The 72,089-nt window shown below is 37.9% G+C and overlaps 2 protein-coding genes across 3 annotated transcripts; both read left to right on the top strand.

The window, feature by feature from the left end:
• Positions 1-17,970: 17,970 nt before the first annotated feature.
• On the top strand, positions 17,971-40,699 carry LOC127423352 (alpha-tectorin-like). Its single transcript, XM_051667581.1, has 26 exons — positions 17,971-18,000; positions 18,153-18,216; positions 18,356-18,382; positions 28,093-28,235; positions 28,479-28,757; positions 28,870-28,965; positions 29,043-29,196; positions 29,353-29,606; positions 29,709-29,855; positions 29,933-30,512; positions 30,619-31,202; positions 31,292-31,856; positions 31,960-32,564; positions 32,746-33,301; positions 33,503-33,699; positions 34,002-34,211; positions 34,369-34,557; positions 34,706-34,995; positions 35,728-35,999; positions 36,314-36,433; positions 36,531-36,715; positions 36,928-37,088; positions 38,400-38,645; positions 39,090-39,252; positions 39,867-39,969; positions 40,101-40,699. The coding sequence occupies exons 2-26, from the start codon at positions 18,171-18,173 to the stop codon at positions 40,202-40,204; spliced, it is 6,276 nt and encodes a 2,091-aa protein (XP_051523541.1). The 5' UTR covers positions 17,971-18,000; positions 18,153-18,170; the 3' UTR covers positions 40,205-40,699.
• Positions 40,700-45,116: 4,417 nt separating this feature from the next.
• On the top strand, positions 45,117-63,402 carry LOC127423351 (legumain-like). Of its 2 annotated transcripts, none has more exons than XM_051667580.1 (14): positions 45,117-45,249; positions 45,339-45,439; positions 45,640-45,737; positions 46,073-46,154; positions 46,236-46,330; positions 46,465-46,540; positions 48,007-48,069; positions 48,407-48,473; positions 51,519-51,637; positions 52,710-52,799; positions 60,352-60,459; positions 60,870-61,040; positions 61,147-61,208; positions 62,624-63,402. In XM_051667580.1, exons 2-14 carry the CDS (start codon positions 45,353-45,355, stop codon positions 62,673-62,675), a joined length of 1,170 nt encoding a protein of 389 aa, XP_051523540.1. In that variant the 5' UTR covers positions 45,117-45,249; positions 45,339-45,352; the 3' UTR covers positions 62,676-63,402. The 2 variants fall into 2 exon arrangements, with proteins under 2 accessions (XP_051523540.1, XP_051523538.1); XM_051667578.1 differs by having other exon boundaries at positions 60,256-60,459.
• The last annotated feature ends 8,687 nt before the right edge of the window (positions 63,403-72,089 follow it).

Raw genomic sequence — 72,089 nt, 5'->3', positions numbered from 1 at the left:
GGAATAAATGTGCTTAATTGTCATTAAAATAATGCGTAAATCTTAAAAATCGGCTGAAATATTTTTTTGAGTGTAAAAGTAGTACAAATATTCCACCTAATCTCTTAATCCATATGAGGTCAGAAAAGCTGCATGCATAATAATTATAAAATAATTAGCAAAATGCTGTTTGAACACACCATACTCGATCAACTTCACTGAGACCCAAAGTATTTCATGACAATTAGGCCTGTACTCTTTTAGGAAATGTATAGTTGAAGATCAGCTTATTTGAAAGTTTCCGCTATTGTCTATATGAAAGTGTTTTTATCATATGGAGAATTTCTGGATAAACCACATTCCACAAGAGAAAATGTTAATCGCCAAATACTGCAGTTTGGTTGGATGGTTGTTTCAGGCTGAAGATTCTGAATCTGTATGTAATGCACTTCAAATGCAAACATTTTTTTTACTTTAAATTCACAATGGCAAAAGAAGCACAACTAGAGATTAACCATAATTTAGAAAGCAATTTACAATAACAGCTGGCTCAATTCCTACTATGCAGTTCATTATTTCCTCATCTGTTAAATCAACCAAATTTCAGATACCTCTGCTGAAATGATTGATTTTTTAATTTCAGCAGAGTTCTTGTAAAATCTGACCTGAGCACCAGTATATTCCCTCGATGATCTAATCTGCGAGTGTTATATATTCTGCTCTTAGCACTGATACACTCACATGTTCTTACCTGAGGGTCTCACGTATCCTGCTCTTAGTGTGCCGCAATAACTCAGACTACTCCAGACAGACTCCAGTTTCTCCTTTTCCTTTCATTTATTCATGGCCGAGAGATCTCTTCAAACACAGTAGAGAGACTCCCTGAATAAAAGAATTCATGAGCTTATGTGCATTACATTGCATGAGACCTACAAATGAATATTGATTTGTTAAAACGAGTGCCAATCTGGTGAAATTAGTCTTCCTGTACACACTGGAGAGATGAATTTTAGGAGAGTCTAAAAAAAAAAGGAAAAAGTTTTCCCCAAATGTTGGACTCACATCATTGGCATAAAGTGCAAAAAGTGGTGCTGAAGTCAACTGATTTTAGTAATAGATCTACCCATCTCTGTAAAAATAAAATCATGATGCAGACACCTTTCTAAGGTTATTTTGCTTTTACCTGGAGTTTTGCACAGAGTTTAACCTGTAGCTGACATGGATCTTACACAGTAAAAAGCGTTTTTTCTCCTTTTGGTTATAACTTCAAGATTTTGCATTAAAATAACTGCCCTGCATTGAACTTGTTGAGATAACTTACTTATCCAAGTGTGTTTGTAACCATAATTGTGCATTGCATGTAATGTTTTGAAGCCTATCCGTGTGTCTTTGTGTGTGTGTCCTTTTGTGTGTGTATGTGTGCATGCTGTACTGATTATCTGAATGCATGAATGAAAAAATGGGTATTTCCACTACCGATGACAGACAGTAGAATGTGCCTGCTCTAGTACAACACATTTCTCATTGCTGTTTGTTATCACAAAAAAATAAGTAAAGTGAGCTGCTCTCATTTTTCACATTTCTTCATCTGAACTGATTTGATCTTGATTACTCACACTGTTGTTGTAAAGCAACATTGCATTGTGCTCATTTTTTTTTTTAAGTCAATAAGCTTTATTGTAGCTTGTGTGTCTGCTGCGTTTCACAAGACTGCACCTCTCCATTTGATTGTCACAATCTGATAAACTGCAACAAAATAACACCCCTTGTTTTCAAGCACTACTTTTATGTGAAACTTGGAAAATACATGAAAACAGGCCAAACCTGTTTAGACAGAACTGAAAGTAATAGCTTAATTTGATTTGCAAAAGTATGGCATTATGCTACTTGTGAGTTTGTGTGTGTGTGTGAGAGAGTGTTTGTGTGAGTTTGTGTGTACTGAGTGTGTGTGTGTGAGAGAGTGTTTGTGTGTGTGTGTGTGTGTATGTGTGTGTGAGAGTGCTTGTGTGAGTTTGTGTGTGTTGAGTGTGTGTGAGAGTGTTTGTGTGAGTTTGTATGTGTTGAGTGTGTGTGTGTGTGTGTGTGTGTGTGTGTGAGAGAGAGTGTTTGTGTGTTGAGTGTGTGTGTTTGAGATAGTGTTCATATGTGAGTGTTTGTGTGAGTTTGAGTGAGTTGAGTGAGTGTGTGTGTGTGAATGACTGGGTTCACTGACTTATATAAAGTCCCACTCAAAGTCCATTAGTTTCTTTAGTAGACTGGAGACACGAGGGTTGACTGTCATCTTTTTCTGGGCGACTTTCCCCGTACGCTTCGACAGGACTTTGCCTCGTCCAGCCTCTCTCAGGATTTATCCCGATGAAACGCCTGAAAAACAAATGTGTGTATTCATAATTAGTGTCAGGAGAGCTTTCTTAAAGGAATAGATCACCCAAATATAAAAATTCAATCATCATTTACTCACCTTAATGCCATACCAGATGTGTATGATTTTCTATCATCATCAGAACACAAACGAAGATGCCTGTCATTTCAGCGCGCTACAGAGACAACAATGGAACACTATTCAAATAAAATTTGCAACGTTGTTTGAAGGCTGCACTTCGCAGAATAAAAAGAAGTTAAGTTTTTATGAATCTCACCCTGTAATATGGAAGATCCGTTTCAGAAATCCAGCTGCACTCGGTGTCACAGTTACAGCTGGTTTCCCACTGAAACAAGTGTTTAAAAAGTTAGATACAATTCCAGTATCACTAAAAGAGAAGGAATATCATGCATCCCTGCATAAAACTTAACATTATCAGCTGTACAGCTGCGTTTCCAAAAAGCGTTGTATACTTCAACTTCGTCGTAAGTAGATTGTAGAAAGTATTGTCACCAATGGTTTCTACAACCTATTTAAGCTTACAATGCTTTTGCGATTTGCAGCCCAGATCTGAACGTTAAAGTTGTTAGCGTTATCTGACCACACTGACCGCTTGAGTGAGGTGTTTCTGCACTGTTTTGTGTGTCAGCTCAGACTCCAATCTCAAATCTGACATGCAAATTAACAAATTAACCCAAATCCAGTGCATTATTCAATCTGACAACAAATCACTTAAAGAAAACAATTTTAGTAAAAGAAACAAAGATCTTGGGCTTAAAGACAGAAATATAACGAAACAAACAGCTTATTTAGTTGATATTGGGATCTGATGGCAGGTAGGCTACCAAAATCATTATCACAGCACAATACGAGTTGAACATAAATGTAATGTTTTATGGCTATGCTAAAAAGCAAAGCAAAAGGGTACTCACCTATTAATTCAGAAGATGAAGATGGGTGAAAAAAAAAAAAAAAATCACCCCTTATACATGTGTGGGCTCACTGTAGTCTTGTGTTCCCAAAATGCAATGCAAAAAATACTGTAAAGTACTGTTTTTTTTCCTTTGAGCAATCAATACTGTAAAATTACATCCAAGTCATTTAACCAACCAAAATTAACAGTAATGTACTGCATTTAAAAATAACAGGATTATACTGTTGATATTTTGAAGTACAGGTGCATCTCAATAAATTAGAATGTCGTGGAAAAGTTCATTTATTTCAGTAATTCAACTCAAATTGTGAAACTCGTGTATTAAATAAATTCAATGCACACAGACTGAAGTAGTGATATTGAAGATAGTGAATTGGTGGGTTTTTGTTAAATATGAGCCAAAATCATCACAATTAAAAGAACCAAAGACTTAAACTACTTCAGTCTGTGTGCACTGAATTTATTTAATACACGAGTTTCACAATTTGAGTTGAATTACTGAAATAAATGAACTTTTCCACGACATTCTAATTTATTGAGATGCACCTGTAAATTAACAGCAATTTTTAAGAGTGTAGATTAACTTCCTTAGTTGTTCTTAGAACAATATTCCTATGAACTGAGCATAGCCCTCTGTTTTTATTTTATAAATTAACATTTATGTCATGATTGGTTGATATGAAAGACATCACAGTATATAAACAGACTGAGTGATGCCATAAAATACGGCTGACAGAAAAAGTGGAACATCCGACACTCAATACAGGTATGGAAATACAGTACCTAAGAACTGAATGTCTTGTTTTAGAATATAATTGACCATTAAACTGTGAACTTTTACAACAGTTATATCTGATGCATTATATCAGTATTTATTTATTTTTTTAAAACTACATTAGACATTGCCTTTGAAATGGCTGAAAACAGAAGGAAACAATGGGCTTCTTCTTGTTTCTGGATCAATGGGCTGGGAAAATTACAGACACCAGGTTTGCTTGTCTGTTTATTCTCCACTTGTTACACTCTTAAGAAGGACATTAGACATTGCTTGAGGAGTGCTGTTACGTGGTAGGCACCAGGCGGACAATTATAACAACCTACATTTCTTAAATCACAAACAAGCTAGAATGATCTCTTTGCCTCAGAAAAAGATCCTAACAATAACAACCCATTCAAAGCTTCTAAAAAAATACCATAGCCTACACTACGTGGTTAGTTGGTTAAAACTCCTTTTTGGCAACTGCTCCTTTTTTTTTTTTTTTTTTTTTTTACCTTAGGCCAGTGTGTGCCATGCATATCAGATGATGCATCAGAATGGAATTCCTAATGAGCAGATCGTGGTGATGATGTATGATGACATCGCTTACAATAAGAAGTGAGTGATTTATAGCAGCATTTCTTCATGTGGTTCATGGCTGCTCCTCATCTACATTGATGTACTATTTTAGTAGATTGGCATACAGTATGTATTAAAAATGTATGTATATATAAATAAACACAGCATGTTTATCCTGTTTCCTGCCTCCACAGAAACCCTTATTCTGGAGAAATTATCAATAAACCACACGGGCCAAACGTGCATCCAGGGGTTCTGAAAGACTACACTACACATGTAAAATTCTTTTAATGTCCAACATTATTTACATGCTTTTGTCCTGTATCTGAGTGCAGTGATTAATGTCTTACAGGATGTGACACCTGAGAACTTTCTGGCTGTACTTAAAGGTTATGAACGTGCCGTGAGAAAGAATGAAAACAGGGGACCTAAAAACATAATCAGAAGGTTTGTTTGAAAGAAAATAAATATCATATTAACTCATCAATTTTCTTTTGGACAATAATGGAAAAAAAAGTCTGCAATTAAATGTAATAATAATCATTTAGGCCTATCAAAAATTATATATTTTTTTATTCAGTGGAGAAAATGACAGTATTCGTCTACCTGTCAGATCATGGAGGTTTTGGCACATTTAGTTTTCCGAAGAGCACAGTAAGTTATTTCAGTAAGTTATTTAAACAATTCTGACCCTGTACATTTAAATATTTACCTTAATAGTCACTAAAATATAGCCATTGTCACAAGTCTGTATTACTATTATGGAGCAAAAATAAACTGTGTATCCTGTATGCTACAATGGATAATTTTTTTTCTTTTTACAATTATTACCTCCTATTTTTATTATCTACAGATAAATGAGAGAATGCACCCTGTTTAGAGTTATTTTGATTTTATATTTTGTGGTACATTTTCATTTACTAATTTAGCAGATGCCTTTGTCCAAAGCGACTTACAAATAAAGATGGAATCATCTTTAAGCAGACATGTAGGGTGGTAGGGTGAGAGAAGACGTCACCCGGAGAGTTGATTTTAAATAATAAAGAATGTAAAAATTTAGATGGGGGATGTGGTGTCCTCGTGGTACCTCGGGCTCAGTGAATGCCAAGAGTGAAGAGAATGCTTGGACCAGGTAAAAAAATAAAAACATGAAATCCCCTCCTATTCCGGGGTTCCAGAATTTCCTGCCTTCTAACTCCATAAATGTTAGCTAACTAATTGTTGCAATTTAATGCATGACAACAAAAAACACCATCTAGCCAGGTAGCTGGCTTACATTCCTTGCGTTCAAAATGGGAAAAAGTGCTCCGATGGGCACTTAGAAGGCAGAACAATCATAACAGTCATGCTTGTAAGATCGAACTGAATTTCCAATAAAAATAACTTAAAAAGTGAGTTCTGAATAAATGTTATTTTTTAGGCCCTCAACTGCGTTTCTCCTTTTTCATGTTGACAAAAAACCCTTTGAGTGTGCGCATGCCTGTCACATCTAGCTAGTACAACTCTCTCCTTGCAGTTACATCCTCCCTTCCCTCTGGGCCACAAGGGGCCCCCTATAACTGTCAAATTGAGCCATAACACCTGCCTGTGTCCTACTCATAGCTTTTGGTACATTTAAAAATAACAATAATAATTAAAAAAAACCAAAAAACAACCTTGCTTTGACGGCCCCCAGGTGGCCCAAGCTTATAGCTAGAAATGCCCCTGAAACCAAGAATTAAGAAGTATAAATAAATAAACAGATAGGCTACATGAATACCATATAATCATGAGTGTTGAAAGCGCACCACTACACACTACAACTAATTCTAATTAGAGTGCTAATTCTAAGTACAATTTTCATGCCAGCGCAAAGCGCCAGTGGGAGTTTTCAAAATCAAAACTGACCAGCAGAAATGAAGTGCGTTCCGATACAATCACTGTTAAAACTAGTTTATATATATATACAGTATATATAGTTTAACAAGCAAAAACAATGTTTTCTAGGCCCAGTTCAGAAGATCAGATTTTCAATGGGTTCCTGTAATTACAGCATTCCATATACAACGATGGGCCAAAACATTATGAACACACAGGTGAAGTGAATAACGTTGATCATATCCTAACAAGGCCACATGTCAAGGTCTGGGTAGATTAGATGGTATGCGAACAATCAGTTCTCGTAGTCAGTGTGTTGAATGCAGGAAAAATGGGCTGGAGTAAAGACCTGAGTGACTTTGACAAGGCCTAAATTGTTATGGCCAGATGACTGGGTCAGAGTATCTCTGAAACGGCAAGGCTTGTGGGGTGCTCCTGGTCAGCAGTAGTGAGTACCTACCGACAGCAGTCCAAGGAGGGACAAACTACAAATCGACGACAGGGTGTTGGGCGCCCAAGGCTCATCATTGCGAGAGGGCAACGAAGGCAATCCTATCTGGTCCGAACCGACAGAAGGTCTACTGTGGCACAAGTCACAGAAGATGTTAATGATGTTACAGGAGGAATGTGTCACATCACACAGTTTATCGCACCCTGTTGCATATGGTGCTTCCTAGCCACAGACCAGTCAGAGTGCCCATGACGACCCCTGTCCACCATCGAAAACACCTATAATGGGCACGCGAGCATAGGAACTGGACCTTGGAGCAGTGGAAGAAGGTCATCTGGTCCAATGAGTTCCGTTTTCTTTTACATCACATGGACGACTGTGTACGTGTGCGCCATTTACCTGGGGAAGTGAAGGCACCAGGATGCACTGTGGGAAGACGACAAGACAGTGGAGGGAGTGTGATGCTCTGGGCAATGTTCTGCTGGGAAACCCTGCTTCCAGCTATTCATGGGGACATTAACTTGACACGTGGCACCTACCTAAACATAGATGCAGACCAGGTACACCCCTTCATGTCAGTGGTATTCCCTGATGGCAGTGGCCTCTTTCAGCAGGATAATGCGCCCTGCCACATTGCACACATTGTTCGGGAATGGTTTGAGGAACATGATGAAGAGTTCAAGGTGTTGACCTTACCTCCAAATTCCCCAGATCTCAATCCGACTGAGCATCTATGGGATGTGCTGGAGCAACAAGTCTGATCCATGGCAGCTCCACCTAGCAATTTACAGGACTTGAAGGATCTGCTGCTAATGTCTTGGTGCCAGATACCACAGGACATCTTCAGGGGTCTTGTAGAGTCCATGCCTCGGTGGGTCGGCACTGTTCTGGCGGCACGTGGAGGACCAACAACATAATAGGCAGGTGGTCAAAAGGTTTTGACTCATCAGTGTATATCACCATTGCACGAAAATACCAAAACTTCATGGCCATGCCCACTGACTTTGCACATATGACTTAAAGCATAGCGCTGCGCTAAATACTAGTGCTCTTAAAATAGGGCCCATTGTGTTTAATCAGAGAACATGCGGACCACTAGACAGTAAATTCAGTATTTTCATTGCAGCTTTATGCCTGTGGTCTCATAGACGCAATCTCTGAAATGGCGAGAGCTAAGAAATTTTCAAAGGTATGTATAAAAATGTTTATGTACAATTTTTTTTTTTTGAGAAACTGTCTGCACAGATATGAGATCTGTTCTCAAAACTCTCTCTCTCTCTCTCTCTCTCTCTCTCTCTCTCTCTCTCTCTCTCTATACATATATATATATATATATATATATATATATATATATATATATATATATATATATATATAAATATATAAAGAAAATAAGGGGATCATTATAGATTAACCTTGTATGAGAAATGAATGTAAAATCATATATTTGCTAGACACTGTGTATTTCCAGAACACTCTAAATTCTCACAGTAGTCCTTATCCTTTTACAAAATTTGAAAGGAAAGATCTGCAAAAATCTTTGTTGTTTCCCCACTATTCCATACCTAACTTTTTCCATAAGTAGCACAGTGCTAACTTCATTTAACTATGTCTCAGATTTTGGAGGGGACTCTTTATTCCTGACCTGCAAAATTGTCTTTTTAACTAATGTCATATATATTGGACTGCCTGGATCTGATCGTGGCTGTACGTCTTTGAGTATGTAACTGACATAGGATAGCAATGACAGGGTCAGGTGGGAAATTTACTTTGTGTACCTTAAAGTATTTCATTTAGAACAAAGCCAAAAAAATAAATAAAACATAAATTAATGGAGCACGTTTTAATCCCCAGAAGGGCTACGGCCCAAGTGTCCTCAGAAATCTCAATTACTAGATCTTTCACCCAGGATTCCTTAAAAGGAATAGTTCACCCAAAAATGAAATTACTCTCATCATTTACTCACCCTCATGCCATCCCAGATGTGTATGACTTTCTTGCTTCAGCAGAACACAAATGAAGGTTTTTAGAAGAATATCTCAGCTCTGTAGGTCCATTCAATGCAAGTAACTGGTGATTCGACATTTTTGCTCCAAAACTCACATAAAGGAAGCATAGAAGTAATCCATATGACTCCAGTGGTTTAATCCATGTCTTCGGAAGCGATATGATAGGTATGGGTGCAAAACAGATCAACATTTAAGTCCATTTTTAAAACAAAATCTCCACTTTCACTTTCACTTTTACATTTGAAAGTCACATGTGGTTTCGGTTTAGTTTCACTTTGAAATCTGAAAGTGAAAGTGGAGATTTAGATTAAAAAAGGACTTAAATGTTGATCTGTTTTGCACCCACACCTATCATATCGCTTCTGAAGACATGGATTAAACCACTGGAGTCGCATGGATTACTTTTATGTTTCCTTTATGTGATATTTGGAGCTGCAGAGGTCTGGTCACCATTTACTTGCATTGTATGGACCTACAGAGCTGAAATATTCTTCTAAAAATCTTCGTTTGTGTTCCGCTGAAGAAAGAAAGTCATACACAGGGTCTGAAATTAGCTTTTTAGCCCACCAGCCAAGGTGTTTAATTTACCAGCTAGTCAGATTTCTTACCGACCATCTTTTATTGCATTTGACAAGTGGATTTTACAGAAACGAGAGACAAATAAACAATAGAGTAAGCATGTTTAAAAGTGAACTGCTTTTTTAAAGAATTGTATTGTTTTATTATTTATGAAATATTTAATATCCAGATAGTCCATTTAGAATAATTTTTCAGATTATTCATGTACAACAAAAACTAAATTTGTATTTTAAACTACACATTGTCATATGAACGAACAGTAAGTAACTCTCATAAGTACACATAACACAGTAAGAGTTCTTGGTTTATTTGGAGTGAGTCAATTAATTCAGTCAGCTCCAACTGATTCACAGGTCTTTATGATTCACTAAAAAAAGCTGGCTCATAGATTTACTGCTGACTGTGGATGCCCCCATACAATGTTTTTATTATTATTTTTTTTAAATGAGTACCAATACTTCCTCTTCAGTACTCGCCGATCAAGATACCTGTTTTTTCTTTTTTCTTTTTCTGAAATTCTTATCAGTTTATTTCAATTTTATCATCAAAACGGTCTTAAATGAATTAAAACTTTAATCAAATGAAATAGAACAATTAATTTTCAACATAATATTGTATTATTTTTATCAAATTAAGTGCTTTTATTAAGAACCTCGCAGCTTAATCCAAAATACAACACTGGAGTTATTTTTTGTCAAATAAAGTGCTCCATAACAGGTTGAGCATAACAGGTGTGAAATATTGCTTAAATATTATACAATTACTATTGATTTACTACTATTATTATTATTATTATTATTATTAGTAGTAGTAGTAGTAGTAGTTGTTGTAGTAGTAGTAGTAGTATTGCAGTGGATATAACTTAACTATACAGTTGTGATATATTTCTGTCCTACTTTTTTCTATTTGATTGACCTTTTATTTTGAAACCCTTTCCGTTTCTGTGTGTTTTTAACGGAAGTTTTCACCTCCGGAAAAGCCGGTTGCTACATGACTCAAAGTCATTATTAAACTGTAAACGGCTGCTATTTAATTAAATAAATGTGTAGTCTGTATAAAGTGAATTAGCGCTCTGCTTGTGGTCATCTGCTACAAATATAGTGCGCGAGTGTGAGCCAAGGAGTTCGTAAGAGTAAGCATAACACCGGCTCCTTCACAGGCGCTCACATTTGAAGAGCACACAGACACAGCAAATGCAAACTATATACAGTATATATATGTCATTTACTCTCCGTATTTGTGGTTTAATAATCAAACTAGGAGATAACATGATTTTAATTTGTGCACTGAATGTTTACGGAATGACATTCGTACATGGTATTGGAGCATTTTATGAGTACAAGAACAGTATATGAGCACGATATCTGATATGCTAACTGAGACGTTCGATGAGCAGCGGGACAAGCTAATGAGAGACGTTTCATGTAAACACCTGCAACCGTACTGACTGCAGGCCTACAAAGCCAACCTTGAGGACAAAACAGCACTGTTTTACATGATGTTTTACATTATAGAAAGAAAAAGGCGCTCGTCAGAGGGGCGAATGACACCGTGAAATTCACCAGCCAAATGGAAAATTTAATCACATTTGGCGCTTTGCGGGTGTTAATTTCAGACCCAGGTCATACACATCTTGGATGGCATGAGGTTGAGTAAATGATGAAGAATTTTCATTTTTTGGGTGAACTGTCCCTTTAAAATATTGGCACACAGAATCCTGAAAATTTCAACAAACCTAGATACAAAACTCTTATAAGAGTCACATATAAAGATCTCCAGGGTCTTTATACTCTTCATAATTAGGGATATTAGTTTTGACATAACTTTGATTTTGTAAATCTGAAAATAAAAAGAGAGAGGAGAGAGAGAGAGAGAGAGAGAGAGAGAGAGAGAGAGAGAGAGAGAGATGAAGGTAATCCACATTTTTAAGTTCAGCAAATGAAGCAAACACATTACCGATGTGAAAGTCCCCAATGGTTACAATTCCCTTTTCTTTCCATAATAAAAAAGCTGTATCCCTTTGTGAAGGGGGAAAGCATGGTTAAAGGCAATTAGAGTACAAGTACTTGTTTGTTGAAGTTTTAATCAAAACACTATATTGACATACATATTTTCAATAATAATAATAATAAAAGAAACTCTCTGCAGTTCACTTAGAGGATAATTATTCTTTAATGGCTGAAATGGTGAAGTAAATGGTGAAATAATCAGATTAGTTGAACTTTGAACTAAAAAAGTTGAAATGTCAAGAACTTGGATAAGATTTATAATATAGCTCTTAGATCTTATAATAGATTATTTCTCCAACCATTGTTGATACAGATGGTGATATATATGGAAAGCTGTCATTCTGGATTAATGTTCACCCACCTCCCTAATGAAGGCCCAACTATATGAGTTGCGTTCATACAGAAATCTGCAGTCATAATTGTGAACGGTTGTGTCCAGCATTGATTTGTATGAATGGTGAACTGTGTGATTGTCCTCCAGTGTACGGAGTGTCTTCAAGTGAATCTGATCATCCCACCAATGCCTGTTTTTATGATGAAGTAAGAAACACCTATCTCACTGATGAATTCTCAGCTGCCTGGATGTTCTACAATGAAACTGTTTGAGTTTGCAGGGTTTCATTGAGTCATTATCAAACCTGTCATTGTTATATAATTTACACATTATCATTCTAATAGAATTATGTTCACAAATCATTTTTCATTTTCTCAGACTAATCATGATACAGCTACGTTCCAGAGTCAGTTTGATTTTGTTCAGAGAAATGTCATCAGTTCCCATCCCTGCAAGTTTGAGGACATGATAATAAAAACATTACTAAATTTAATAAATTCAACACTAAATACACTATTCCTCAATTTAGTCAGTCTTTCTAATAGAATACTGTACATACAAAGACATTCATTTTCAACATCCCGTGTTGAATGTAATCTGTGTTTTATTTTTTCCTTCATTATTAGACAATCACTAACTGTCCAGTCAGTGAGTTTCTGAAAAGCACCCCCAAATCTGTTCGGGAGACCAGGAAATATCAGGAGTTTATGTTAACTGATTTGACCTTGAGTCATGCAGTCCCGATCAGAATCTTGAAGCACCGAATTGACACAGAAACTGATGCAGACAAGAGACAACATTTAAAGAGAAAATATACATCTCTTCATCAGGTTTGATAATAATATGATGTGCCAAATGTGTGGGCACCCCCTAAATAACAGGTTTGGCCACTCCTGAACTTCCAATGAAAACAAATGTTAATGCAATGCAATACAGTGTCATTCTAAAGAATTGTGTGCATCCCACTTTGTTGCAACAGTTTAGCCCTTATCTGTTCCAAAATGACGATGCCCTTGTGCGCAGAGTGAGCGCCATAAAAATAAATTATTTAGTGGTTCTGGTGTGGAAGAACTTTACTGGCCTGCACAAAGCTCAGACGTGAACTTAACTGAAAAAGTTTGGCATGAATTGGAACAGCAATCCGGACCTGTTTGACATAATTTTATTAAAATAAATAATTATTTCAAGCATTTCTTTAAAAATAGACCTACTATTTTTCATTGTTAGTTCATGTTAATTCATGATGCTATACATCAATAATGTTCACTTTCAATATTAAAAATATATTTGCTTCCTACAATACTGCCATCAGAATTTTTAAAACAGAAACATGAATGGATAAGTTTTATTTCTTTATTATTCTTAATAGTTGTATTTATTTATACCAAACACACCCCTGTATGAAATGTGAGGGTCTTTCTTTGATCTTATATTCATTTTAAATAAAACGTTACAGTTTTCAAGCCTTTCTTTAGGGGGTCAGTCTCCCTTAAACCTCCCCGTAATTCACCCTAAATCAGTGCCTGACCTTTTGTCAAGTGTCATTAAGATTTCTCCTCACAGAATTTACTGGAATAGCCAAACCTGTTAAATAGATGTCCACATACTTTTGGCCATAAAATGTATATGTCACTATAATTAAGGAAGCTCCCAAATTTTACAATATACTGTTTCATTGTATAAAAACATCCATAAACAATCTGATCAAGTGAAGCATAAATAAATGCCAGAGAAATGGAAGTCTTGTCATGGCCATGCTAATACAAATCAATTACACATTGGGTCTTTTTTTTATTTTCTTTCTAATCCTTTCTTTCTTTAGAAACAGTTCATTTCACTGTAGTGTTGATGTTATATTTGTGCTTTGGCATTTTGTTAAATTCTTTGCTGTTTACATCATGATCAATTAGGTGAAACCGGAATCACATAATATAAAGACCTTAACGAATCTTTGGGTGTTTTTACTAACACCTCAGCTCTCTGGCTCTTCGCATCTGATCTCCAACTTTAAGGCCCCATCTCGACTCATTTCTGTACTTTCTGTTTTTTTACGTAGTTCATTAGACAAAGATAGGACTTTGTGTTGTTAGGTTTATTTCAGGACTTAGTCCTTGGATATATCCTTAGGATATATCTACTTAACATTTATAATCAAACATTTATTTTGCCATTGTTGGTGCCAGACGGGCAGGTTTGAGTATTTCTGTAACTGCTGATCTCCTGGGATTATCACACACAACAGTCTCAAGAATTTCCTCAGAATGGTGCCAAAAACAAAAAACATACAGTGAGCGGCAGTTCTGTGGATGGAAACGCCTTGTTGATGAGAGAGGTCAACAGAGAATGGTCAGACTGGTTCGAACTGACAAAGTCTACGGTAACTCAGATAACCGCTCTGTACAATTGTGGTGAGAAGAATATCATCTCAGAATGCTATTCTGAGATGCGAGTTGCCGATGTTTTGGTGGCACGAGGGGGACTTACACAACATTAGGCAGGTGGTTTAATGTTGTGGCTGGTTGGTGTATGTCATTGCACTGCATATCTAAGGTCAAGTAAGTGCTTTTGGACCTCCAAGACTGGTGGACAAATTATGAATAAAGTTTTCCTCCTGTTTAATAACCCATGTTCTGTTCAAATGATGTTTAATATTAGGAAATAAACTGGATAATAAATATAATGGCTCATATAAGTAAATATGCTCATCAACTTTTAAAAGGGTTGAGAGAACAAAAGAATGTCACTTGATACATGCATTTATACTTGAAAACCATGAACAAAACTATGCAAGTTAAAAGAAAATGTGACCCATGCAGGATCCATTAAATTCATGTTGTGGGTTGCACTTGATGTCCAGGGTGAAATTTGGTTCCCAAAGCTCAACCAGTTGAACCATTAGAACCACTGCTCTAAAGAACTTCTCGTGTCTGGGGGCAACAGTGCGTCATTGTGATGAAGTTCCAACATAAATAATTCTGCACAAATTTACTTTTGTTCATTCAATGTCTGCATTATTTTATTCGTCCAGAAATTATAACATTATTTACAACTAGATTAACATTACCAGTTGTACACACATCACAACAAAAGGACAGGCATTGCATACGCTGCAATATTTAAGAGATGCAAAGTTCTCAGTGCTTCCCCAAGTCATTCACACGAGTCACCCCTTTAAAAAGTGCTTAGACAAATGACTCCTGTTTCATACCGCCTTGCCTTGCCTCCCACTTTCCATGTCTCATTTCTCAAGCTTGCTGTTCGTCCAAGAGGGGAGGAGGCCAGGGACCAGGGCCTACCACCCATCATTGTGGATGGCGAGGAGGCATATCAGGTATGAGATCTCTTGGATTCCAGGTGCCGGGGCAGGACACTGCAAAACACTACACTACAAAATGGTCCTGGGTCAATTCTGAAGATATTCTCGATCCCGCACTCATTGCAGAGTTTTATAGGACTCACCCGCTTGGACCGGCCCCTCGACCCCGTGGAAGACCCTGGCCTTGCCAGCCTTCTCGCTTCAGGAGTCGCTTGGGGGGGGGGGCTCTGTCATGAATCCTGCCTCTGTAGTTCCTCCCACTCAGCACCTGAGGGCTCCATCACCTGAATATTGACTTTTACACTATAAAACTCCATTTCCCTTAATCCCCGTACCTGGCACTGATTACCTGCTCACCTGTTCCTCATCTATTCAGCTATTTAAGCCTTGTTTTGCCCTGGCTGACATTTGAGCATTCTGTGTTTATTGTATTTCCTGTGTATGATCCTGGACTGTTTACCCTGTTTTGACCCATTGCTGCCTGACTACTACTACTGCCTTGTTTACTTGGATATAACCTGTGATTGTCTGCTGCCTGCCCTGACCTCTTGCCTGTTTATTGACTACCTCTCTGGAATACCTTGTATATTACTGTTGCTGGTGATTTGACCCCTGCTTATCTGTATAACTACATTTTTGTTATTAAAGCTGCACATGGATCTCAACTCTGTTGAAAGGGAAAACATTTGAGATTTTTGAAAGGGGGGTGTGGGTTTTTTTTTTTAAATTAGGGGGAACTGTGGAGAGAGAACAGGGTAGTTCAGGCCTTCCGTACCACATCCATTTTCCTCTAGGTATACATCAACAACTAACACTTACAGCTCTGGAAAAAATTAAGAGACCACTGCAAAATTATCAGTTTCTCTGGATTTACTACTTATAGGTATGTGCTTGAGTAAAAAAAATTTTTCTTTTTTTTTTCTATAAAGTACTGAAATTCTCCCAAATAAAAATATTGTCATTTAGAGCATTCATTTGCAGAAAATGACAACTGCTCAATAACAGATGCAGTGTTTTCAGACCTCAGTGCAAAGAAAACAAGTTCATATTCATTTTTAAACACAATACTAATGTTTTAACTTAGAGTTCAGAAATCAATATTTGGTGGAACATGTGACTTTATGCCACTCCTGGCACAAATATTCAAGCAACTCTGCTTTGTTTTGCTTTTGCTGTATAAAAAAATCAACTTTTGTCAATGCATGGCAATGAGGAATACATTTACCTGCACGGTCAATGCTATGGTTACTGTTAAAAGGAAATATTCTTGCAAGGTCATTATCATATTTTACCAGTTGCAATTACTCAAATCAAATTTTTAGAGATTGACAACACAACTGCACTTTGCTGACTTTTTAAAAGCTGCTTTGCATTTCTCTTTAAAGGTCAACCTGACTGTTTCCTGAAAGAACATTTTGCTCTGCAGAACCTAAAAGGACTGAAAAATGTGGCTATTGTCCCCAAGCTTGAGATTTAAAACAGATTAAATGACAACTGTCATTTGTCAATTTAAACATGTTTACTTTCTTTTTCACTCCTTTAGACATGTGTGAAACAAACAACTTGTCATGCCAAGCAACCTTTGAAAGCAGGAAATTCATGTTAAAAATATGAAAGTTGGGGCACGGGTCTTTAATGTATCTAGACGTTGTTCTTAGTGACTTGATTTGACTATTTGACTGAGGAAAAAAAACAAACATTCTGTTTTAAATGATAGTGTTAAAACGGTTGCTACGCTAGTACACATTCTTCAACTTTTCGAAGAACAGGCAGAGGTCAGAACTGATTCCTTCAAATTAAAAGATCATGTTTCTTAGGTGCTAAGATGTCTGTCATGGGTTGGTAACTGGGAGCAACACTTTTTTTTTTTTTATAAACTGAATACAAATCATACATGTAGCCTATACCAATCCTTGTTTATGTAAATATATACAGCAAACGTGATTGATATGAAAAGAATAATGTATGCCAGTTAATTATCACTGTTGTGAGTTTAAGTACGTCTGAAGAATGGAGAACTTTACATCAAACTTAATGCATTCTCACTTTTGGAATGCAGGCTACCAAAATTTGCCTGCATATAAATTTTGCTGATATTTATTGAGGTATTTGTGATTCAAGTCATTGCCTAACAACACAAATCTTATGCGTTACAGTCTCTTTGTTTAGTTCCTTCATTCTCTGTACCCAACGACTGGTCACCCAATAACGTGACTAATGTTTACCTGCTTTCCTGCTTATTGTAATGATATTACAGTTGGCTTTAAGGTTTAAGTGTAATAAAATAGATTTATTAAATAACCGTGACTATCATAATTTTATTTTTTACTATGTAATAATTTACAAATAAGAATGAATGGTTTTTCCTTGCTATTTACATTGTTTGCTTGCTCACTTGAGGTTTCAGTGCAGTCTAAATTGTGTAGAAACCAAAATAGATGTTAAATTGATATGTATATTTGCTATTTGCATTTGTAGGGTTTCATAATGGCAGACAACATATGATGGATTTGTGTTTGTATAGTATCGTCATAGTTCTGATTATTGATAATTCCATCTGCATTCATCTATTCAAGAATAGACTAAAAGAATGTCTTTCTGAGTGACAGGTGTACAAGGAAGCAAACTGTTCAATTAATTAAATCATGTCATATGCTAAACTGGTTTAAGGTATTGTTAAGAGATTACTCTTGATTCTAGTAAGAGTCCGCCCATATTTATTAATAAAGGCACTAATAAGATTGTAAGAATGCAGTTCAGCATCTCTGTATTCTGTTTAAACTGCTGAAGAGAGAATCTCCCTGAGTTTGCTCTGCAGCAGCATTTAATCTCAGGTAATGTTACTTCCATTTATTTTATCCAACTGGGCTCTACTCACTCTTTATGTCACCTGCTTTATAGATATGAATTATTTTGTATATAAGTTAATTATGTATAATCATTTGTGAACATTTAAAAAGTTGTTTATATATGTGTGTGTGTACAGGACGTTGCGTTTGTCACAATGAGGTTTCTAATCTCGCTGTGCGTGTCACTTCTGCTGTTTAATGGTAAGTGTTTTGAACATCTTTAAATGCACACCTGTGACCAATATCTGTCACAGACATTACAATGATGCAGTATTCAAATAAGTGAACTGATTATCATCACCCAAATATTAAATGACTATGCTTATATTCTGTTTAACAGGTGAACTGATCAATGGACAAACATCTGGTAATCATTCCTCCACTTTATATTCAATTATAACACTTCTTTCTCCTTTGATGCATTTTTTTTAACCAGTCCAGAACATTTACTTACTTCATAGTAATCTTATTGTTATTCACTGTGAACTCCAAGAGTAACTGGCTGCCTTGGAACATCATTTTGTTTTACATCTTAAAAGAGTCACAATCAGGATCTCAGTGTTGTAATTCCTAAATAGTTTACTAAATGTTGATGCAGAAAAAATTTGGTGCTTTTTTATCACACAGCTGCTTATCAAAAGTTATTTTATGAACATCCAAAACCAAACACACACACACACACACACACACACACACACACACACATATATATATATATATATATATATATATATATATATATATATATATATATATTTTTTTTTTTTTTATTATTTTTTTTTAAGTTATGGCATAAATGGACTGCACACTTCTAGGAAATCCCAAAAACTTTTAAGTCTTGTTTTCCAACATCAGTCTTGCCATCAGATTTATTTGCCCTCTAACATATTTATATCATGAGGGATGATCTCATATCATCTGATTTTGGGTTTAGCAGGTTAATATACAAATAAAAATAATCCTGATAAAGGAATAACCCACTTTGATTAGCATGAAATGTAATTAACTTGACATCAGACTTTTTAAAATCGTGTGCTCTATCCTGTGGGTACTGGGTTTAATGTATTTATATACCGTGTATCTTATATTGAATCATGACACAGTTACCTGTAAAAAAGAAAAGTAACAGTTGAAAGATATTGAAGTACCAAATGGGGTTTCTCAGCGTTTGTTTCCTACAGGCATGATTTTAACTAATTATATCATATTTTGTTGTTAATAATAGCTCTATTAAACTTACTTTTGGTAAAAGTTTTGTAGTTTGTAAAGATTGAATGTTCCAAAAAACAGATTTTTCCGTAGATCTGCTGTACTGTATATTACAGTTAACAGTTTAGTAGAATAGAGGGAGACTTCAGTCATATAAACAATTCAACATTCTTAATAAAACAATATCACAGTGTTTTAATAATTTTATTTAAGCTTGACACGTTTATTCAAACTTACATGGACAGTTCGGATTAGATTTCTAGTGGAAAACCATGACATGCTGTCTGGATGACTTCTTTTGGGATTTTGATTCAGATTTTTTAATCGAACAATTCAACAATTTAAAAAAAAAAATTATATATATATAATTAGTGAACATCTTTAGTAAGAATTATACATTTTATAAAATAATATTATAGCCTATCATACATGCCTATATAAAAGCATATAAATTAGGGGTGTAACAGTTTAATTTTCTCATGATTTGGTTTTAATATTTAAAAGGGCCATTTTCTACCATAGTCATTCCAATGTCAAAGACACTGTCAGCTTCTAAATTCCATGAGTTTTCAACATCACACTCACCTGAGACACATTCAAAAACAATATCCACTATTACTCCAAAACTACTCCAGTGATAAGTCATAAAAGTTTATTCATCCTCTTTAGCGTTTTGCATAACGCACTAAGTATGTGCGTCTCAACGCCGTTACTGCAGGATACAATTTTTTCCCCCCTGTTCTGACTGTTATCATGATAAGCATATATCTCCATTAAGATATTCAAACGGGGTTGACAGATTTGCGCTGAGGAGTGACTTTTAAGTGTGACTGAGAGCATGCATTCTTGATTGACAGACCATTCGTGTGCGCACATACTGTTTCTGTGGACGCGCGCGCTGATAGACTGCTGCTCTCATGAAACTTCAGCTATGCACATACATTCATTCATCCTTTTCACTCTCTATCTGTGCTGTGATTCAGCAATACAGAGAGCTACCATAAACATAAACACTGTGGAAAATGGACACCTCGCAATTCATGCACAGTTGATAGGCTATTAATAATAAATATATTTTGGATGATGAAATCATAAGATGGCCCGAGGGCCGCGTGTTGAGTAGCACTGATTTATAGGGTAGACAGAGTACAGTTGTAACACTGAATATTTAATATTTTGCTTTTCACGCAAAACTGAATTGTCATTTTCAGTGTGCACATTCAATAGCATCCTCTCTCATCATGGGAAATTTCAAGGATGTAGTCTGCAATACTGCATAATTATCCTATTTAAATGGATAGTTCACCCCAAAATTTAAATTCTCTCATCATTTACTCACCCTCATGCTGTCCCAGATGTGTATGACATTCTCTCTTCAGCACAACACAAATGAAGATTTTTAGAAGAATATCTCAGCTCTTTTGGTCCATACAATGCAAGTGAATGGGTGCCACCATTTTGAAGCTCCAAACATCACATAAAGGCAGCTTAAAAGTAATCCATAAGACTCCAGTGGTTTAATTCATGTCTACCCATTTGATAGGTGTGGGGGAGAAACAGAGCAATATTTTAGTCCATTTTTACTATAAATTCTCCTCCATGCTCAGTCAATATCCACTTTAACTTTCACTTTTACATTCTTGCTCTTGTGTTTTTTGCGATTCACATTATTCATACATAGGAGAAGAATTTCTAGCAAAAATGGACTTAAATATTGATCTGTTTCTTACCCACACCTGTCATATCACATCTGAAAATATGGATTTAAATACTGGGGTCTTATGGATTACTTTTATGCTGCCTTTATATGAATTTTGGAGCTTCAAATTTTTGGTCACCATTCACTTGCATTATGTGGACCTACAGAGCTGAGATATTCTTCTAAAAATCTTCATTTGTTTTCTGCAAAAGAAAGAAAGAAGTGTGTCATACACACAGTGGAGGATTTAGGCATGGGCAACATGGGCAGCTGCTTGTGGGGGGCAGCACGTGCCACCCCTTCAGCCCCATCCCCCCACGCCCCCAACCCCGCTCACAGATTTTGTTGGCGTGGGGTGCTGAAGGTGGGAGTTCGCCCAGGGCATCATAAAAGCTAGAACCACCACTGCATACACATCTGGGATGGCATGAGGGTGAGTAAATAATGAGAGAATTTTCAACTTTGGGTAAACTGTCCCTTTAATCTGACTGGTTACTTTAGTGCCTTAAAAAGAGTTGTTGCTGTACACAAAGTTATCACTACAGCACACACAAACACACACACACGCATCCTCAAAAAAAAAAAATATATATATTTTATCAAATGTAATACCAAAAATTGTATTCTGTATATAAATTGAGTATATATATATTTTTTAATTTTAAATGAATTTCAGAATTTCTTAGTATGGTGTATTTGGTGTATGGCAATACTAAAATAGGTACATGCAAGTTTTTCAGCCTTTTACTCAAATGGTTATTCTAATTTATGACAATTTTTGTATTACATTTTAAAAGAGTGCAAAATGGAATACTGTAAAAAAAATATTGGGCTTGTTTTACTAAAAGAAAACCTATTTGCATTTCTGAATATTTCGAACTAATAATATTGATAGTTCAACATATTAAAATGTATATGTTAAAGTAATAGTTCACCAAAAAATGAAACTTCTTTAATCATTTACTCCTCTTATGCCATTCCAGATGTGTTTTTCTTCTGTTGAACACAAATGAAGATTTTTTGTAGAATATCTTAGCTCTGTTGGTTCTTTCAATGCAAGAGAATGGTGGCCACAAATTTTAAGGTCCAAAAGCACATAAAGGAAGCATTAAAGTAATCCAAATGACTCCAGTGGTTAAATCGGTATCTTCAGAAGTAATATGATATGTGTTGGAGAGACAGATCAATATTTAAGTCTTTTTTTTTTTTACAAAAAAATATCCTCTTTCACTTGAATGTGAAAGTGGCGTGAAAGTGGAGTGGAGATTTTTAGTTAAAAAAAGACTTAAATATTGATCTGTTTCTCACCCACATATATCATATTACTTCTGAAGATATAGATTTAAACATTGGAGTCATTTGGATTACTTTTATGTTGCCTTTATGGACCTTTAAAGTTCTGATCACCATTCACTTGCATTTTAGTGACATACAGAGCTAAGATATTCTTCTGAAATCTTAATTTGTGTTCTGCAGAAGAAAGTAAGTCATATACATCTGGGATGGCATGAAGGTGAGTAAATGATGAAAGAATTTCCCTTTTTGGGTGAACTATCCCTTTAAGACAACAGACTGTGCTCACAATAATTACCCGCCAAGACGCCATAGGCTGTTAGTCAGCTCTGTGCCAGCTATTAAGTGTTGTTTTAGTAGCAGTTTAAAATGAACAGCAATGAACATATTATTATTTTACATGCCATTGTTCTTAGAAATATCGATAACTATCACAGGAATTGCCAACAATTAATTCTTAAGAGGATACTATTTACATATAAGAGTTCCAATGCAAGCATTTATTAACAAACCCAGGCCTCATTTCTCAAAAGCATCATAAGCCTAAGTAGATCATAGAAAGGATAGTATGAATAGTCTTGGGATTATGGGCTGTTTACCAAAAGCATCAACTAGTACCTACTTAAAATGGTCATAGACTGGAATAATCGTTAAGCACTAAGAAAGCCCAGTTCACACCGCCGGTGACAAAGCGACAGAATCCCATTCAGAGCGTCTTCTGGTGACACGAGCTGCAGTGACTGTTCGCAACAGAGATCGCTGTGGCGAGCCACAAGACAATGTTGAGAAAATGTCACTGTTAAATAAATAATGAGTGACATTCAGGAGAGACTACCAATGAGAGTGAAGACAGTGGAGCTCACTTCATCCATCTCCAGACAGTGAGTGTGCTAGACACTGGAGTCGAGAGCAGACAAGACGTAGAAGTTAAATTGTTCTGTGAGCGATTTCACTGTTCTATATAATTTACCTTGTAACTACATACAGTGGTGTGAAAAAGTGTTTGCCCCCTTCCTGATTCTTATTTTTTTGCATGTTTGTCACACTTAAATGTTTCAGATCATCAGACAAGTTTAAATATTAGTCAAAGATAACACAAGTAAACACAAAATGCAGTTTTTAAATGAAGGTTGTTATTATTAAGGGAAAACAAAATCCAAACCTACATGGCCCAGTGTGAAAAAGTGATTGCCCCCTAAACCTAATAACTGGTTGGGCCACCCTTAGCAGCAACAACTGCAATCAAGCGTTTGCAATAACTTGCAATGAGTCTTTTACAGCACTGTGGAGGAATTTTGGCCCACTCATCTTTGCAGAATTGTTGTAATTCAGCCACATTGGAGGGTTTTCGAGCATGAACTGCCTTTTTAAGGTCATGCCACAGCATCTCAGTAGGATTCAGGTCAGGACTTTGACTAGGCCACTCCAAAGTCTTCATTTTGTTTTTCTTCAGCCATTCAGAGGTGGACTTGCTGGTGTGTTTTGGATCATTGTCCTGCTGCAGAACCCAAGTTCGCTTCAGCCTGAGGTCACGAACAGATGGCCGGACATTCTCCTTCAGGATTTTTTGGTAGACAGCAGAATTCATGGTTCCATTTATCTCAGCAAGTCTTCCAGGTCCTGAAGCAGCAAAACAGCCCCAGACCATCACACTACCACCACCATATTTTACTGTTGGTATGATGTTCTTTTTCTGAAATGTGGTGTTACTTTTACGCCAGATGTAATGGGACACACACCTTCCAAAAAGTTCAACTTTTGTCTCGTCAGTCCACAGAGTATTTTCCCAAAAGTCTTGGGGATCATCAAGATGTTTTCTGGCAAAAATGAGACGAGCCTTAATGTTCTTTTTGCTCAGCAGTGGTTTTCGTCTTGGAACTCTGCCATGCAGGCCATTTTTGCCCAGTCTCTTTCTTATGGTGGAGTCATGAACACTGACCTTAACTGAGGCAAGTGAGGCCTGCAGTTCTTTGGATGTTGTTGTGGGGTCTTTTGTGACCTCTTGGATGAGTCGTCGCTGCGCTCTTGGGGTAATTTTGGTCGGCCGGCCACTCCTGGGAAGGTTCACCACTGTTCCATGTTTTCGCCATTTGTGGATAATGGCTCTCACTGTGGTTCTCTGGAGTCCCAAAGCTTTAGAAATGGCTTTATAACCTTTTCCAGACTGAAAGATCTCAATTACTTTCTTTCTCATTTGTTCCTGAATTTCTTTGGATCTTGGCATGATGTCTAGCTTTTGAAGATCTTTTGGTCTATTTTACTTTGTCAGGCAGGTCCTATTTAAGTGATTTCTTGATTGAGAACAGGTGTGGCGGTAATCAGGCCTGGGTGTGGCTAGAGAAATTGAACTCAGGTGTGATAAACCACAGTTAAGTTATGTTTTAACAGGTGGGGCAAACACTTTTTCACACAGGGCCATGTAGGTTTGGATTTTGTTTTCCCTTAATAATAACAACCTTCATTTAAAAACTGCATTTTGTGTTTACTTGTGTTATCTTTGACTAATATTTAAACTTGTTTGATGATCTGAAACATTTAAGTGTGACAAACATGCAAAAAAATAAGAAATCAGGAAGGGGGCAAACACTTTTTCACACCACTGTACATGGAAATGGCCTAATAAAAATAATGCATGGTAAACCGTGTCAGAATTCCAAGTGATTTTATTCACAAATTGATAGATTGTTAATCTTGTTCATGAAATGATGCATTGAGCACTGCTGCAGGTCCACCAATAACATTAAAGCGACAGCAGTAGGAATGCCTACCAGCAACAATGTCACTGGCATTGTGAACAGAGCTTAAGGTGACAGACTTATGCAGTAACCTGCTGGACAATCGCGCAATTACACTAAATGCACTTAATATAATTTAATACATTTAACTTCATGATGATTACACTTTATGCAGCATACAATGAGAATTTAATTCAGCTACTTTTAAGGTTTATTTATTTTTATATGAATTCACAATTAATAATAATAATAATAAATGCATGCATAAAATAGATAAATGAACAAATAGATAAATGAACTAGTAAATAAATAAATTACAATCTGAATTGTTTGGATGGCCACAGGTAACAACAAAGGTAACAACAAACCAGCCATAGGCTAAATAGCACATGTCTTGGCTCGTCATCCTCGTCTCCTCTTCCTCTCTGACACCTAATGGCACTCTCATCCACACCACAATGTTGTGTAAAATTCACCCTTATCACTTTGGGGTGCAAAGAGCAGACCTCCACTTGATTGGTGAACCTTTGTGCTTGATCATTGTCAACATCATTCACAAGGCCTCAATGGCAGTCTATTAACATTTGACTGACCCTGGAAGCATTTGCACCTTGACCCACAAAATTTTTGAAAACAAAACATTGCAAACAAATACAGTATTTAATGAACTAAGCAGTGATTTTCTAAAGTTAATACACTGATGAGCCAAAACATTATGACCACCTACCTAATATGCTGTTGATCCTCCGCTGAAAGAGGCCACTGCCATCAGGGAATACCATTGCCATGAAGGGGTACACCTGGTCTGCAACGATGTTTAGGTAGGTGGCATGTTTCAAATTGACGTCCACATGAATGGCCGGACCCAGGGTTTCCCAGCAGAACATTGCCCAGAGCATCACACTCCCTCCACCGGCTTGTCATCTTCCCACAGTGCATCCTGATGCCATCACTTCTCCTGGTAAACGGCGCACATGTACACGACCGTCCACGTGATTTAAAAGAAAACGGAACTCATTGGACCAAGTGACCTTCTTCCACTGCTCCAAGGTCCAGTTCTGACACTCGCGTCCCCATTACGGTGGACAGGGGTCATCATGGGCACTCTGACCGCTCTGTGTGTTTTGACACATTCCTCCTGTAACCATTATTACAATTTTCTGTGACTTGTGCCACAGTAGACCTTCTGTCGGTTTGGACCGTACGGGATAGCCTTTGTTGCCCTTGCGCATCGATGAGCCTTAGGTGCCCAACACCCTGTCACCGGTTTGTGGTTTGTCCCTCCTCTGACCACTGTCGGTAAGTACTCAACACTGCTGACTGGGAGCACCCCACAAGCCTTGCCGTTTCCGAGATGCTCTGACCCAGTCGTCTGGCCATAACAATATGGCCCTTGTCAAAGTCGCTCAGGTCTTTACTTCTGCCCATTTCTCCTGCATTCAACATGTTGACTTTGAGAACTGATTGTTCGCTTACCATCTAATCTACCCAGACCTTGACATGTGGCCTTGTTAGGGGATGATCAATGTTATCCGCTTCACCTGTGAGTGATCATAATGTTTTGGCTCATCAGTGTAGATCGTTCTGCATAAAGTTCACAAAAGTAAATTTAATTATCCTGAGTAGGTAATTAGGTTTAGTTTTTCAGAAAATAAATGTAAAAATTTCCCCAGCGAGGTAAATAATTATGTAGCTACAAATATAATGAAGTTACAATTAGGACCGACACAAAACGGTCATATTTCAGAACTTCACATACGGACAGCGACTCTTTGCAGTAGCATTTAGAGCACATCCTCTCACGTTCCTGTTACATGAAGCTTTGGGAAACGCACGTAAAAAATAACAAACAATTGTAAAATTGCTCATAGAATATGCTCTTATCCACTAAGATCAGTCGTTATTTGGAAACGAGGCTCCCAGCGCTACCAAATGATGATTTCACAAGAGCCCACTGTCTGTCTTCACCTCATTAAGCCTTCATTCCAAAAATAAGTTTACATGCTCCATAGAGTGTACATCAATTCAAAATATTCCTGTGCAGGTGGTTATGGATAAACTAAAACAGGTTTGGTAAATTTGACTGCTATTCTCTTCTGATAATACTGGAGAGGTTAACTCTTGCCATTTATTACACTGCTGTTACATATCACTTACTCTGCACAAGCAATTTAACCAAATAATTATCATGTCCTCCTCATTTTGGTAAAATATGTGCACACAATCTGCCTCGAGCGTATCGTAAAAGTTTTTGTTGGACTAAAAGTGCTTTCACACATTTTTATATTGATTTATGCACATTTATTGAAGCATCATACATGCACAAATATAAAGCAAAATTCTATATAAGCAGATTTTAATGCCGGATATACGGTGAGAACTTGACATGAGTGTTTAGACACAAATCAGATGTCCAGATATCTGATAAGTATCTGATTTAAAACCACACATGTTGATTAATATTCATCCTTTTTTGCAACATTATCCCGACAACTGTCAAATCTGAGACAACCACAGAGACAACAAACATGGAAATTACATGTAATGTGCTGTGTACTCAGCTGGGTAACAGTGTGGAAGAGTATTGTTTTGCATCAGCAGATTATATCTGTGTTGTGTTTGTAACTGTATGTAAAGAACAAATCCTGTGAAATGTGCAGTTGCAGAACAGTCAAACTGAAATGTAGCATACACATCTTATTAATTAAATTCTCTCAGTAACATAAAATATTTATGTTAAATACCAAATATCATATGAATGTAAATGGTGGTTTGTATTTGATTTAAATTCTGTTAAATTCAGTGAACCTTCACTTCACAATTTTACAGCATATTTTTTATTGAATTTAATATTAGAGGATATACATGAAATTATTATTATTATTATTATTATATGTAAATATATGCCCTCATTTAATTTAAGATATTATGATTGTGAAATGCTGGTGCAATGAATTTAATTCCTAATGTGTTTATACATTTTTGTTATGATTTGTACAGTATATATTTTCAGAAGTTAGCACCACAACTTCCATGATTATTACCAGATCAAGCCCTTCCTTAGTATGTCATGAACTCATTTACATTATATGTTATTGTAAAGGTTTATTACTCTTCAATACTATATATCATTATTTTCAGGCAATGGCGTCAGTACCACAGGCCAATTTTATCCATTTGGAACTGGAGACACGGTGAATGCACGCAGTGATGATGGAAGTTCATCAGTGATTTACCTCCTGCAACCGTTTATATTTTTTGGACACACACACAACCAAATTTATGTAAGTTCGTCCTTTTTTTATTTATTTATTTTTTATTTTTATTTTGAGTGTCTGTCTCTCATTCAAAATTATAAATCAAAACTATCATTATCCTCATATTTAAGCAATACTAATTATACCAAGCTGTAAAGTTGGCATACATTTGAAAATATATGTATTGGAGTAAAGGCCTTTTGCCACATAGCTGGATTTTCATTGTTTTTAAGAATTGTGCCCATGATAATAAATCCAAATTTATTTCAGGTCAACAACAATGGGCACTTGACATTTGATGCGGCATGGTACAGCTACTCTCCATACCAGTTCCCAGCTTATGGTGGGAGAGACCTCATTGCTCTATTCTGGACAGATCTTGACAACCGTGTGAATGGGTTTGTCTCATATAATCAGTACACCTCTGGCAGTGTCCTTGCACAGGCCACACAAGATATAAACCAATACTTCCCTCACCTGAGCTTCTCTGCTTCATGGGTCTTTGTTGCAACTTGGGACGGAGTTGCATACTACCCATATTCAGGAACAGTAAGAAACTGTTTAAATCTTTAAAAAAATATAAATGAATGTTCCACATACTGTAAAATTGTCCTACTACAATCAGTGCTCTTTGAATTGTATTATTTGTATTTTTTTACAGGAAACATCATTCCAAGCGGTTTTGATATCAAATGGCCATCTTTCATTTGTTTTGATGAACTATGGTGCAATTGCTCCAACGCAACGATACATACAGGTATGCACATGATAAAGTGCTAAATTATTGCATTATATGAAACTGACCTAATAGACATATGCTTTTTTTATCAATAGGCTGGTTATGACACCACAGACTCAAGCCACCATTTCTCAATAACCGGATCACTCCTGAATAACATCACAAGCTTACCATTCAGTAGCAATATCAATGTGCCAGGCAGATGGGCCTTCAGAACAGATTTTGGATCACGGGGTTGTCAATTTAATGGTAATGTTATTTACTGTAGCCTGGTATACCATAGTATATATTTGCAGTAAGACTATGAATGGTAAGATAAGCCTTAGCCTTTTAGTAATTAAAAAATAATTAGGTTTTGACAATAATTCGGTTTTTATATCAATAATACCGAAGTCTTTATTGTAGGTGTACAAGTGCAACTTGGAGACTCCTTTTGGAGTGATGCCACCTGTCAGGAGAAATGCACCTGTACCAGAAGTGGCCTCCAGTGCAGCCTGGAGCCCTGCACTTATTCCCAAGCCTGCCGTCCAGCTGCTTTCCAATACTCTTGTCAGAACATTCAGCGCCAAACCTGCACCATCTCCGGTGATCCACACTACTACACTTTTGACAATCAGATTTTTCACTTTCAAGGAACTTGCACCTATGTTCTGTCTGAGGTAAGTTTTTAATAATTGTTCTTGAGGAATTCTATTTAATGTGGAATAAATATGATTAGATTGGTAATCCTTTAGTGATTCTGAATTTGTTTTGTTGTTTAGGCTTGTGGAAATGGTTTGCCGTTTTATCGCATTGAAGGCAAAAATGAGCATCGGGGTAGTACACATGTGTCATGGACTCGGATGGTCAGAGTGTTTGTCTATGAAGAAGAAATTGAACTGGTCAAAGGTCGCTATTATGAGGCAAAGGTTAGTGTCACTGTAGTGCTGTAATGCTAACTTGAATTTGGTCATCTATCTATTTTCCTAAATAATTTTTTGCCCAGGTTAATGGGACTTTCACAGCAACACCATTCACCCTCCGCAATGGCTCCATCCAAGTCTATCAGTCAGGATTTTCTTTGGCCATCAGCACAGATTTTGGTCTGGTAGTTACATATGATGCATATAGCTACGTCACAATATCTGTACCTTATGAGTACCAGAATGCCACATGTGGTCTTTGTGGGAACTTTAACCTGCATCCTGAAGATGACTTCTGTTCACCCAATGGTGAGATCCTGAGCTCTGATCTTGACTTTGCCAACTCTTGGAAGGCAGAAGGGGACACAGATCCTGAATGCCATGATGTCAGGTGCACAGGTCTGGCTTGTGCAGTATGTACCACCAATGAAATGAGTGTTTACGGTGACACAAACCACTGTGGGATCTTGGGAGATGTTTCTGGCCCTTTTGCTTCTTGCCACTCTGTGCTTGCAGCACGGACCTACATAGAGAACTGTGTCTATGATCTCTGCTTAGGACAAGGCTACCAGCCTATTCTGTGCCAGGCTCTCAATGTGTATGCTGCACAATGCCAACAGCAAGGAGTGCAACTAGGGCAGTGGAGACATCAGGGTTTTTGTGGTAAGTGCCTTGTTATTTCTTCCTTAGATGTAACAAATTACATCTCTTTGCAAGCTAAAAGATTCATGAATATTCTTACTTATAACCTCCATTTCCCACCTCCAAGAGGTTCTGTGCCCTGAGCACAGTCATTTTGAGTCCCAAGGAACAAGTTGCCCTGCAACCTGCAGCAACCCCTCCGCTCCAATTAACTGTCCCTTACCCAATCAGGAGAGCTGTATCTGTGATGCTGGGTACATCCTCAGTGCTGGACAATGTGTGCCTCTTCAACAATGTGGCTGCACATTTGGGGGTTTCTATTATGCTGAAGGACAGTCAGTAATTTTGGATGGGGACTGTGGAAGGCAATGTGTTTGCAGTTTTGGGACAATGATCTGCCATCAGCACCAGTGTGGTCCTGCAGAGGTGTGTGAAGTCCATGATGGTGTACGGGGCTGCAGACCCATCAGCTATTCCACATGTTCAGTTGAAGGCCTGGGGTCATATCACACCTTTGATGGACTAAGGTTCAGATATCCAGGAGCTTGTGGACTGACCCTTGCAAGGGTTATGGGGCCATCCCAACTACCCTACTTTGTTTTGACAGTGGAAAAAGTTCCCAGAGGCCTTCACGACTTTTCCAGGTACCTGAAGTTTGAGGCAGAAGGAACTCAGGTTTCCATAGAAATGGGTGAAGGAAGCAATGTACAGGTACACGAATTCTCAGATGCTTTTCACGAAGTAAATACAACCAAATTTAATGTGCTTGATCAATGAACCTTTCTCATTCTCTTTGACAGGTGGATGGACAGATGGTTGGTCTGCCTGTCAGTGTTGGTTACGGTCGGATTCACATCTTTCACAACAGTGTGATGGGGTTTGTTTTGGAAACAAACTTTGGGGTGACTGTTAGAGCTGACTGGCCTCACATTGTCCGAGTCACTGTGCCAAGCACTTACAATGGAACACTTGGAGGTCTATGTGGGAACTTAAATGGAAACACTGATGATGAGTTATACAGTCCAGATGGTATCCTGTTGGATGACTCTCGATTGTTTGCGGACAGCTGGCGTGATGGGTCTCTATCAGCCCACTGTGAGGACCCAGTTGACATCTGGGAACCAGGACATTATCAGAACAGCAGCCAGTTTAGTGAGCACTGCAGCATCATGGCCAGGAATGATGGACCATTTTCTGAGTGTAGCAGAACATTAGACCCTTCACAACGGATGCAAGATTGCATTCAGATGCTGGCTCAGACAGGGGGTGCCAGGGAGGCCATATGTGAAGCCTTGAGAGGCTACACACTGCTCTGCCAACAGAATGGCATTGTAGTTGGAGAGTGGAGGAGTATCACCCACTGTGGTTAGTATCTCATTGTGACAAGATCTGCAAAATTCACATTTCACTGCAAAGTGCTGATGATTTTGCTAATTTACTTCTCAATTTTTTGTCTCGATCATTCTAGATCCCCACTGTCCACCAAATTCCCATTTCGAATTGTGTGGCACTTCCTGTCCTGCATCCTGCCCTAGCCTCTCATTTCCCTTTCAGTGCACTCTGCATTGTCAAGGGGGATGCCAGTGTAATGATGGACATGTGCTAAATGGAGATCACTGTGTGCCCCCCACGGGTTGTGGTTGCCACTATGCTGGCCGCTATTGGCAACCTGGGGAGCAGTTCTGGCATGGTGAGCAGTGCCAGTCACTGTGTGTCTGTGATGGCGTCACTGGAAATGTCCATTGCTCACCATCATCTTGCAGTGAGGAGGAAATCTGTCAAGTGGTGGAGGGACAGTTTGGCTGCCATCCCCTCCAACATGCTAGTTGTTCTGCTTCAGGAGACCCCCATTATATGTCCTTTGATGGAGCATTCTTTGATTTTCAAGGCACATGCCGATATGTGCTGGCTACAGTATGTAACGACACTGGTAGGCTGCCACACTTCCAGGTGGATGCAATAAATGAGGCTTGGCTGGGACTCCCAGTATCAATTACTGTTGAAGTTTTTGTCAACGTCTCTGGGCATCTCGTGCACATGTCACAAGACATGTATGGTTCTTCTGCTGTTGAGGTAAGCAACCCACTTTAACTGCCTTGAAGTAAATGTGATAGGTAAAACAATATATACAGTCAAGCTTGCAGTTTATGAATCTAGATTTTCTAGAAAACATGTTGAAGTGCATTTTATTTTGTATTTGCTTCACTGGAAATTGGCGTAAACAAGTTTTTGTTTTTACTTTTCTTTCAATCAGATTGATGGAGAGACCAGAAACCTCCCCATCCTACTTGACTCTGGTCGGGTCTCTGTCTACTCCACTGGACAGTTCATCTTTGTCACAACAGACTTTGGTTTCAGTGTGAGTTATGGTGGCTCTTGGGCAGTGAACATCATCGTACCATCAAACTACAGAGGAGTTATGTGTGGACTCTGTGGCAACTTTAATGGCCAGAGAGACGATCACTTCATGACTCGTTCAGGTGCTCTGGTACCTTCAGCAGACCAGTTTGGGGCAGATTGGAAGGTTGAAGATGAGATGTCATGCAATGATGGGTGTGGAGCCAATTGCCCTTTGTGCGAAGATCAGACCACAGCTCATGCTTTGTGTGAGATTATCAGGGACAATCAGGGCCCCTTAAGCTTCTGCCATTCTTCTATAGATCCACAAGTGTACTTCAATGACTGTGCATTTGATGTGTGTCTATCTGGGCACCATAATGATGTCTTGTGTCGCTCTATCCAATCTTATGTGAGTGCCTGTCAATTGGCCAATGTCGTTGTCTACCCCTGGAGAGCAAATGCGTCCTGTGGTAAGATACTGGATGTGGGCAGAGACTCTTGCTTTAATCTGTTTTAAAATAAAGATTAAATATTTTTTTACTTATTCACAGATTTTTCAAAATTGTATATATTCTTTCCCCTATAATAGTCATTATCTTGAATATTGTATATACAATTGGTTACTGTATATATGATTATGATAAATGCATTTTTATTTGTTACTTTGCCAGTCATGACCTGCCCTGAGAACAGTCACTATGAGCTGTGTGGTACAGACTGTGGCCACACGTGTGCCAGTAGCATTGATGCCAGTTGTGAACACACATGCTCAGAGGGTTGTTTCTGTGATGCTGGATTTGTGAGGAGTGGAGGACTATGTGTACCAGTGGAGCAATGTGGCTGCTTGTATGACGGATTCTACTATGATGTGAGAATTAAAACATTACTTTTTTGTAAGCATTTTTAGATTCAGTGGAAAACCTGAAGTGCAGTGCTAGCGTTTTACAGCGAAATACTGTATATCTCAATTTCTTTCAAAAAACTACGGTGGCATTACCATGGTAAAGGGATGGTATCAGCATGGTACATTTAAATAAATATCATACAAGAATGATTGAGATGATACTTCAAATTAAACAAACAAACAAATATGGCAATACCATGGTACTCTTTTGTAAGTGACTCTGTTATGGAAATGTAAAGGTAATCATTATTGTTTTGATTTTACAGATTGGTGAACAGTTCTGGGATCCAGAATGTTCCCAACACTGCAAGTGTTTTGCTCCGAATGATCTGCGCTGCTCTGCAAACACCTGCCCATCGACCATGGAGTGTACTGTCAGAAATGGGCGTCGTGGCTGTTTTGGTCAAATGTCCACGTGCACAGTCTGGGGTGATCCCCACTTCATCACCTTTGATGGAGCTTTGGCCCACTTTCAGGTATAAACTGAAACAGCAAATATATTTCAAAGCACTGAAGATTCTCAGATTGCTGAATGTATGTAATGTTTGGTAAGATATTTCCAGGTGGGACACATGCACTTTGCAAAAGATTATGAGACTAATAAAAGATTTGCAATGTGTCAATTCCCAACAGGGAACGTGTTCATATGAGATCGCCCAGACCTGCGGTAATGTTACCGGTGATGATCTGGCATTCCGTGTGGTGGCCACCAACAGACACCGTGGCAACATGATGGTGTCATTTGTGTCAGTAGTGGATGTTTGGTTGTCTCAACGTGGAGAACAAATGCATATCACTATTGAGCAGAATAGGAAAGTCAAAGTAAGTTATGTATCATTATTGCCTGATGTTTCCTTTATTATGATTTTCTTATCCATGGAACATAAATGGTGTTACTCAGCAAAATGTCCAAACTGCTCTTTTACCCAAAATGAAGTAGATGGTGACTAAAATGTATATTTCTTTTCAGGTTGATGGTAATGACATTGGCACACCAGCTTCAATGGTCAATAATCTTGTAGAGGTACATGAGGAGCAGGGATTTGTGGTCATGAATGCATTCAATGAATTCATGGTCCATTTTGATGGTCACAGCACTCTTCTAGTCAGACTGAGTGCAAGTTTCTATAGATCTGTATGTGGAATGTGTGGTAATTATAATGGCAACCCTGCAGATGATAAAGCACTGCCCAGTGGAGACCTCGCTACTGATGACACTGCCTTCGGCCACAGCTGGATATCAGACACCAGCACCCCAGGGTAAGATGCATGGGACACTTAACTGGTGGTCCGTGACCCAAAAATGCTTTAGGTTATTTATCTGTTCTGATATGGTCACCAACAGCATGGAAAAGCAATGCTACTTTCAAACAAAAACAGAGTGCATAGTGGTGCATAGTTAGGACAGCAAAATAATTAGGCTTACAGTATCAGTTTTCAAAAGACACCTTTCCCAAATCTTTTGTTGTTGACATCAAAAGCCCAATTAAACTCTAGTGTATTTTGGCACAAAAATGTAAATGCCAACATGGACAGGTTGTGTCAAAGCCCTAATCTTGGAAAACCATGAACCATACTACACAAGGTATAAGAAAATGTGACCCAGACCACATTAAATACAGGTTCACTTGCAATAAGAATAAACATGGTTTGTTTTGACCACAATGTGTTTTGTGCTTGAATTAGTGACTAAAGAGAGCATGAAACCATTAAAGCCAAATAATTAACCAATTAATACATTTCACTGTTTAATTTTAAGAACATTGTTTCTTTTATTTTTGTACAATAAAAATTTTCGGTAATGTGCTGGGAGCCACTTGATGTCCAATGCACAATGTGGGTCCTGAAGCAAAACCATTTGAGAATCACTGTTTTTGGGAACACTTTGAAATGATCCTGTAGCAAATGTTCCCCAGTTAACACTTTCTAGTAATTAAACAGTATAGCCATGTTACTGACCTTCAGTTCCCCTGATTATTGTGTCCTCTTCAGTTGTGGTGCAAGTGACCGGATCGGTAATGCTGATGAGTGTCCATTCAGACGGGAGTATTCTGAGCTTTGTAGCATTATCACCAACGCCACTGGACCTTTCCAACATTGTCACCTTCATGTAGACCCTGCTCCTTACTACTTCTCCTGTGTGTATGACTTGTGTCTCTACACACCTGCCAATGGCATGTTGTGTTCTGCTGTTCAGGCCTATGAGACGGCTTGTGCAATGTTGGTGATACAGATCCCAGAATGGCGCTTGAGTCTGCAGTGCCGTAAGTTTAAATCCACAACGTTAATTGTAGTCGCAGTTGTTGAGTCATAGTGGGGATTTGTCTGGTGATATTCCTGCTAGTCCATTCAAGATTCAAGGTGCACCCAGTACACTATTGCTATGTAGAATAAAACTGCTTTTATTAGGTCACTAATATCAGTTCTATTGATTTATTTATGAATGATTTTCTTTTTGAAACATTTCAGTCTTGTGGCCTAGCATTTTTAGCTACAGCCCTGGTAACAGTGTCTCAGTCTGTGTTTTGTATAAATGCATCAACCATTTTACAGTATATACATGTTTGTCTCCTCTTAGCTGTGACAGACCCCTGTGATGAACTCAGCTGCAATGAGCATGAATGGTGTGGGAAGAAAAATGGTGTTTACGACTGTTTCTGCAACGAGAACCATCTGAGACCTCAACCTGACTCTTTTGGTTAGAATCATTTTACAAAAAAATGTCAAATAAAAGTGATTCAGTAGTTAATTGCCTTTTTCTTAATTATTTCTGATCTCTTGGGGGTTTCAATCAGATTCTTCTGAAACCTGTGAAAGCAGCTCTGGCTCCATGTCTCTGTCTCGCTGTCAGCTCTTTGAGGCTGGTTTTCCAGCTGGCATCTTACACCTCAATGAGCCCAGCTGCAAAGGAACAGTCCAGAATGGCAGGGTGGAGTTCCATTTTGATAATGATGAGCACATCTGTGGGACAAATCTTGTGGTAGGATTCATTATGTGTATGCTATTTTAACAAACTCGCATTTTATATTGTAACTGACTGAATAACTTCCAAAAAGGAAAATTTGGGACAACAAAGGCATACATTTTGGGGGGGATTTGCAGTTTCTAATGATGCTTTAATAAATTAGTTCTTTACAAATACGTTGTTGGATTTAAACCAAAAAGTTCAAATATTTTGTGTGTGATCCACAGGCCAATGGCACCCACTTCATCTATGAGAACTTTATTCTGGGGGCACCAGACTCATCTGAAGGTCTCATCAGCAGGAAGAGAATTCTGAAGCTAGCTTTCAGCTGTGTATACCCACAAACCCAAACTCTCTCAATGAATATGGAAATCAACCCACTGGAGAGGTGGGAATTACATTTAAATGTAGCATTCTGACTCCAGTAAAGCTACATTATTAAGCAAAAAAAAAAAACTGAATATATAATATGTGCCCATATTCTCTAAACCAAGAATATTAAGTGTATTTGGACACTTACATCACACTTAAAGGAAAATTCCAGGTTCAGTACAAGCTCAATCAACAGCATTGAGGCATAATGTTGATTACCACAAAAATAAATTTACTTGCCCCTCCTTTAAAAAAAAAAAAAAAGCACAAATAAGCACTTACAATGAAAGTGAATGGGGCCAATCTGTAAATGTTAAAATTCTCGCTATTTCAATATTAACTTCAATATTTGCTTTTTTTCAAAATTATTTTTTGTGGTAATCAATGTTATGCCACAAATGCTGTTGATTGAGCTTAACTTGTATTGAAACCAGAATATTTCTTTAATGTCAGTGCATTTGATAAAATAATGGGTGTCTCTCAATACTTAGAACACAGAGAACAGACTTGCGTTCTTATTGAGACAAGTTTTACCTTGGAAGAATGAACTCAGAAGGACAAAAAACACGTCTATTGTGAGCTTTGAGATGTGCTGCGATATTCTTGTTGCACAGCTGCTCATCCCAGCACATTTATAGCCAGTTAGAGAACAACTGGCAGTGACAGCATTATTATCATAACACCATTTAGGTTTTGCAGGACTAGTCACGTGTTGAAAGAATAAAGTTTAACAATAGTTTTCTTCATGTATTTATTACTTTATTAAAATTACACCCAACAAAACAACAAATGACAGTATGACGACTCCCACGTGCTGTCAGACTTCAGCAAGCTTACCGCAGGAAACTCTTGAGGGAAAAATACAATGGTAATTGTCCTTCATCTGCCACAGTAGTGTCTCTATGACTTCTGGTACTTCAGATAGGTTCTTGCCCACGAGTCACCATCTGATGCATCCTTGATATTCGACCTGATCAAGAAGACATTGGGTAATTTTATGCATTCTTGGTGCTTGCATTGAGTATTTGAATTCAACTTCGGCAGTGGATGCTGACAGCGAACGAGTCCACAAGAATGTAAAACACATAAGAATGGCTGTTTCTCAGCGTGCAATCGAGCCAAGTGGCTTTTCTTTTAAAGAATCATAGATTAACTTTTCAAGCAAAGAAGTTCACAAAATCATTTGTTAGATTTGAAATAAAACAAATCTGTTCGAAAAAAGACATAACTTTTTGGAAACTTTCTGGTTGTCAAAGGTTTGTTCAATATGTCCATAGCTAACCCTTAAAACAGAGTATTTTACACAGATCTCTCTGTTATTCAACAGCATTGTGCACCGAATACTTCCAGCTGGTGAAGGCAGATATCAGGTCAGGATGGTTCCATATCATGATGCAGAGTTCTCCAACCCCTTCACTGGTAGTGTGGATGCTGAACTGAACCAGCAGATTTTTGTGGAAGTTCGTGCTGATGGGGTTGATAACCGTCAGTTTGCTGTGGTGATTGACACGTGTTGGGCTACACCTGAGAATGATCCACATCACCATCTCCGCTGGGACCTCATTGCTGGAGAGTAAGAGATAATACTGAAATAGTTAAAAAATAAAAATAATGATAATTAAACTTAAACAACATCAGCATCACAGTTAGGCTTGTCTTTTTGACATCTACTTCACAAGCACAGAGCAAAAGTATTATTATTTTCTTATTTTACAAACTTGGTTTTGGGTTTTCAAAATCCCCATCCTCAGACCTACATTTTTAAATGTAACTCCTCCTACAGCTTTCAAGATACATTCACTAAACTTGGCACAGATCTTGAGCCTTTTAAGAACTATCATACTGAATCCCCTCTTAAAAGACCAGCTAATACCAGCATACTGATTCAAGCTGGTTTATGTGGAAGTCTACCTACTATCCAAATTTAAAACAAATTGGCTAAAATCAATTAACAATTATGCAGCATAATAGAGCCTAGTGCAAGCGATCAAGTCAGTTTGTTTCCAAATATTCTCAGGTGTCCCAATCCAAATGATGACACAGTGGAGCTGCTGCAGAATGGAGTCTCCACATCAAGCCGTTTCTCTTTCAGGATGTTTGTGTTTACTGCAAACTCCACTAAGGTTTACCTGCACTGTGCTGTTCACCTGTGCCTTCTGACACATAGTGACTGCTCAGCGGTGAGTTTACAAATCCTCTCATAACTCTTAGTATTTATCTGTAATACCCCCATATCCCTATGGGTGAAATTTAACAGAATTCATTGCATTGTCCTGGTGTCTAAGTTTTGTTGAGTCTGAACATTGTGTTCAGAAGATGTAGGTCAATGAGATTGTACTAGAAAAGTTTATTTACTTGTATCTGCTTAAGCAAAATTGGCAAATCACAGTTCCCTGGTTAATGCAGATGTGGCTTTGGATGATTCACACCAAATTGTGTGCAAATTGGATGAACAGTCTAGGAAAAGTTTAAAACAGGAGGTTTAAGCCTAAATTAAAAAAAGACTCCCAGGAAGAAATTCAGTTAATTGATTCAGGAGAATTGACGGATTCAACAAAAATGCTTGATTCTAGCCTGTATGGATTCTGAGTTCTAAGCAAAATTTTAATTTGCTTATGTACACAGCCTGGCTTTACCTACTATATTAGTTTTCCATATATAAAATGTCAAAATGAGTGGCATTTTTTTTTTTTACATCAGATATTTCAATTAATTGTTATAATGTTAGATATTTCATGTACAATGTTCTTGAACTCAATCTTACACATTGTGACTATCCATTTCCAATCTTTAGCATTGTTACCCCGGATACCACCAGAGAGTGGCCAGATCTCTGGACTTCCATGACAGTGCTTCCATATCCATGGGCCCTCTGGTCATGTCTGAAAGGAATTTGGGTAAACATTTACTTTAACATTTATGCTAAATTACTTTTAACTCATTTGACATGTTATGCATGTTTTAAAGGCATATTTATTTTTCTCTAACTTTACCATGCACTAAACCATGTCCTGTCCTCCATTCACAGATATATGGGCTCCAGAAAGACTAAAAGCATCAAGGGCCCCTGGTTTGTGTGGTTCCTTGCTAATATTGTTTCTTTCACTCCTAAATGTCTTTACCAAATTTTAGTATATTTCCACAATGAATGACCTCTAATTTTAAAAGTTTCTATAAGTTTTTTTAGATATATAAATTTTCCCCCCTCTATTTTCCAAACTACATAATTATGAACAACTTGCATTAAACTGATTTAACTGATCATGGGCCTGCAGCACCAGATGAGATCTGAACAGGGATGGACAGATCAGAGATAACTGAAAGTTGACAGTTTTTATATCACTGTATTGTTGTATTTGACTATACTATGAATAAAGCATATTAAGCATTTATATTGAAATAAATAAGATTTATATTATATATACACACACACACACACACTCCCAACAAATCAATAAGAAAATATTGTAAAATTAATAGGAACTTCTGTGCTTGGGCAGTAAAATTCTGCCTGCTGTGCTCTCAGGACCACTAAGAGAAATGAGAGTCTAACTACATACCACAAGACTTCTACAAGACACACCCACAAGGCATGCCTACTAGAAGTTAAACCTTCAAATAGCAGGCAAAATTCTAAAGTTGGATGTCACATTGATACATTGTGTTTGTTGCATTTGAATCCCACAGCAACCCTACACCATCCCTACCTCTAAACTTAACACTAAAAAATTACGTTTGTGAAATTATTAAATATACTGCAACTTAAGTTAAACTATTGAGTACTATCATATTGCTGTATTTGTAGCTGGCAACATTAAGGAGAAATGTAATGAAAATGAAAAGCTGTATGCTAAGCTAATAGGCTAACCGGTTCACTTGAGAGAAAAAAACAGAATAAAGAAATGTTTAACATCACCATTTATATCTTCGGTTTAACAATATGATATGATATAATAAAAAAAAAATTATTCCTTGTCAAGTTTATACAGTTGAGACAACATGACCCTTGTGGCATGCTTAAGCTTGGGTTAAAATGTGGTTAACAGATTTCAGTCAAGACAACCTTCTGAAAGATTTAGCATGTGAATGTGGGTATGACATATTGATAGGATATTGATTTTAGTGGACTAGATCTGCTGTGCTGCTGCAGAGCAAGTACAAAGACTTGTTACTGCTAGAAAATACACAAATACTGAGTTAGCATGTGGACAAGCTGCTGCTGCGCAAGACAAAATGGAAGACATACTGCATCAAGCATGTGTTACATACTGCTGCACAAATAGACACAACAAACAATTCCCCAACAAAGCAGGGAAGCTGCACACAACACCCTAACCTACGCCACAACTTATATACTGCTGTTGCTCCAAAGAGCTATGTGAACTGAGTGTATGCTAGCTAGGTGTTCCTAGGCTGCAGGCCAAATGGCGTAAAGGTAATGAACTAATTTCTGTGTGCCTCTGCCTGCTTAGCCAAAGAGCTAAAACGCTAGTGACCTAACTCATAATGTGTACCTGATTATGTAACTAATGACTTAGAATAGCTAGGTGTGGATTTATTTAATCTAATGACCTAAAATAGCTAAGTGTTCCAGCCAGATTTGGCTGAGGCTTGCCTTGTAAAGACATGCTTTTATGTATTATGGCCAAAGCAGACACTACCGTGCAAGCTGATAGAAGGAAACCCCTAGTAAACCACCTGAGCAATTGGTGCAGTATGCTGCGGAGAAACCAGCTTAACTGCACAACTGAGCCATTTAAATGTTAGACAAAGAGAGAGGCAAGTTGATTGGGTACCCGATAACAAGTCAGAGGACCAATCAGCTTACACCATGCAAGCTGATTGGTTTAACATGTCACGTGTGCAAGCTGATTTTCTAACAGACAACAAGTCAAAGAACCTTGGTGTGGTGGTGGCATATGGGGCTAAAGCAAAGAACTAGCAAGCAGAAGGTTGATCCCCACAGCAACACCATTGTGTCCTTGAGCAAGGCACTTAACCCCAGGTTGCTCCAGGGGCATTGTCCCAGTAATAAGTGCACTGTAAGTCTCTTTGTATAAAAAGCGTCTGCCAAATGAATAAATGTAAATGTTGCCCATATAGTGTTGCATGGCTGAAATTTTGTCATGGATTAAAAAGGTTAATCAATCAATTAATTTATCAATAAGACTAAATGCAGGGTTGTGATTATTTTTTAGGCAAACTAAATTTCTGTTGATAGTTTTGTAGAATAAAATATTTCAAAGCCACAGTTTATTGTTATTTGTTAAATTATATCACCACCTTTTACCCATCAATGCCGTTTAAATTAATATCCAGTATCGATATACCCACCTATGTTGAGAAAGTGGTGTACTCGCAACAAAAAACATTTAACGTGTATGAAAACCAATGTTTAAATATGAAATAGGATTTGGGTCAAGAAACTGGAAGTTTTTTAGTTTATATTTGCTTTATAAAAAATGACTCCTTTTAGAATCAGAATGAGCTTTAATGCCAAGTGTGCTCAGGAATTTTTTTGGTGATAGGAGAAACAAGGAAGTGCACACAGAACATTACAATGAGACACAGAATATAAAACAAGGTAAGCGTTGTCGTGGAAACTTTGTCTCTAATGTAAAGAATCTCAAAGTCTTTGGTTTTGATAAGACTTTATTAAAAACATAACAAAGCCGAGGTGGTCCATGGAGCATCTGAAATTACACTTCAGAATCATGCATTTTTATACAGTTTCTGCTCCCCTTAACTCTTTGAGGGATGGCCTCTTCATCCAATGAAATCATCTTATGCTTCCCTAGTTTCATCTTTGCCATCTCCCTTCCAGCTGGTCACCTCTGGCCCCAACTTGCTGTTTCATCTTAATGCTAGCACTTAGTAGCGCACATATATCGTTTGCCTGTTTTGGTAATCTTGGCATTATCTGCACCACTCCTGCTCATTAAATTATCCTTTCAATATCCACATGCCCACCTCCCTTTGGGCCCTACAAAATTTGATAGAAAGAGGCTGTAATTCTTTCTAAAAGCCGAGCTACTACAGGTGATGTTCCTTATCTAAACCTCCTTACTCATTCGCTTGACACAGGCATCTCCAAGGTCTCCCACTTTCTGCATTACATCAATTCATTTTCCCTTGACACAAAGGCCTTACACAGAGAGAGACTGCAAGCTAAGCTGTTTTCCGCACTTTCAAACTGTATCTAAATAATCAGAGTATTAAATTAATAAAAGTATGATTAAATATGTAACATACTGAATAACACTGATAATGCAGCTTATAATAATACATTGATTGGACATTGTCATTTTTACATATTTGCACATTGCGTACATATTAATTCAATTATCAAAAACAGATTAACTGAATGATTAAATAAAAATGTTCCATAGCGTATAAATAGACATACAAAAAATAGGACATATAACATAGAATGGTGTAGGTACGTGTGCAAGTGGTAATATACGTGCAAGGTAGGAGTATGTACAGTTATTGTATTAAATATGTGAATTTACATATGTACATGAGATATTCATTTACATTATTGCACTATTGGGGAGTCCTGAAGGGAGTTTAATTGTTCATGTGGAAAATGGCCTGAGGATAAAAACTGTTCTTGTGCCTGGATGTCCTGGTGCTCAGAGCTCTGTAGCACCGGCCAGAGGGCAACAGTTCAAAGAAGGAGTGGGCAGGGTGTGTGGGGTCCAGAGTGATTCTACCTGCATGTTTCCTCACTCTGGAGACGTACAGATCTTGGATGGTGGGCAGGAGGTCACCAATAATCCTCTCAGCAGTCCTGACTGTCCGTTGTAGTTTCCTTCTGTCTGATTTGGTGGCTGAATCAAATCACAATTATAGATGTAAACAGGACAGACTCAATGACGGAGTAGAACTGAGTATTTGTCAGTAGGGAAGACTCACATGCACATTTTGCAGCACAAATCACACCTCATTCCTAACTGCTCAGTACGTTTTTTTTTGTTTGTTTTTTGTATTAGTTCATTCCGTTGTGGTCTTGATAACTTTTCTGTGCTTTTAGGTGGTTTTGTACTGCAAAGTGTGCATGTGAGCCTTCACTACTGACAAATACAATGTATTTTTCGTTGCTGCATGTTTTCAAAAAATTCCATTTTGAAAGCATCTCGCATTCTTTACATCTCAGATATCAGCGCCAGTCTGTGCATGTTCTCGTGGAAAAAATCTTCAGCAGGTCGATTGTTTTGTCTGTTACAATTGTCTATGCTTTCCGAATTTCTGAACTGCCCCCAGTGGCCATAGCTGGACCTACAGGTGTGTGCAGGCACCACAGTACTGAGACCAAAACTGCGATATTTCACATATATCTTAGAATGGGTATTATTTGACAGGCACAGCACATCTGATTTTTAGAGTAGTAATTATTTTAATATATTACTAACCCTAAAGCCTAGCACACACTACATAACTCAAGCTCATCACCTTTGATCTTTGAATCGGTGACTAGTAGGCCTATGCGACTAGACATCTCAGATCACAGAGTGTGGCCATCACTGACAGTCATGTGTGCGAGGGGAGAAAAGTGCCTGATGTTGTTTCTGGCAGGCTACTCAGCCTTACAGGCTCCATATGGTTAGGATTAGGGATGGGACTTGGTTAAAGCATCTGCTACCTGCGAGAAACAAACCCAGGCACTTGTTTGAAACCTGTTTGAAGATGCTGCATGACATATATTTAACTATATTCCACTAGACAAAGTATTAAATGAAAGCACCCAAATTATCCTGTTTAAAACTGTATCCACCCTTGGTTCTTTTATTGAGTTTTGGCTCCTTGAGCATTTTGCACCTCTTCATTTACAAATTCTACCTCTTATTTTCAAGTGCTCCTATCATGTGAAACCAGCCAAACCTGTTTAGACTCTACAACAGAAAGGAAAATAATAGCTTAATGTCATTTACAAAAGTATGGCATATTTCTGGATTAACTTCCTGCATTGTTCCTAGAAAAATATTCCAATGGACAAATCAAAACCCTCTGTTCTTAGGGGCAGTGTTAGGTTTGCGGTTAGGTCTATGATTGGTTGATAGGAAAGGCATCTCATTGTGTGTATGCTTAGTAAATACAGTAAACAGAGTGATTGTCAGTGTGCTGCCATCAATTACGACTGACAGATAACGAGGAACATCCAACACTCAATACAGGTATGGAAATAGCATGCAATCTAAAAAACTGTTACAACTGACACATTACTTCACAAACATATTTTTTTCTCTTTTTCATGCTGAATTAGAATTTGCTTTTGCAATGGCTCAAAAAAGGGCTGAAAAAATGGGAAAGCATTGGGTTCTCCTTGTGGCTGGTTCAAAGACCTGGCAAAATTACAGACACCAGGTTTGTCATCATATTTATTCTCTATTTTGTTACTTTCTTTAGACAGACATATATGTAGAAATTGCTTGAGTGGTGCCTTGAGCAATTTACACATGGAAAAACTTCCACACATTGTACCATAGTATGCCCTGACGATAACAACTGCTCCTTCTAAAACAAACTAAAAATCCTTTATGCTTTTTTTTACAACTCTGCTTCAGGCCAATGTGTGCCACGCATATCAGATAATGCATCAGAATGGAATTCCTGATGAGCAGATCGTGGTGATGATGTATGATGACATCGCTTACAATAAGAAGTGAGTGATTTGCAGCAGCTTTTGAGTACTTTGTGGTTCATTCATTACTGATATCTATTGTGATGTGCAGTGGTCCCCAAAAAGTATTTCTTTACATTAGCCCTACAGTTTTAAGTGTCACTTTAGTTTAGCATTATTATTTGTATTTTTATTTTTTTGCACATGACACTTGCTTTGATATAATGTTATCTAATGCAGTGACATGCAATAAATGCAATGAAATGTCCAGATATTTTGGGGGGCCAACGTACATGTGCTGGTAACTGTCAGTGCAGGAACAGTCTTGATAATTGTATTTAACACACAGCATACTCCTATCTTTATTGCTTCTTCAGAAACCCTCATCCTGGAAAAATTATAAATAAACCACATGGGTCAAACGTGTATCCAAGGGTTCTGAAAGACTACACTACACATGTAAAATTCCTTTAACATCAAACATTATTCAAATGATTTTGTCCTGTATTTAAGGACAGTGATTAATACTGTATCTAACAGGATGTGACACCTAAGAACTTCCTGGCTGTACTCAAAGGTGATGAACGTGCCGTGAGGAAGACTGAAAAATGTGGACCAAAGAAAGTACTTAAAAGGTTTGTTTATGAGAAAATAAATATCATATTAACTTCCTTTCATGTCTATTATTACAATGCTAATAATAGGCCCAGACACAGTAAATGTCTGTAAATAAATGTACAGTAGTAATGATATATTTTTTTTTATGCAGTGGAGAAAATGACACAATATTCGTCTACCTGGCAGATCATGGAAGTTATGGTGTATTTTGCTTCCCTGACAGCACAGTAAGTTATTTTAATCATACAGTGTATCACATTTAAGGATTAATATGATATTGGCATAATAAATCTGACCTGCAAACCTAAATATTTGCTTCAATAGTCACTAAACTACTGCAAAATCCACAAGTGTCCATCAGGTTGTTGGAGCAAGAATGAACTTTAAACTCATGTTTGTTTATATATGAATATATTATAATTGATACAATGCAAACATAACTTAAAAAAATACTTTAGAGACTTACAAATGTGTAAGAATCCTTTGAGGTTCATAGAATATTGAATTCATGGAATGCAGGTTGCTTTTATTGTATTTAATACATTAGATGTTAATGGGTCTGTATATGTATTTGATTTGGTCATTGACAGTTAAGGTTGTCGGAGGTGATAAAAATGAGAAATCTTTTAAAAACTCTAGTTTAAAACATGTCAAGTTCGTGGAAATGTAATATTTTTGTTCAACTTGGTTTCATAATTTTTTGAAAAACATTTAAAGCATTTTCAACAAAATAAAAAATAAATTTAAAAAAATAATAAAAAAAGTTTAGTGACTTTAAAATGTCATATTTTGTAAGTATCAAGTAAAAGGAATTAAGCTACTTTCCCTGCACCTTAAAAACATGAGATTTCATGAGAAAACATAAATTTCAAAGAAGTTTTCAAACAGAAAAAAAAAGTCATAAATATATTGAGGTTTTTCAGGGTTACTCCATATGACCTAAATGAATTGTGCTTTTTCATAAAAATGTCAAAATATCTGACAAAAAAACTTTGTTTACACAGTAATGAGGGTCTAAAAGTGTACTTTTGGTTTTATTTTTATTTTTTTGTATTTATTTTCTTTGTCATAATTTCACATGACAAAAAAATGGTAACCTACACATTGGTTACATCACATGACTTTGATTTGGTGAACAAAAGTTTTTTTTTAAATGATAATATTATAAAATATGTTTCTCTGGTTGTTTATTTTAACAAATGATAATAAAATATTAATTTGCACTTCTTATGCTAACAGTTATTTATTTGTATTTATTTTTATAATTTCATCTTTTAATGAGACTTTGATATTACCACATGACATTTTACTTTAAGCACCAGAAAAAAAAAAAAAAAAAAAAAAAAGGTTTAATTGTCATTTGATTTTATATAGTCATGTTTCCATTGACTTTGTAACATTACATTGAACATTTACATTATAACGGTGTCCTTTAGTTTTGTGATTTCTAAAGACTGATCAGAACCAATGTGACAGCACACACACGTGTGCACGCACTCATCTTTAGGCTTAATATTAATATTACAATATTAATATTACATTTATACATTATTTATCATTAATATTAAACCGTAACATCTTTGTTTCACTTATATTTCATTCTTGTTGAGATTTGATGTTATTTACACATGAATATAATAAAGACATTGTTTTAAATCAGATAACTATATATATATATATTTTATTATTACAGCTTCATGCAATAGATCTCATTGACACTATCAATGAAATGGCAAGTGCTAAGAAATTCTCAAAGGTATGTATAAAAATGTTTAGGTAAATCCAATTTTGAGAAACAGTTGGCACGGATATAGGTTTTGTTCTCCAAACACTAAATGTACAAATATTTTAGGTAAAAACTTAAATACATTTCTCTCATTTATCTAAAAGAACAAAGTATCATTTATTCTTGAATGGCCAAAATAAATAATCACATTAATTTGATGTTTAGACTGATGCTGTTTCTGCAAATCACTTAATAGGGGAACCATCAGTCAACAATGATACAATACTTTGAGTTACAATATTATCCAGAACCTGAGTATGATTTATAGTACATCTCTGATCATTTCTCCAACTGCTATGTCATTCAGATGGTAATATACATGGAAAGCTGTCTTTCTGGATCAATGTTCACCCACCTCCCTAACAATGTTCATGGTAAGAAATGGAAATGACATTAGAAACACAACTGACTTCCCTAAGTGGTCGGGAAATTGTTAGAGTTTGCTGAATAACTCAAATGTGGACAGTTTCAAACAAAGAAAAGTGCTTTATTAAAGAAAAGCAAAAAATGACTCAAAATCAAAAGGCCCAGGCAAAAAGAAAACAACCCATCATAGGGTTAAATACGAAAAGCGTGAACAAAAAAGGGGTGTGGTAAATGATCAGATCGGGAGGTGGGACCAGGGAACGACAAGGACAGAAACAAGCAGGGCAGAAAACACGATATACAACACAAAAGAAGTCAAATAACAGGACTGTCAGGATCCTAATACTAAAAACAATGACAAGACTAGGAAGGAACGCCACCTGGCATCCCAACCTGACAAAATCAAAACAGAACAGATAGGGGCTGCCAGGAAAGTCCTAGGAGGGACCAATGTAACAGTCCAGGGAGGGCTGGCCGAACTGTCCAGGTCGGGGCCAGCGAATGGTCCCAGGGGATTTCGGAGGAGCAGGATGGCAGGGTGTGGACCGAAAGGGAACACGCAGAGTTGGAAATGGGCGGCTGGACTGGAGCGAGGGTAAGATAAACCCTCATGAAAATGTCTGCTGGGTTCAAAATGAAGGTTGGATCATTCTGTCAGATTCTGATGCCATAGAACCCAAATGCAGACAGTCTCAAAAATCAAAATACAAAATGCCCAGGCAAAAACAAAACAACCCACGAGAGGCCAAAAAACAAAAAGCAAAACTGACAAAATAACACAATAACTAAGAAAGTCAAGAAGGGATGGTTCACCCACATGCCATCCCAGATGTGTGACTTTCTTTCTTTTACTGAACACAAATTAAGATTTTTAGAAGAATATCTCAGCTCTGTAGGTCCTCATAATGCAAGTGAATGGCTGCCAAAATGTTGATGCTCCAAAAAGCACATAAAGGCAGCATAAAAGTAATCCATAAAACTCCAGTGGTTAAATCCATATCTTCAGAAGTGATATGATAGGTGTGGGTGAGAAACAGATCAATGTTTAAGAAATTTTCATACATTTTTGCTAGAAATTCTTCTCCTGGATGCATGAAGGCATATGCATAAAGAATGTGAATCACCAAAAACACAAGAAGAAGAATGTGAAAGTGAAAGTTGAAGTGGAGATTGACTGGGCAGGGAGGAGAATTTATAGCAAAAATTGACTTAAATATTGATCTGTGTCTCCCCCACACATATCAAATCACTTCTGAAGACATTGATTTAACCACTGGAGTCTTATGGATTATGTTTATGCGGACCAATGTGATTTTTGGAGCTTCAAAATTTTGGCACTCATTCACTTGCATTGTATGGACCATAAGAGCTGAGATATTCTTCAAAAATCTTTGTTTGTGTTCTGCTGAAGATAGAAAGTAATACACATCTGGGATGGCATAAGGGTGAGTAAATGATGAGAGAATTTTCATTTTTGGGTGAACCATTCCTTTAAGTGTTTTCTTTGGTGTCGGGACCTGGAACCTGTGTTTTGTGTTTTTTCTGTCTTGTATACCTAATGTCTATATTCTACCACTTTGGTCAGCTTTGTTTATTTTTTTGTAGCTGGATCCTGATGCTTGTGTGTGTGAGTGCATTTGGCTTTGTTGTGTTTTTCTCATTGCCATGTGCACTCATGTCAGTTCAGTCTTTAGTGATACCCCGCTCCCTTGTTTGCCTTGTTACTTTGTTATCTGTTCCACCTGCTCGCCTTCATTGCCCTCCTCATTTCCTACCATATTTAACCTCCCTGTGTTCTCTGTCCTGTGCTAGTTTGTTGTGGTTTTTATGCTGTTAAGATATTTGTCAGTCGGTTCCTGTTCTATCATGTCCAGTTTCCGTCGCCCAGTCTGATGTTATGCCAGCGGCTGCTGCCGTCCAGTCTGATCCCTGACCAACGGCCACCACCCAGACTGACCCCTATCCAGCAGCCGCCACCCAGACTGTTCCTTGTCCAGCAGCTTCCACCCAGACTAATCCCTGTCCATTGGCCACCGTCCTGCCTGTCCTGTCCCTCATGGTCACCGCCCTGCCTGTCCTGTCCCTTGCGGCCGACGCCCTGCCTCTCCTGTCCCTCGTGGCTGACGTCCGGCCTATTCAGAGTCAAGTGGCCCCTGCCCAGTCTGACCCAGTCCTGTCGCCAGCAGCCGCTGCCCAGTCTGACCCAGTCCTGTCTGATCTCTACCCAGCAGCCACCCCTGACACCTGTCCAGTGGCCGACACTGAGCCTGACCTTATCCCTGACATGAGACTGTCTGACCTTATACAGTCTCTGGAGATTGTTCAATTCCTGGAGCTGCCCCCTGGCCGCTGGACCCTGCCCACTTCTTTGAGTCTCCTCCCTGGCCACCAGACCCTGCCCTCTTCTTTGAGTCTCCTTCCTGGCTGCCAGACCCTGTTCCCTACCTGGGTCCTCCTCCCTGGTCTCCGGACCCTGCTCCCTTTTGGACCCCACACCCAGGGGTCTGTGCCTGAGTCCTCGCCTCTCCTTCAAGCTAACTGTGACACAAAGAGGAGAAAACCACAAGGAATGATCCAACACAGGACAAAAGAACACAAGGGGAATATAAAGATGGAGAAATCAGGAGATAAACAAGGAAGGCAGGCAGGCCTGGCTCCAGCTCTAAAATGTAAGGTGGGCCATAGGACCCTCCATGTGGGCCAAACAGCTGGATGGGTGTGGTTGCCAAGGTGGGCCAAGCTCATAAGTGGGTGTGTCAGGCCCCTGTGGAGCCGGGCCTGAAGGCAGGTGTGGCAAATGAACAGATAATGTGGGAAAACAAGGGGGTGGGGCCAGGGAACGACAAGTATAGAAACAAGCAGGGCAGAAAACATGATAGATAACACAACAGAAGTCAAATAACATAATATAACAGGAATGTCAGGATCCTGCCACTAAAGAGGAAGACAAGACCTGGCAGAGATGGCAGGACCCTGACAGAATAACGCATGCCATGAATGTGAATAGTTTGTCTCCATTTGCTTTAACATTGAAATATGTAACTGTCCTCCAGTGTACACAGTGACTGCATCTAAAGCTCAAGAGCCCAGCTATGCATGTTATCATGACACTGTATTGAAGACCTATCTTGCAGATGCATTCTCAGCCACTTGGATGCACTACAATGAAAAGGTTTGTGCATGCAGGATTTTATTGAGTCATTATCAAACCTTATCATTTTTTGTACTCTAATAATAATAATAATAATATTTTTTGATTAATTTGGTGCCTTTTACAAACCCAAGAATGTCTTCTGAGAACTATATGATAATTTTGTGTGAGGAATTTGATAGACTTACTAATCATAGAAGATGAAATAGAGGCAGTGATGGGATGGACTGAGCAGTCTATCAGGAATTCAGGGAACTCAGAGGAAGAGAAAACCTAAAAGATAGAATATTTTTCATCTTGGAAAAATGTAGGAATGATTCACATAAAAAAGAAAAAAATACAGTAAGCTGAATAGGTGAAGGCAGTATTAGTTCACAGAAAAGAGTGTTTTTAGTCTACACATTTTGTCTATTGATTATGGAAGAAGGTAGAACAAGCAGTGTTTAAAGCAGTTGTATATTCTTTCATGTGATTAATTTAGGGGCAGTGGTGGCTCAGCAGTTAAGGCTCTGGGTTACTGATCAGAAGGTTGGGGATTCAAGCCCCAGCACTGCCAAGATGCCACTGTTGGGCCCTTGAGCAAGGCCCTTGACCCTATCTGCTCCAGGGGCACCATATCATGGCTGACCCTGCACTCTGACCCCAGCTTAGCTGGGATATGTGAAAAAAAAGAATTTCACTGTATATGTGCAAATGTGTGATAAATAAATTATAATTATAAATTATAATTACAATGAACTGCACACAAGGGCTGTTTTCTTGTAAAAGTCTAAGTCTTTAGGACAGGTAAGAAAGAGATGGGAGAGGCACATTTAGAAGCTATGAAGGAAAAATGATTGATGGATTTCAGGTTAAGATATTGTTGATTTCATGCAAGGTTTGTGGAGTATTATTAAATTAAAGATATTATTAAATTAATTCAATAAACTTATGGTCAGATATGCCAAATACTGTATTGGAAATCTCAATAACAATATCAATGCCTGAGGAGAAAACCAAATCAAGTATGTAAACTATAAACTGAAAATGTATATTTTACTAGAAATATATTTACAGATCGCACCTGATACATTAATTGTTTTCATTTTCGCAGGTTAACCTTGACAAAGCAACGTTCCAGAGTCAGTTTGATTATCTTCAGAAACATGTCAAAACATCCTCACCCTGCCGGTTTGGGGACATGGTAATAAAGCATTACATAATTTACACAAAGGGAAATAATAAATTCAACACTTAAAGGTGCTGTAAGCAACGTTAGCCATAACACTAGCAATTTACTTAGACATGTCCTCTCTTTCTGAAACTACAGTCTCTAAAAATATGATTGTACTGTTGATATCATTGTAATCACGAACCTGTGTTATACATGGAAAACGCTATTGGCATCAATATTCATCTCAATGGCTGTGTTCGGCTGGCACAGGACCCCAGGTGTCACATGACACCTCACTCAGCAATGGCATCAGATACAGAAATATCCAATTTAACTTTTAAGAGCCCTCCTAAAACAATTAGTCACTAGTAAAACATCTACTATTAAATAATAAAGTTCTTGCGATTTATAATACACAGTCATTTTTGCAAGATGCTTTTAGCACCAGATGCTTTAGTTCTGGCATCTACCAGCAGGGGCTGACGGGATGATGCTAACCAGCCAAGTTAAAAATAATGGAAAAAATCTAAAACTATTGGCTTAAAGTTGTTGAGTGTAAGTATAGAAATAAGGAATTTTTTTCCCGATTAACATTTTTTATTGATTCAACCTTTAAATATTAATAGTGGAACACACATATACAGAATCAATATACAACCCCCACTATCCCCCCCCCTCCCCCCCAACCCCCAACAACACTCCAGTGGTCACACAACCATAGACACACAACAAAAATTTATTAATGAATTAATAAATAAAAAATAAAACAAAAATAAATAAAACAATCAAATAAAACCCCTACACCTCTCTCTCCACTGTTCCTCCCCGAGAGCCCTCCAAAAAAGACAGATATCTGCCCCACTTCTTTACAAACATGTCCAGACTCCCCAGTCTTCTGGATACCCCATCCTCAAGAGCTGCCACTCTGGCCATCTCTGAAGAGCACTCCTGAAACGGGGGTGCTCCAGCTGACTTCCAACTCCTCAAAGTGATCTGTCTAGCGATCATAACACTAGTTAGGACCCAGTTTTTCATGTGCTTATTCTCCAAATTAATGACTGCCCCATCTCCCAAGATACAGAGTCTGGGGCAAAACCTTGCACATAAAACTCTGAATCCCCATCCAAAATTCTTGCATCTTAACACATCCCCAAAAGACGTGGGTTGTGTCTCCATCTTCTGACTGACATCGCCAGCAGGTGGGTGTGCCTTTATGACCAAGCCTATGCAATCTAGAGGGGGATCCAATAGACTCTATGTAAAATCTTAAATTGCATAAGGCGAACCCTTGCGTCTCTGGATGCAGATTTGAAATTTTTTAGAATCCCAGCCCACTCTCCCTCCTCCAATACCAAATTTAGATCTTTCTCCCATAATCTCTTAAGAGAAGTTGAAGTTCCATCTCCCAGACTCTGAATTAGTAGGGAGTAATACACCGATGCCTCATGACCTTTTCCAAAAGCAGTAATCACCACTTCCAGAGTATCTGCCGCTTTAGGAGGGTGTAAACCACTCCCAAAAACAGTACAGTTTATATAAATCCTTATAGAACTGAGATCTAGGAATCCCAAAAAGTTGAACCAAATTTTGAAAAGATCTCAACACTCCATTCTCATATAGGTCACGGAGTGTAGTAACCCCCCTCCCAATCCACTCTGACCAGCAAAAAGTGGACTTGTTGATGCATAGTTTGGGGTTCAGCCATATGCTCGAGGCAACATTTAAAAAAATGTCAGAATTAAACAGTCTGGACACTTTTGTGCATACCGAGTTCAAGTGTGAGATAACGGGATGTAACTTAGCTTCTCCGATTCATTTGATAGAAAGGCTCTGCAGTGGCGAAATAGGGGCAAGAACTTCCTGTTCTATACAGAACCAGGGAGGGGCTCTCTCAGGTGGAAGCGACCAATGAGCCAAATGTCTGAGACCGAATGCATAATAATAAAATAAATCTTGGGTAGGCCTAGCCCACCATTGTCAATTGGCCTATGTGACTTATTGAAATGTAATTTGGGACGCTTACCATTCCAAATGAAGGATTTTGCTATGCTATCAAATTGCTTGAAATAAGAGAGGGGGACATCTACAGGGAGAGATTGTAGCAGGTAGTTGAGTTTTGGAATACAATTCATTTTAATAACATTAACCTTCCCAATCATAGATAAATGTAAAGAAGCCCACCTGCCCACATTGCTTGAAAACCATTTTATTAAGGGGTCAAAATTAACTCTAACTAAATCACACAAATTTGCTGGAAATAAAATACCCAAATACTTAATGCCCTGTTTGGGCCACTGGAAAGCACCCGGCTGGAAAGTCGTTTCTGGGCAGTACACTGTCAGAACCAAAGCTACGGATTTAGACCAATTGACTCTATATCCTTAAAACTTAGAAAAGGAATTAATAATTCTGTGGAGGCAAGGCATACATCTACTGGGGTCAGAGACAAATAATAAAATATAATCTGCATAAAGCAAGAGTTTATGCGCCATACCTACCACCACCACCCCTGGAAAATCATCCTCCTTTCTTATCGCTGTTGCTAATGGTTCCAGGGAAAGACAGAACAATAATGGCGAAAGCGGGCAACCCTGCCGGGTGCCCCTGTCCAGAGTAAAATAATCTGAAATTAGTCCATTTGTTTGTACCGCCGCTACTGGGTGTCTATAAAGTAACTTAATCCATCCAATAAACGTACTCCGGAACCCGTATATTTCCAAAACTTTAAAAAGATAATCCCATTCTACAATATCAAATGCCCTTTTGGCGCCAAGTGAGATGGCAGCGACCAGAGATTGTTCATTCACTACTGACCACATGATATTGATGAGATGCCTAATGTTATCAGAAGAGCTGCGGCCCCGAATAAACCCCACCTGATCTATATGTATAACTTTACTTAATCGATTAGCCAGAATTTTTTACAAAATTTTTACATCTAACTGGATCAGGGAAATTGGACGGTAACTTTTACAGTCACTTGGATCTTTGTCCTTTTTAAGAATCAGACTGATCCGGGCTTGTGTCATGGTTGGAGGAAGCTTTCCATTCTTTAATGATTCAGTATAAACTTCTAGCAAAAGTGGAGCCAGTTCTGTATCATAAGATTTGAAAAACTCAGCAGCAAAGCCGTCAGGCCTCGGAGCCTTGCCTGTAGGTAAGGCCTTAATAACCTCGCCAAGCTCCTCCAAGGTGATCTCAGAATCAAGGGAATTATTTTGCTCAGTCATCAGTTTAGGGTGATCTAATTGTTCCATGAAGTTTCTAATATCTTCATCAGTAGATATAGACGTGGAACTATAGAGATCAAAGTAGAATTCTTTAAAAGCATTATTAATATCAATGGCCGAGGTAAATATTTCACCACCAGCAGATTTCACCGAGGGAATGGTAGAAAAAGACTCTCTCTGCTTTATATATCTAGCCAAAAGTTTTCCTGCTTTGTCCCCCAACTCAAAGTATGACTGTCGTGCCCTGAATAGACAAAACTCTACTTTTCACGACAAAATAGTATTTTATTTGTATTTCAATCGAGTCAATTCTCTGAGGCCATCGGATGACAAACAGCGCTTCAGCCCTGCTTCGGCATTTTAAATATTTCCTTCCAACTCCACGAATTCTCATGCTTTGGATTTTTTGATGAATGAGGCATACTGTATGAGCCGGCCCCTAAGAACCGCCTTAAGTGCCTCCCAAGCCACGCCCACAGTGGATACTGAGGACCAGTTGGTCACCATATAAACATTGATTTCAGTCTTTAACATTTGTTGGAATTCAGGATTTTGCAAAAGGGACACATTAAGGCGCCAACTATATGACTTCTTTTTCTCCGTATGTGGCACCACCTCTAAACTCACCAGGGCATGATCTGAGACTAAGATATTTCCAATTGAGCAATCCACATCAGATGAAATGAGGGACTTGGATATAAAAAAAAATAATCTATTCTAGAATAAATCTTATGGACTGATGAAAAAAATGTATAGTCTCTACCAGTTGGGTTCAAAAGTCTCCAAATATCTGTAAGACCAAGATTTTTACACATCCTGTGAAGCATCAATGTTGCTCTAGGGGGTTTACACACTTTTGCTTCACTATGATCAAGGACTGAGTCCATCAAAAGATTAAAGTCTCCTCCCAATATTATATCATGAGGGGTGCCAGTGGTTTGCAACATCCCATCAAGATCTATGAAAAAGCCCTGATCATCAGCGTTAGACGCATAAATATTAGCCAAAATCAACCTTTGCCCCTGAATTTCAGCTAAAACAATAATGACTCTTCCTAATATATCTTTAATCTGTTTGAGACATTTGAATTGTAGATGTTTATTTACCAATATAATGACTCCCTTGCTCTTACTTGAGCCAGCACTAAAGAAAACATGCTCACCCCATATCTTCCCAAATTTTTCAGCTTCCTGCGGGGAGAGTTTCTTGAAGAAAAACTGTATCATATTTCTTACGTTTAAGAAAATTAATAACCTTCCTTCTTTTTATGGGGTGCCCCAACCCATTCACATTCCATGTGGAGAGAGATAGTACACTCATATTAACAACTGACATATTGATATAATAAAAAAAGAAACTGTGTGTCAAAAACAAAATGATACAGACCACATTCCCCATTAGTGAAACAATCAAACCCCGAACTTTCCCCCGAACAAAACAAACAGAATTAAGAAAAACGTGCGCATTAACCCCGTGCACGAAAGCGACAATCCCTTTAAATTCAAAAGGTCCATGAATGCCCACGAGCCCCCACGACAACTTTGCCATTGGATTGCTCAATTTTGCCTCACAAATTTGTGAAGCAAAATTACATAACAGAAAATACTTTGTAAAATAACCCCCAGCCAAAAGGAAGAATGAACACAAAGAACATGTAGATTAATTCACAGAACTGTTTTAAAAGTGTGATCCTCCACAAAACAAATTTCAGCTGATATAAAACCGTTCAGTTTCACGGATAGATAAACGAATGTTCAGTGAGCCAGCTGTTATGAGTTCAGCGGATAACGTAATCATTCCAGTGTCCCATAAATGGCACAAGCTCCAGCCGCTAGGCGGAGCTAACACAAAAAGAAACAAAACCGACATCCCGGTTCCCCGGATGGTCGAGTCAGTTCACTCGGAGGCCGAATAAAATATATACCATGACTTACTCAATCTGTCAACTTTATAAAAGACATCCTTTGTGTGAGCATGTAGATATTTTGCGGTCATCCGTAGTGTCCACTCTCAAACTGGCCGGGAACTTCCATGCAAACGTAATCTTCCGTCAATGCAAAACCTTCTTTAAGGAAAGTGTTATTCACAAAAAAATCTCCAGCCGCTAGGCGGAGCCAACGCAAAAAGAAACCAAAATGATGCCCAGCTTCCTCAAAAGCCAGATTAAGTACAGCGAGTCGACCCACTCACATGAGAAACATCCAATGGTTTACTCACCCATTGATTCAATAAATGACATTGCCTGATTGGGACATGTAAATACTTTGCGACCGTCCTTTGTTTCTATTCTCAGTTTGGCCGGGAACATCAGAGCAAAAGTGATCTTTCACTGATGTAAGAGTTTCTTGCATTCCTTGAACCGATCGCGTTTCTCTCTTGTCGAACTCGCAAAGTCTAGGAACAAGAAAATATTATGATTCCTCCAAGAAAGCTTCCCTTTGCTCCTCGCCTGGCGCAACACGAGATCTTTATCGGATGACCTCAGAAATTTGGCCAGAACCGATCGGGGCCTATCTCTCTCAGCAGATCTCCGAGCAGGGACTCTGTGAGCTTGCTCGATTTCCAGCTTGTGGCCTGTTATGTCGAGCAGACTCGGGAAAAGCTCGTCTAGGAATTTCACCATATCTCTGCCCTCCTCATGCTCAGAAATTCCAACAATTCTGACGTTATTCCTGCGGCTTCTATTCTCAAGATCTTCAAGCTTTTCAAGAATACGTTCCAGATCAACTTTGGTCATGGGCGGATTAGCAGTTAATTCCCTCTCTGAAGACTCCAAATAATCGATTAGTTTCTCAGCATCCGACACTCTTGTAACTAACTCAGATAATTTTATTTCCATCGCCGTAATCGATCGACGTATTACAGTGAGATCCTCCAAGTCAGCAAGAACCATCGTCATCATCACCGATATGTTGGACAACTGATGCTGGATTCCTTCTCCCGCCGCGCCATCCAAATCGAGTCTCTGGTCTGTAGGCTTGTCGGGGCTTTCGACCTGAACACGTAAGTGTCTTTAAATGTCTCCAGAGCCCGATGATTTTGACTTCTTTGCCATGTTTTACCTCAAAGAGCAAATGTGTAACTGGGTGTATCGAATTTCACCAGATTATAACATGAAAATAATAAAAAATGTAGCAAAGTGCGCAGAGCTCGTCGTTCACATGTCTGCTTCTTGCATGGCGTCACGTGACCTCCCAGAAATAAGGTATTTTAAGTATATTGCAAAATATTCCGATAAAAATAAGTAGTATGAGAGTGTTTGGAGAGCGACTCGATAGCATAATTTACAGTGCATCATGGGAGTGGGGTGGTCGCTGCAGAGCTCTTTTGCTGCTGTTTGTTTGCCGCAATTCATCAGCAAACAGGATCATGGGTAATGAAGTTCTTCACCCAGAATTTTTGCTATAAAACACTATTTTTTTATAGCAAAGTCTTCAACAGAAGCATATATCATTGATTAACAACCTCAGAGCTCAAGGGATGTGTGTCTTTAAAGGTTTAAAAGTTATTGTTAAAGATCAATTTCCCTATGTAAAAAATCTATGGGATTTTTACTTCTGGAACCAGACTGCTGCATTCTGTGGTCTCTTTTTAGAGAGTGGGATGACACATTTCCACCTTATTCAGCAGTATATCAAGCAAAAAAAAAAAAAAAAAAAAAAAAAAAAAATATATATATATATATATTCTATTTTTTTATTTTACTAGGCCTACTTAGTGTAAATGTATAACATTATTGTTGTGTTATATTACCTTGGCATTAACAATAATAATGGGGTGGGGTTTCTAATACAGCGGCTTAAGGGGGCGTAAATTTGTCATCTTTCTCTCTTCTGTTGTAATCCATCTCTCTCTACTTTTTCCTCTTTTGGAAACTTGTGGATATGTAACAGTGTTTTTTTTTTTTTTTTTTTTTTTGCTGTTGGAGAAAATGGGAACATAAAAATAATATTAGCTGTGGTCTTCCATTCACCGCTTTAGAAGTTTACCATGCTATAGTTTACTTCTGCGGTCAAAACTCGGATATGTAAAAAGTGTCCATTCCTGACCCACTGGTTAGAAACAAAGATGGAGCAGAAAAGCAACAGTGGGTAATAAATACCTTTTCTGCATGCCATTTCATACAAAAATCGCTTACAGCACCTTATGCACTAGATCTCAATATAGCGCATTTTCCCAATAGGACACATACAAATATATTCATGTTCAAAATCTATTGTTGTTTCTAATCTGTTCTGTTCCATGTCCTTAATAAGACAATCAGTAAATGTCCTATCAGTGAGTTTCTAAAAAACACCCCAAAAGCTCATCAGGATCTTGGTAAATATCTGGAGTTCATGTTGTCTGATTTGACCCCGAGTCATGAGGTCCCATTCAGAATCCTGAAGCACCGAATCGACACAGAAGCTGACGTGGACAAGAGACAATATTTGAAGAAAAAATATGACTCTCTTCATCAGGTTTGATTTGTATTATTTTATAATACGATTGAACTCTGTCTAATCAATTCTCATCCTCTAATCATATTTAGAAACATCCCATAATAATTTTGTTTTTACTTGTCATCATAATTCAATTGTTTTCTTCTTAAGTTTCCTTGTTTTCCTCAAAATTTGGATGAAGAAATTAAATTATATGTCCAAACAAACATGCAGATATGCATGCATTACTACCAGAAGTTTCATGCAAATGAATATTAAGTGTAAAATATTTACATTTCAAGTTAAAATATCAAGATCAAATTTAAGTGGTTTAAAATCACTTTAAGAGCTTTGATGTTACTTTAAAATTTGAATTATTGAATTAATTATATTTAATTATTAATAAGACAATAATGATGTCTGTTAATACATCCATCACCATCTAACAGAGAAATGCTCAAATTGAGAGAGCGGTTGCAGCGATCAGCCAGCAGTGTTCTCCTGAGGGTGCAGGTGTAGATGACGTGGATGGAGATTATGGGGATGCGGTTGATCTACAGGAGCTCAAAACTGTAGCTGAGCATTTCAGAACAACCTGTTTTAACTGGCATGAAGAAGAGGTGATTAAAACAGTAGCATATATATTTACCTTAAAATAACTTGATTATGAACAATGACAAAGTCTCTCTCTCTCTCTCTCTCTCTCTCTTCATCCCACATTTTCAGATAGTCCTGTCACACATGCATGTATTTGCTCGTCTCTGTGCATCTGGAGTTGGAGTGGAGAGGTATGTTCATCACAAAACTGTTTTAACTCACTCTAACCCTTTCGCGTTTGATTGATGAATTATTTCACTAATAACAGCTCTTATTTTCAGTTATGGTACAGTGGTTAACAGGCCCCATATGCAGATTTCCACACTTATTTTCCTGTTAATGGCCAGTTCAGTCCTCCAGGAAATATAAAAAATAGATCAAAGGCTATGAAAAGATGTACCATTATTTGCATCTTTATAACTTCTGAGCAGGAGGTGTTGCTGCAAACAAATGTACTTGGTATTCTCAGGGTAATTTGGCATTGATATGTATAAGGTTTTGTGCCAATGTGCAAAGGTTTTGCTGTGATAATGGCTCACCAGCAACTTATTTAAGTTTTTTTTTCTGTCAATGGAGTTGTACAACAAAAATGCCAATGTTCATGTTTGTGGGATTTGATGATCTGAAGATGGTCTGAGCCAGTATGGGTGGAGATTAGACAAACTTTTGTAAGAGGCAGAGCAAACAAACAGCATGCAAAAATGGTGTGAAATTTATTGGGGAAACTTCAAGCATCTCTGAGATGTCTGTTTAAGAGCATTTAATCCGGAAAGTATCACATTCTAATTAACATCTGCTAAACATCTTAAAACGACCAGATTTACAAGCATTCTTAATCATATACGTCTCATAAACGTCTATGTTGAATGTCATATTGACATCCGAGAGACACATTGCAGATGAGCAAACAACATAAAAAAATATGTCTCCCAGATGTAAACACACATCAAATAGCCATCAAGATGATGTATTTTTCATATAAAGTATATAGTGTTGTAAAGATTAAACTTCACTTCCTGAAAGTAGTCAGCGCCATCGAAATATTTGGCGCATTACAAGTGAATGGTTTGGTATTTCAAAAAGCTTTTTGAAAACGTTTTAACAGGTATGATCTCAAACTGTTCTAAGCAAAATTTGGGGCAGATCCGACTTTTCAAGTCAATTCAAAACTTCATTACAATTGGGACCCATGGATTTGCACTTTTTTACCACATGGTTCCAGATTTATAAGCTTTGAACAGATGGTTGCACTTGAGACTGATGCCAAAATTGGCACCAATTTCACAACTTTTTAGCCGTAGACTCACAGCAAGAAACAAAAAAAAAAAAAAGCAGACACAATAGGTGCCCACACACCTTGGCCACAATAAATACAGCATTCATTAAAATATTGCAGACATTATTGAACTATTTAGAAACAGTAATCAAATTGAATACCTGAGTACTTAACTGAGTAATCTACACAGAGTCTGTAACTGTACCGTTTCTTAATTGTCTCTCTTTAGTTTTTATTTAACATCTATTATAAACATGTTCTTACTATTAAATGCTTCATGTTTGTTGTCATTTATATTGACATACATATAAGTTTGTCTTTGTGTTACAGAATCATAGAGGTCATGAATACAGTCAGAGAAAGCTGCTCAGAGTTCCAGTGAACAACTAAACTTCCGAAGATCACATGAGAATTAAGAAGAATCTTTTCCATGGTTTCTGGTGCACTGCCATTTGAAATTAATGGAGGTTAACGCATATTTTAGAAAGTCCAACCTCCAATTTGCTTGAGTAAAAAGACAGTAGATAAATTAGAGTAGGGGAGCTTTGGAAAGGTTGGTTTTTAACTTGCATTTAGACAACACTCATTTTGTTTTATTGATTTTTAAAATTCAGTAGCATAAGGAAATGTTGATACACAAAGTGTATGTTGATACACAAATATTGATACACAAATTGTATGTTGATACACAAATGCATTAAAAAAATAATGTATTTTTATTGGATATTGATGGTGCAACATAACTTGTGTGAAAAGATATAAAAACAAAAGGTTGTTTTGATTAAAATTAATTTAAAAACAAGAGTCCACCCACATGTATTAATAAAGCCACTGTTAATGTTCTGATGATGCAAGACAGCTTCACTGTATTCTGGTTAAACTGTTGAAGAGAGAATCTGCATCGGCATCTCAGGTAACGATATTTTTAATTTTGTCCCCTTGAGCTCTAATCACCCATCAGTCATCTGCTTTTGATGGATTCATTTTTTTTTTTTTTTAAATAAACATCCATTGAAGTTTAATGATTTAATATGGAGGTTTGGCTTTGAATAGCTGCAGTGGAGTTTTTTTTTTTTTTTTTATAAATATGCACAATAAAGAGAAGAAAATGACAGGTAAACAGTACAATAATCTCTTGCATTAAATCAACATTTTAATATGGCACATTACAAACTAAAACAACATGTGCCTTGTTAACCCTCACTACATTTGGATGTTTTCATTTGATCCTGCTCTCTACTTTCTCTACTGATGCTAGTTTGAATAAATGGTCCTTTTGGACTGGGGAGGGACTTTTGAGCACTAAAATTTAGAATATGTTTACGTAGTCCATCAAAACTTATTAGTTTACACCAACAAATGTAAGGAAAAAAATTGCAGTTTATCATGCACTTTTTAAAGTGCAAACATTTTTTGAAATGACAACCTACTGTAATGTATCTAATAATATTAATAATAATAATAATAATAATAATAATAATAATAATAATAATAATAAAAACACCACCAACAACAATTTACATAACTTTCAATATGATTAGAATTGTTTGGAAAGTGATACCATTGTTCCTTTTGTGTGTGTGTGTGTGTGTGTATGTTGTTCCTAACTTTAAAGTTTATCTCAGCTCCATCTGACCTATAACATTAGTTAATTAAAGCATAACAAACATAGCATACTGTACATAAAATAATGACTTTGAAATAAATATATATTTAATATTTGAATATATCCTCAAAATATAATTAAAATATTTAATTTTTACAACTGGACAACTGGCTAAAAGCAATAAATAAATCGGAAACACATTACAATAAGGTTCCATTTGTTAACATTAGTTACAATACTTTTACAGCATTTATTAATCTTGGTTAATGTTAATTTCATCATATAGTAATACTTTTAAAAATCAAAAGTTGTATATTTTAACATTAGTTAATGCACTATGAACTAACATGAACTAACTACAGTCGTATTTGTATTAACTAGCATTAACAAAGCATCAAATCTGTATTAATGCATCATCCAATAATAACTCCTTTTTTGCCTCTAATATTTTTTCTTGTCTCTGTTTATGTATTATTGCGATAAATGGTTTATTACACTGTATTGTGCTCTGGGAGCTAAGCACCAGCAAGCCCAAAAACATGACTGTTATCTGGAAAAAGACCTAAAAACCACATCCCACGGCTACCCATATTGATTAGCAAATATATTTTAAAAATTAAGCAGGCAATGAAACAAAATATAATAATAAAAATAACGCGGTCCATATGGTAAGTCGCAATGCAGACCAGGCTCCTGGATTTCTTCCGGTGCTCCTGATGGCCAATCCTGGCCTGCTCTTAATTATAATGTGTGACACTGATACCGTCTTTTCATTGAGGATCAGAGCATTCATATGCCAGACACATGTGTTGTTATGTGGAGCTGTGGCACTGCTGCCCCACTGTGGCTAAATGGTCAACCCCCAAGTGTTGAGGATGAAGAGGTCACCCGGGATGTGTGCGGTCACTGGAACAATGACTGCTGCTATTTCCAGTCCAATCCCATTAAAGTCAAAGGCTGCCCAGGTGATTATTATGTCTATGAGTTTGTGACACCAAAGACCTGTCATTTGGCATACTGTGCAGGTAAAAACATTTACAGGTGCTCTTTGTTTAAGTGAGAGATAATTATCTTTGTTAAAAAATTTAACTATATAACTGTCATGCCAGAGACAAGACCAACTGGTAATGTAACCTGCGGTGTTATCTTTTTACTTTTTGATTGACTTGATCTGCTAGTGTGGTTTAAAGGATATTTCTGGGTTAACTGTGTACCATAACTGTGGCATGCTTTAAACCATGACAATAATTCTACTCATCCCTTAATGTGTATAAAAACAAGAAACATATTTACAGTAAATACACATACAGAGGAAACCTGTCACGAGTGCTGGCAATTTTCCCAGCTCATTAAAACACACAAATGAACAGTTGAATGATATTTTTAATATAATGAAATGCAACTAAAAGAGAGGTTAAAGACCATTGTTGTGCATAACACAATATATTCATTTTAATTAATGCCCCAGTTATTTCATTCATTCTTTTAAGGTATTGTTAAGAGATTACAAACAAGAGTCCACCCACATGTATTAATAAAGCCACTGTTAATGTTCTGATGATGCAAGACAGCATCACTGTACTCTGGTTAAACTGTTGAAGAGAGAATCTGCATCGGCATTTAATCTCAGGTAACAATATTTTTCATTTTATCCCCCTGAGCTCTAATCACTCATCAGTCATCTGCTTTTGATGGATTCAAATTATTTTTTTAAATGAACATCCACTGAAGTTAAATTATTTAATCTGGTGATTTGGTTTATGTAACTTTGAATAGTTGCAGTGGAGTTTTTATTTTATGTGCACAATAAAGAGAAGAAAAGGACAGGTAAACAGTACAATAATCTTTTGCATTAAATCAACATTTTAATATGGCACATCACAAACTAAAAAAAGATGTCCCTTGTAAAATGTAACTCATGCCAGAGACAAGCCCAACTGGTAATGTAATCTTCGGTGTTGTAGGATTATCCATGGACAAAGCCATCAAATGAACACAACACCACATTCCACAGATCAGAGAGATCCCGCACTGAGCCATTAGAAAGTCATAAAAACGTATCCATGGTGCCTAAATTGCTGAAGGAGACCGTCTCTCCCATGCTTGCTTAATCTCAAACTAGGGTTTGTAATGACAGAGCTGACCAATAAAGAAAACCCCTCTTTGTTCCACAAACTTAAACCCTCTGTAAGACCAAATGGCCAAGTAACACCTTGTGACCTTAATGCATAAATCCACAGCCATATCAGGAAACGGAGACTCGTGAAGACAGTCCCAAGGCCCGAAATCAACATAGACCTAACATCTCCCCATCTGCACATTCCAAAAACATTCTCTCTTAGCTCAACAGAGACCGCATGGATCCACAATGTATACAAAACCTAGCCTTGCTAAATTATCCTGAAAATGACTTTATGACCTGTGATCACTTTTATAACTGACAAATTAATGATTATAGACTGATGTACCTTTTAAAATATGTGTAGTGATTTGTAATCACTTATAACTGACAAGTCAATGATTATAATCTTTAATATTGTATGATTCATCTCATTCTACTAAGAATGGTAACTATTCAAGGCTTAACCTGATAATATACCCCGACATTCAGGTTTCTCATGATGTGTAATGTATTATCCATGTTGTAAAACCAATGAATTAACCAGTATGATTTGTAACCAGGGATTTTCATGTTTTGTTACTTACATGTGTAATATTCATGAAAGCATGTCACATTTAGTATGTAAATGCTTGCTTGTTTACGTAGAGAATGTTGATGACAACGGATGTCATGTCTCTTGCACTGTTTTCAAGAGTAAACATGCACTATTTTTGAGCGAGAGATGAAAGGATCCTTCACACAAAGGATCGTAAATCAACTTTGAAAAGGACAGACCAGTCGACCATGTGACTCTGATAAGTCACTTCTGATTGGCTCAGGACACCTTTGGGGTGCGGCCAATTTCAGTTCAAATGTTTCCAAAACAGGAATAATGCTCTTCTCTCTTGCCATGCTCTCTTGGAACCGTCGCTTGGTCTCCTCTCTTCGGCTCTCTTGCTTTTTCCAAATCCTCCCTGCCATGTATAGTCCAAGGAAAACTCGGGACACAAAAGTCCCGAGGAAGCCTCTCACTCTCTGCTCTACGGTTAACACACCCAATGGGAGTCACGAGTCTTCCTTGCAGAAGGCCTCGCTTCAAAGCCCACTTTATCAGCCATCCAGACAATAACAATCCGCGATCATAACAGAGTCCAAGACATCAACGGAATGAACATTTTCAAAGGGCAAAGAACCAAGCAACACAAGGAAACGCAACGCAAGGAAACGCAACGACATGCAAGTACATCTCCAGACTTTTGCTCAAAGTGCTGGTGTATTAGTTAAATACTTTGGGTAATCCAACTGCAAATCGATTTAGACTCAAAGAAGGATAAATGGTTCTTAATTCATTGTCAACAGACTACATGAAGTTCATTTTAGCTGTATTGATCATTTATTTCACATTCTAGATTAGTTTATGTTTAGAACAGCAATAAAGATTGTCTGTATTCAAAGAGAATTTGACTGTGGTATATTTTGATAAATAATCTCATCCCTGTTTTTAAAAGATTTCGCTTCAAAGCTATACCTAAATACGTGTAATATTATTTTCAATAAGCCATGAGAATAATATTACTCCAATAAGATAATTAATCATAATTCCCTTATTAAAGCTAATTCCTTACAATAGAAATTGTGAGCAGATACGAGACGTTGTATTACGATTTTAATGGTGGAGAATTTTATTCAGACAAATAATCAGTTATTTGTCATTTATCTAATTTATATTGGTTGTTGAACATGACTAATTTCTTTATAAATATCCTTACATAATAATGATGTAGAATAAGGACAGTTTAAATTAATTCCTAGCTCACACATACTGTTTTCCTACAGTGTTATCTATAGACTTTTTGTTTGATTTGATCTGCTAGTGTGGTTTAAAGGAATTTTCCGGGTTTAGTCTATGTACCATAACTGTGGCATGCTTTCAATCATGACAGTAATTCTACTCATCCATTAATGTGTATAATGAACAAGAAACATATTTACAGTTTTTTTTTGGACTCAAGATGGCGCCGAGTATGGCTGCTGAGTTGCGAGCTCCGACACAACATAGCAATGTTTTGTTTGTTTTGTTTATAATTCTTATGTTTTTTGTCTTGGATGTTGTCTGCCTTATTGTCTACGACAGACAAACACTTTTGGACATTGGTTCAGCGATCTCACACCGAAAACCGGACTTCACATTCCTCAATGCCGACCCGCTGTTTACAAACACGCAAGCGGAGCCCTTTGTCTGGGCAGCACGGCCGCGGAAACGCAGGAGGAAAAGGGGAAACAGAGCCGGCATTCTCATCAGAGTAAGACGCCGCGCAAATCGACCCCCGCTACCCACTATTCTACTGGCAAATGTTCAGTCTCTGGATAACAAGCTCTGCGAGCTGAAAGCGCGGATCTCTTTCCAACGAGAGACGAGGGACTGCTGCATTATCTGCCTTACGGAAACTTGGATGTCTGTGGAGATTCCAGACTCAGCCATCGAACCCACGGGGTTCTCCATGCACCGAGCGGACAGAGCGAAAGACCTCTCAGGTAAAACTAGAGGAGGTGGTGTATGTTTTATGATCAACAAATCCTGGTGTGATCAGAGGAACGTACATTCCATCAAGTCTTTCTGTTCTCCTGATCTGGAATTTCTTATGCTTCTGCGTCGACCATTCTGGCTACTGAGGGAATTCACAGCGGTCATTATCACAGCTGTGTACATTCCCCCACAAGCCGACACAGACTGGGCACTCAAGGAACTGTATGGGATTATAAGTGAGCAGGAAACCGCGCACCCTGAGGCCATGTTCATTGTGACCGGGGACTTTAATAAAGCCAGTTTAAAATCAGTCGCACCAAAATATCACCAGCACATTAGTTTCAACACACGAGGGGACCAGGTATTGGATCATTGCTACTCTCCATTCCGGGATGGCTACAAATCCCTCCCCCGCCCACCATTTGGCAAATCGGACCACTCTTCCATTCTGCTTCTGCCCGCTTACAGGCAGAAATTGAAACAGGAAGCACCCGCCCTCAGAACAATCCAGTGCTGGTCGGACCAATCAGATTCTATGCTACAAGACTGTTTTGATCACACGGACTGGGAGATGTTCCGGTCCGCCTCTGATGACGACATCGAGCTTTATGCTGATAGCATAATGTGTTTCATCAGAACGTGCGTAGAGGAAGTGATTCCGACCAGAACTGTACGAATCTATCCGAATCAGAAGCCGTGGATCGATAGCGATGTTCACGCGGCACTTAATGTGCGGACCTCTGCTTTTAATTCCGGGAACGCGGAGGAGCATAAACAAGCCAGTTATGAACTCCGAAAAACTATCAAAACAGCAAAACGCCAGTACAGGAGCAAGATTGAAGGACAGTTTAACACCACCAACTCTAGAAGCATGTGGCAGGGAATTAACATCATCACGGACTTTAAAGGGAATAAAAACTCCGCCATGAACACCGCTGCCTCTCTACCGGATGAGCTAAATACTTTTTATGCTCGTTTCGAGGGAAATAACACCGCCCTCGTGGAGAGAGCTCTCGCGGCTGAAGCTACAGAGGTTAGTTCACTCTCCGTCTCTGTAGCGGATGTAACCCGATCCTTCCGACGGGTGAATATCCGCAAAGCCGCGGGCCCAGACGGCATTCCGGGCCGCGTCATCAGAGCGTGCGCGAACCAGCTGGCTGGTGTTTTTATGGACATTTTCAACCTTTCCCTCTCTTTGTCTGTAGTCCCCACATGCTTTAAAACATCCACCATTGTGCCTGTTCCAAAACAATCAAAAATAACTTGTTTAAATGACTGGCATCCTGTTGCTCTGACCCCCATCATCAGCAAATGTTTTGAGAGACTAATCAGAGATTACATCTGCTCTGTCTTGCCACTCAATCTTGACCCGCTGCAGTTTGCTTACCGCAACAACCGCTCCACTGATGATGCCATTGCATCTACAATACACACTGCTCTCTCCCACCTGGAAAAATGAACACTTATGTGAGAATGCTGTTTGTAGACTACAAGCTCAGCATTCAACACCATAGTGCCCTCCAAGCTAGATGAGAAACTCCGGGCTCTGGGCTTAAACAGCTTGCTGTGCAGCTGGATCCTGGACTTCCTGTCAAGCAGACGCCAGGTGGTTAGAATAGGCAGCAACATCTCCTCATCGCTGATCCTCAACACTGGAGCCCCACAGGGCTGTGTTCTCAGCCCACTACTGTATTCCTTGTACACACATGACTGTGTGGCAACACATAGCTCCAATGCCATCATTAAGTTTGCTGATGACATGACGGTGGTAGGTCTGATCACTGACAATGATGAAACAGCCTACAGAGAGGAGGTGCACACTCTGACACACTGGTGTCAGGAGCACAACCTCTCCCTCAACGTCAGTAAGACAAAGGAGCTTGTGGTGGACATCAGAAGAAAAGACAGAGAACACAGTCCCATCACCATCAATGGAGCACCAGTGGAGAGAGTCAGCAGCTTCAAGTTCCTGGGTGTCCACATCACTGAGGAACTCACATGGTCCGTCCACACTGAAGTCGTTGTGAAGAAGGCTCATCAGCGCCTCTTCTTCCTGAGACGGTTGAGGATGTTTGGAATGAACCACCACATCCTCACACGGTTCTACACCTGCACTGTGGAGAGCATCCTGACTGGCTGTATCTCCGCCTGGTACGGCAATAGCACCACCCACAACCGCAAAGCACTGCAAAGGGTGGTGCGAACTGCCAAACACATCATCGGAGGTGAGCTTCCCTCCCTCCAGGAAATATATACAAGGCGGTGTGTGAAAAAAGCTCGGAGGATCATCAGAGACTCCAGCCACCCGAGCCATGGGCTGTTCTCACTGCTACCATCAGGTAGGCGGTATCGCAGCATCAGGACCCGCACCAGCCGACTCCATGATAGCTTCTTCCCCCAAGCAATCAGACTTCTGAACTCTTGATCTCTCATGATCAATATACATCAACACCGCACTTTATTACCCTTACTCTTATATCTCACACCGGACTGTCATAAATTATATTATTATTATATTATGTCTCTCTTAACAACTGACTATCAACCGACAGCCTGAATGTCAATACAGTACAATACTCTACATTATATATATGTATATATATATATATATATATATATATATATATATATATATATATATATATTTTTTTTTTTTTAATTTTTAATTTTTATTGAATAATGTGTATCTATATAGTAAAAAACCCAAAAATCCAAAAAACAAAAACAAAAACAGCGTATTGTATACTGTACAGTGTATGTTATTATTTTTATATTGTTGAGTGTAATTATGTGTATAACAGATGTTTAAATTGTGTTGTTAATTTGATGTTATTGTAAATTGGTATATGTCTCATCACTGTCACGACTGCTATGTTGATTGGAACTGCACCCAAGAATTTCACACACCATTGCACTTGTGTATATGGCTGTGTGACAATAAAGTGATTTGATTTGATTTGATTTAAATACACGTACAGAGGAAACCTGTCATAAGTGCTGGCAATTTTCCCAGCTCATTAAAACACACAAATTAATATTATTGTTTGAGGTAATTAACAGTTGAATGATATTTTTGATATAATGAAATGCAACTACAATAGAGGTTAAAGACCATTGTTATGCATAACACAATATAATCATTTTAATTAATGCCCCAGTTATTTCATTAATTATGTGGTTCTTCTTAAAAACTCCTGTACCGAGATCAACTGCACTGAGAATGAATCGTGTGGACAGACAAAATGGTGTGTATGGCTGTTTCTGCAACGAGAATCATCCCAGACCTAAACCTGACTCTTTTGGTTGAAATCATTTTACAACACCCTTGAATGTTTGGCCTTGTTACAGACACACAAGGTGACACACACAGGTTTACTGGCAATTAAAGGTTAATTTCCCACACCTGTGGCTTTTTAAATTGCAATTAGTGTCTGTGTATAAATAGTCAATGAGTTTGTTAGCTCTCACGTGGATGCACTGAGCAGGCTAGATACTGAGCCATGGGGAGCATAAAAGAACTGTCAAAAGACCTGCTTAACAAGGTAATGGAACTTTATAAAGA

Source organism: Myxocyprinus asiaticus, chromosome 32, assembly GCF_019703515.2.
Source record: "Myxocyprinus asiaticus isolate MX2 ecotype Aquarium Trade chromosome 32, UBuf_Myxa_2, whole genome shotgun sequence".
Lineage (NCBI taxonomy): Eukaryota > Metazoa > Chordata > Actinopteri > Cypriniformes > Catostomidae > Myxocyprinus > Myxocyprinus asiaticus.
This window is presented reverse-complemented; position numbering and strand designations above follow the sequence as displayed.

What these genes read in the sequence shown, in the direction of transcription:
- LOC127423352 (XM_051667581.1), top strand. Translation starts at nt 18,171, where the DNA reads ATGAGGTTTCTAATCTCGCTGTGCGTGTCACTTCTGCTGTTTAATG. An exon ending in GTGAAGGAAGCAATGTACAG is followed by an intron (nt 31,203 to 31,291) that starts GTACACGAATTC and finishes TCTCTTTGACAG; the next exon opens with GTGGATGGACAGATGGTTGG. An exon ending in CACATAGTGACTGCTCAGCG is followed by an intron (nt 39,253 to 39,866) that starts GTGAGTTTACAA and finishes TCCAATCTTTAG; the next exon opens with CATTGTTACCCCGGATACCA.
- LOC127423351 (XM_051667578.1), top strand. Translation starts at nt 45,353, where the DNA reads ATGGCTCAAAAAAGGGCTGAAAAAATGGGAAAGCATTGGGTTCTCCTT. An exon ending in CCTCCCTAACAATGTTCATG is followed by an intron (nt 48,474 to 51,518) that starts GTAAGAAATGGA and finishes ACTGTCCTCCAG; the next exon opens with TGTACACAGTGACTGCATCT. An exon ending in CCTGCCGGTTTGGGGACATG is followed by an intron (nt 52,800 to 60,255) that starts GTAATAAAGCAT and finishes GTCCTTAATAAG; the next exon opens with ACAATCAGTAAATGTCCTAT.